General features: G+C 43.2%; 1 pseudogene; it reads right to left on the reverse strand.

Annotated features, from left to right (window-relative positions):
- Positions 1-9,279: 9,279 nt before the first annotated feature.
- On the reverse strand, positions 9,280-59,609 carry LOC102283358 (eukaryotic translation initiation factor 4E-like; annotated as a pseudogene).
- Positions 59,610-72,089: the final 12,480 nt, after the last annotated feature.

Raw genomic sequence — 72,089 nt, forward strand, 5'->3', positions numbered from 1 at the left:
GACAGTATGGTACTGGCACAAAGACAGAAATATAGATCAATGGAACAAAATAGAAAGCCCAGAGATAAACCCATGCACCCATGGACACCTTATCTTTTACAAAGGAGGCAAGAATATACAATGGAGAAAAGACAATCTCTTTAACAAGTGGTGCTGGGAAAACTGGTCAACCACTTGTAAAAGAATGAAACTAGAACACTTTCTAACACCATACACAAAAATAAACTCAAAATGGATTAAAGAGGCTCTTTAGATATTCTTCACTTTCTGCATAAGATTGGTGTCATCTGCATATCTGAAGTTATTGGTATTTCTCCCAGCAACCTTGATTCAAGCTTGTGCTTCATCCAGCCTGGCATTTTGCATGATATACTCTGCATATAAGTTAAATAAGCAGTATGACAATATACAACCTTGACGTACTCCTTTCCCAATTTGGAACCAGTCTGTTGTTCCATATCTGATTCTAACTGTTGCTTCTTGACCTGCATACAGATTTCTCAAGAGGCAGGTAAGGTGGCTTGGTATTCCCGTCTCTTTAAGAACTTTCTACAGTTTGTTGTGATCCACACAGTCAAAGGCTTTGGCATAGTCAATAGAGCAGAAGTTTTTCTGGAATTGTCTTACTTTTTTGATGAGCCAACAGATGTTGGCAATAGGATCTCTCATTCCTCTGCCTTTTCTAAATCCAGCTTGAACATCAGGAAGTTCACGGTTCATGTACAGTTGACGCCTGGCTTGGAGAATTTTGAGCATTACTTTACTAGCGTGTGAGATGAGTGCAATTGTGCGGTAGTTTGAGCATTCTTTGGCATTGCCTTTCTTGGGATTGGAATGAAAACTGACCTTTTTCAGTCCTGTGGCCACTGCTGAGTGTTCCAAATTTGCTGGCATATTGAGTGCAGCACTTTCACAGCATCATCTTTCAGGATTTGAAATAGCTCAATTGTAGAAAACATATAACCCCAAAGTCAAATTTGTAAAACACACTAAACTGAGAACAATCTATTGTTTATTTTGTATTCAAAAATATAAGCTCACATATACATACACACCTATATATTACATGTAATATGTGTATATTTTACCTCTACCCTGACCAGATAAATGAAGCATGCTACATGCAACAGATTTTTTCCATCTTTCTTTTCTCTTAAAAAATATATCCTGGAGTTTACTCCCCAGCATAATCTCTTTTAATAGTAAGACAGTACTCCAGTTTCTGTATGCACCACCAATTTATATGTCAGGATTTGGATGTACCACTCAGCTAGGACTCCTTATATCCTATTCAAAGCCTGAGGTTCCTTTGGCACATAGAGAGATCAAAGGCAAGCTGCAAGTCTAGGCACAGGTTTATTTATGTCCACTTCACTCTCACCCTGGAAGTGTTGGCCTTTAGAGCCCTGACTCTATGTCAATGTGGTCTATTTGCAGTCCTATTTTAGGAGGCTTGGAGTTTTGACTTGAATTCCTTCTGACCTAAAAATCAGTTTTCTTGCTGTTTGTGTATAGAGAAGATTCCCAGGGGAAAATACCTCTGAGTCTTTGGCTTACCTTTTCTGTTTTTTTGTCTTCTTTTAAAGTGTGGTCTGAATAGTTCTTTACTCTCTAGTTAGCTCTTGGATGGGGCTTCCCAGGTGGCACTAGTAGTGAAGAACCTTCCCGTCAATGTGGGAGTCATAAGAGATCTGGGTTCGATCCCTGGGTTGGAAGATACTCTGGAGGGGGGCATGGCCACCAACTCCAGCATTCTTCCCTGGAGAATCCCCTGGACAGAGGCTGGTGGGCTACAGTCCATAGGGTCACAAACAGTTGGACACAACTGAAGTGACAGCATGCCCACATATATGTAACTTTTGGATGCTTTTAAGATGATATATTTTAGCATAATCCAGATAGTTTAGCTTTTCCTAGAACAAGAGCTGGTCTGAATTGCTCAGTTTATCATTGCTAGAACAATTTATTACTTCCATAGTTGGGAAAAATTAAACAGAAGCATTTATAATAATTTGGGGTATAAATGTCAGTTCTGACTATGGATGCTGAATCAAAAAGTCATGTTAGCATTAGCATCTTCTCCTTTTGTGTATGGGCTTCCCAGGTGGTATGGTGATAAAGAATCAGCCTGCCAATGCAGGAGATGCAAGAGATGTGGGTTTGATCCTTAGGTCAGGAAGATCCCCTGGAGTATGAAATGGCCCTACTCCTGTATTCTTGCCTGGAAAATTCCATGGGCAGAGGAGCCTAGTGAGCTACAGTCCATGAGGCTGCAAAGAGTAGGACACACATTAGCAACTGAGCACTGTTTGTCTGTATAGTTCTTTTTGATCACATAAGTTTAAGCACCTTAGAAAATAAAGCTTCTGTGTGAGCCTTGGGATGTTCCAAAAGCAGTTACAGGTTAATGGACCATGATTTGTAGGGAGGTACTGCAGATATTTTTAAAGAAAGTCTTCCAATACATCCAAATCTCATTATCCAAAGCTGAGAGAGACTGCAGAAGCAAGGCAGAGTCTCAGAGCCCAGCAATCATTTCTCAGATAGAGATGTGAGGGAATGAACAGATACATAGAAGGAACAAATCAGAGATCACTTGTTTCTAGGCCTGAACTTCGCAAAAAGGAGCCCAGTGCTACATGTGACCTGAGTGGTCGCTGGGAGAACATCAAGGACAGTTTACATGGACTATGCATGCAATTATCATGTGCCCAATTGTGCACCTCATTTTCTACACTAAGGCCCTCTTCAGGAGATGCTGTAGCATTTGATATAAAAAGTCATGCAGATGACCTCTGCAGAAGGGCTTTTTGTCCAGTGCATCTGTGCCTAGGGCCAGAATGAGGTGAGAGACATGGGCCCACAGTGTAGCCAGTTGTCTCTCAGGAGAGCTTAAGGGAGTGTTATCAGCAGCTGCTGAGGAGGGAGGAAGCATGATGAGAATGGAACTGAGTCAAGCCCCATCTGTCCCCACCAGTATCCTGGGCACCATGGACCCCAGCATCAGACACTCAGCCTTGTTCCCTAGACCTGAATTTCCATGCTATGATGGTCCCCAGGACTGAAAGAGAGCACTGACAGCCAGGGGTCAAGAAGAGCAGGAAAAGTAAGGCAAAAATGTGTCTAATTTTGTTGAAAAGAGATGCAGGGCCCCATCTGGTCTTTGCTGCTGATTCTATATGGCCAAAAAAGTGGCATGTGAAGGGCTTATGGATGGTGCAGCATCTGTGTGAACAGAAGCTCCTCTGTGTGACTCCAGCTATTATCCACGTGGTAAGCAATGGAGTGAAAATTAAAACAGTGAAAGAAGGCCATGTTGGTGTTTGTGATCTAGTCTTGCCTCAGGAGGAAAGCCCTCTCATGCTGAAGTGACTTCTGTTTGTAGTCCTCCTTCTCAGGCACCCAGGTCCTGCTTGGTGATTGCTGCTGTCCATGGAGAATCAGAGTTCTGTTGGGCTGGTATACAGGTCAACAGCTCCCTAAGCACTCTGTCTGGAGAACATATTAACTTCAGATCCTCAGATCCTAAGCTGGGTGAGCAAAGTATCTCTTGTTGTTCAGTCCCCAAGTTATGTCTGACTCTTTGTGACCCCATGGATTACAGCACACCAGGCTTCTCTGTCCTTCACTATCTTCCAGAGTACATTGCTCTTCTTTAGGATTGGAATGAAAACTGACATTTTGCAGTCCTGTGGCTACTGATCAGTTTTCCGAATTTGCTGGCATATTGAGTACAGCACTTTAAGAGCATCATCTTTTGGGATTTGAAATAGCTCAGCTGGAATTCCATCACCTCCACTAGCTTTGTTTTTACTAATGCTTCCTAAGGACCACTTGACTTCACACTCTAGGATGTCTGGTTCTAGGTAAGTGATAACACCATCGTGGTTATCTGGGTCATTAAGATCTTTTTTGTATAGTTCTGTGTATTTTTGCTCTCTTTTCTTAATATCTTCTGCTTCTGTTAGATCCATGACATTTCTGTCCTTTATTGTGCCCATCTTCACATAAAATGTTCCCTTGGTATTTCTAATTTTCTTGAAGAGATCTCTAGTCTTTCCCATTCTATTGTTTTCCTTTATTTCTTTGCATTGTTCACTTAGGAAGGCTTTCTTATCTCTCCCTGCTATTCTCTGGAACTCTGCATTCAGATGGGTATGTCTTTCCTCTTCTCCTTTGCCTTTTGCTTCTCTTCTTTTCTCAGCTATTTGTAAGCCCTTTTTTAGTCAACCACTTTGCCTTTTTGCATTTCTTTTTCTTGGAGATGGATTTGGTCACCACCTCTGGTACACTGTTATGAACCTCCATCCATAGTTTTTCTGACACTCTATCAGATCTAGTCCCTTGAGTCTATTTGTCATTTCCTTTGTATAGTCATAAGGGATTTGATTTAGGTCATACCTGAATGATCTAGTGGTTTCCCCTACTGTCTTCAATTTAAGTTTGAATTTTGCATTAAGGAGTTCATGATCTCTGGATGACTCTATTTTCCAGAGTGAATAATTCATTTTCTCCTATTTGCAGAGGCAGTCTGCTGGCCTTCCCTGTCCTGTCCCTGGGTTTTAGGACCGCCCCTAGATCATGTGGAGGCCTGGCTGATCGTTCCCTACCTTCCTACTGCAGAGTTCGGTGACAGCTTTCAGAGTGTCTGCTGGCATTGGAACCCACTGATTCCAGAGAAGGAGATACTTACAGGACATATACATACATGCAAAGCTATCCATTTACTTATTAGATGCTGGCTCATCTCCATTTCTTTTATTTTCTTTGTTATTTTTTTCCTCCTTCAGATTTCAGTTTCTTCTCCTCCTTCAGAAATCCTTTTTTCAACAACATAAAAGAGTAAATTCCCTCAGACTAGTCTGAGTAAAAACCAAAAAAGAATTTTAAAAAAGAGAGACTGGCCCAGTTTCTGACATGTTGAGTTCTCTGTTGCCATCAATAAAAATAAAATAAAATAAAATGGCCAGTACAATGTAGAGAGTTGCTTTCTCAAAGTCGGTGTGATTTCCCCCTTAGTTAGCATATCTGAACCAGTATCTAAAGTTTACCTCTTTTCATCCTATTAATAACATCTCTGGAATTTGTACATTGCTGGATCTGGCAGCTTTGATGAACGTTTTTGTCATCTGTTCTATTGGTTCTTATAATTCACTGTCCATCTGCCTGGACTATCCCCTGCAGATTGGCCCACTTTGGAAGCATTTACATGGGTCCTAATGAAGATTATGCACCATTCACTGAGATGCTGGTCTCAGAAACTGGGATCAAGAAGCTGCTTCACAGATTCTATTTACCTGAGGAAAATGTGACCTTAACTGAAATGTGTAAATTGTCCTTGTGACTTCTTTAATATTATGTATAGAAATTTCATCATACTTTTACTTGCCATACTTAAAGGTTATGTTATCAATAAGTTTAAAAAAAACATAAAATTACCATAAGATCCATCAATTCCACTTCTAGGTATATACCACAAAGCTTTAAAAGCAGGAACTCAAACACATTTGCACGTTTATGTTCATAGTAACATTACTCACAATAGCCAAAAGAAAATAATTCAAAAGTTCATCAAAAGATAAATGGATAAACAAAATGTGGTCTATACATACAATGGAATAGTATTCAGTCTTAAAATAGAATGGCACATGCTACAGCATGGATTAGCTCTGAGAACTTTATGCTAAGTGAAAAGTAGCCAGTCACAAAAGGACAAATATTGTATGATTCCATTTATACAAAGTAGCTAGAGAAAACAAACCCACAGAGATAGAAAGAAGAATGGTTGCCATGGGCTGGGGAGTGAGAAGAAAATGGGGAGTTGTACATTAATGAATACAGAGTTTTAGTTTGGGAAGCTGAGAAGTTGGAAGACAGATGGATGTTGGTGATTGTAACATGACAATGTGAATGTCATTGCTAAAGAAAATTTAAGAAGCTAAAGTGCTAAACTGAAGCTTCAGGGTTATTTTGATTCAAAAACACCTTGGAATCCATATCTACACTGTTCCACCACCTAGAACAGTGGTGATGTTCATGGATTTTTCAGTGAAGTAACTTACCATAGTTCTGACACCCAGACACAGATGGAGGAGTATGGAAGATCTTCAACATGGCTACAACATGACCTCATTGTATTCTTGGGGCTATCAAATCCAATTTGGCACAGTTTTAAAAAGGGAAATATTTTAGTCAAGTTAAAGTATTCTTGATGAAAATGTCTACACTAAATCCAAGTGCAGCTTTGTTTTGACATCTAGTTTATAGGAGACTGTCAAATGATGCAAAAAATGACATCACCATCAAATCCAGAACTTGGACATTTCATGAGGCAATTGTCCTAGTCTCTTCCAAATATCATGATCAAAAAGGACTGAGAAGATGCAGTCACCAAATACAACATGTCAATCTTGGTTGCATCTACTTTTTTTTTTTTAATTGAGCTATAAAAAACATTTCAGAGAGGGGGTGGTCCCAAGATGGTGGAGGAATAGGGGAGACCACTTTCTCCCTTGTGAATTCATCAAAAGATCATTTGAATGCTGAGCAACTTACACAAAACAACTTCTGAACACTGGCGAGGACACCAGGCACCCAGAAAGGCAGACCAATCTCTTCAAAAGGAGGTAGGACAAAATATAAAAGACAAAAAGAGAGACAAAAGAGTTAAGGACAGAGACCTGTCCTGGGGAGGGAGTCCTGAAGGAGGAGAAGTTTCCAAACAGCAGGAAACCCTTTCACAGGCAGGTCTGTGGGGAGTTTTGGACTCTCAGAGAGCAACGTAACTGGGAGAAGGAAAAAACTACAGAATACACGCCTAACCACAAGGGCCAGTGGAGAAGTAGCCCAGACGCTCGTGTATGCCACCTGGGAGTGGGGGCTGGACAGAGAGGCATGGGCTGCATAATCAGTGCTTAGGATAAGGACCGGGCCTGAGTGCCCTGAGGACAATCTGAGGGAGCTAATGGGAGACGGCAACCCAAACTGTGGAATTGCCAGAGAGAAAAGAAAGAGAACTTTCCTGCGAAAGGCTCTAACGTGCACACCGGCCTGCTCACAGAACAAAGGATTGCTCCAATACCAAAGAAGAGCTAGCCAGCTGCATACAGGCCCCTCTCCCACTCCCCCTCCCACCCCTGCTGGAGGCTGAGAGGTAGGAGAGCGACACCCAGAGCTAGAAGGCAAGGGGCTGCTGCAATCTTGGCCACAGAGACTGGCATCCTCCACCAAACTGTGAGCAGGCTCCCAGTTGCTAACCACATCTTCCTGGATGGTTGACATCTGCCAGTAGGGTCACAGCCTGAGATCAGCTCCCCAGAGGAGACACACAGCACATCTGAGGCAGTGCTCTCGTGGAGCACCCTGGAAACAAAGTGGCTGGGACTGGGGAGGTGATTAAGATGCAGAGACCACATGGGACAGTGCGCTCACCAAGCACCTGGTCACCGGAGCTGCTTGGACCTGGGAAGGGCACAAAACGCAGGCCCAACTGAGTCTGTGCCCTTGTGGAGTACCCAAGAACCTGAACCTAAGTGGCTTAGACCTGGGAAGTGCACGAAACCCAGGGCCCACTTTGGACAGTTCCCCTGCAGAACAACCTGGAGCCTGAGCACTGTAGACTGGGAAAGCACATGCCCTGTGAGTGGGAGCAAACCCACTGTGGCCAAGACACTGCGAGCACTCCCCACACATGCCAGTGATATTTTTTTGCAGTGTTTCTCCCTTCCCACAGCACGGCTGAACAAGTGAGCCTAAATAAGTGACCACCTTTGCCCCCTTGTGTCAGGGCGGAAATTAGACACTGAAGAGACTTGCAAAAAGAGGATCCAAAATAAAGAAGAAACTGCTCTGGAAGTGACAGGTGCGACAGATTAAAACCCCGTCATTAACATTGACTAAGCATTGGAAGGAGCCTATGCTTGAAAACAAGCACAAGCTGGAACAAGGAACTGTCAAACTGAATTGATCCCATACTGCCCAAAAGAGCTCCAGAGAAATTCCTAGATATATTTTTACTATTACCACTTTTTAATTTTTTAAAAATTTAAGTTCTTTATTACTCCTTTAATTTTCATATTTATAACCTATTACCTTGCAAAAAAAGACTATTTTTTATGATGCTCCCTATTCAATTTATTAAAAATTAAAATAAACTAAATAAGCAAACTTATGCTCCAAACTTATGCTGCTCATGTGGAAGACACAATGGAGACTGTCTTGCAATAATAAGTACAAATTCTTGCTACAGAGATGGAGAAATAAAAGGACAATTCCATTTGCCAAAAGAAAATTCACTGTACACATTTTATTTACAGTTTTGTACACTGTCTTAATATGAATGGGACTGCCTTTCTACTTGACCCAATTTTTTAACCAAAACAAAATAACCTAAATAATACAAAGTGTTAAAATACAGCATAAAGATACAAAAACAGACATACTAATTCTAATTAAGAATGAATTATGATGTTACTTTCTTTTTATAATCCACAATTAAGTTTAGGAAATCACAAAAACATAGATCACTGATTTGAATGAAATGCATAAATTTTTAGTAAAGTGTAGTTAAGTTACAAAAGAAAATTACCAAAGAATGCACAAAATTGATGTTTATTCCACCTTTGTGTCATATTCCTGGATCCTTCACCAATATTACATGAGAAAGAAAAACTAAAGCAAAACAAATGAAAAACTGAAATCAGAATCACTAATCTTATCAAGTGGGAAAAAATAAATTAAAATCTAGCAACCATCAGCAAGAGTATAGCAAAGATAATGCTGTAAAAAGAAACAAAGAAAATTGCCAGAAAACTGTGTGCATCATACTCTTTCAAATCAGCAAAATATGCTCCTGCATACAATAGAACATAAACAAAATCATTGTCTTGTCAGGAATAGAAATGAAAGCTCTTTTTCTTTCTTTCTTTTTTTTTAATAGTGTAGATGGGTCAAATGTGTTTGTAATGGTTAATTCTATTAAGCTATTACAGAGTGGAACAGGAACACATTTATGGATTCTGGGGATGATGTGTACTTAATTCTTTGATTGGAATAATGGACACTCAAAAAAAAAAAAAAAAAAGAAGAAGAAGAAGAAGAAAATATGTACACAGAAGTATTAAGACAAAGGCAAATGAGACTTCTCTTATATCTTAGCCACATTTAGATGGAAATCAAATTTAAATGCAGTCCACGCTTCTTTTGAAGAGGATTTGGTTCGGTTCCAAAATTTCAATTGCTTGAGGCAGTCTCCTATGAGAATACTTAGAAGGTGTCTTCTTAAACGACAAACCTATTTTTAATGGTGGAGCCACTCTGAGTAGCTGTGCCTGCATAGGACTGATAACCAATCACTGTCTTTGGAGGAAGTCGTAACCTTTCCTTGTGCACCTTCTCTACGTGTATAGCAGCTTCTCTGTTTTCACATTCAGTAGTCTACATTGCTATTTTATCACCTTTAGCTCTAACATTAACAATAACTCTACATACATCATCACTGTAGCCATCAAAAGATTCTCCAATAAGGCACAGCAGTGTCTCTAGCCAAAAACAATCGAGGTCACTTCGTCTCTGCTGTTTGTTCAGAGTAATTAGCTGTCATCCTCCTCATTTGTTTTTCTCATCTTCCCACATAGACTCAATACCATCCTTTAAAAGTGAGTAGTCACAGCCAGGCATTAAATTACTAGACAACTGGATGTGGTTGTACAGAGCCCAAAAGTCATCAACAATATCAAACTTAGAGATTAATCAAAGGTTTGCTTGCCAAGTTTTGCTTTTATCATTTTTTAAAAACCAGAGTGCCCATCTGTTCTGTAAAGGGTGTTTAATATAGTGTTCTGGGTTAGCAACCTCCTGATTAGATTCTGTTTTCTCTTCTATGTAGGCGGGGGATTTGGAGTAGGGGTGTTTTCCTAAATTGGGAGGGAAGCCAGTAGAAGAGATAAAGAGAAAATCAAATGGAAAATTAACTTGAAAAGTTAAGTTTCTATTTTCAATAAACTGTGTCTGTGAGATCTTCCAGACGGTAAAGACTCAGAAGAACAGACAGATCTAGACCCATTTGCATTCTCTGAGGCATGCACGCAGAATAGAAAGGGTGAATGAATGGAAGACAGGCACGTGTGAAACCCAGCAGGTCCTGCTGGCAACCACACAGGCAGCAGCTCTCCATAGGCCTCGCTTCTCCCCTAAAATGACCCTATTTTTAATGTAAATTTCATGTATATATATATATATATTTTTTTTTTTTTTTAAATTTTTGTGGTTGGTTTTGTTTTGTATTTTTAATATTGTATTTTTGAGAGTCTAAACTCTACTCTAGATTTTTAATCTTTGCTTTTTGGTATTTGTTATCAATTTTGTACCTTTAAGAATTTAATCTTCAGTATCCATTTTCACTTAGGGGTATGATTACTTGTTTGATTGCTCTCTCCCCTATTGACTCTCCCTTTTCTTCCCCAAGTCACCTCTATCTCCTCTCTCCCCCTTCTCTTCTCTACTTAACTTCGTGAATCTCGCTGGGTGTTCCAGGCGGTGGGGAACACTTAGGAAACTTATCACTGGCTAGATTGGGCTCCCTCTTTTGACTCCCCCTCTTCTCCTGATCACCTCTATCTCCTTCCTCCCTCTTCTCTTCTCCGTGTAACTCTGTGAACCTCCCTGGGTGTCCCTCACTGTGGAGAATTGTTTCACCTTTAACCTAGAAGTTTTATCATCTGTGCTGTATGGATGGATAAGCCTTGAGGCTACTTTAAGAATAAGACTGAAAGCCAGAGGCAGAAGGCTTAATTCCAAAACTTGAGAACATCAGAGAACACCTGATTCCAGGGAACATTAATAGACAAAAGCTCACCCAAAAGCCTCCATACCTACACTGAAACCAAGCTCCACCCAGGAGCCAACAAGTTCCATAGCAAGACATACCAAGCTAATTCTCCAGCAGAGCAGGAACACAACCCTGAGCATTAAAAGAAAGGCTGCCCAAAGCCATGCCAAAGCTATAGACACCCCAAAACTCACTACTGGACATTTCATTGCAATTCAGAGAAGAGATCCAGCTCCACCCACCAGAACACAGATGCAAGCTCCCCTAACCAGGAAACTTTGTCCAACCCCAGCTACAGGGAGCAGGCTCCACAATAAAGAGGAACCATGAACTTCCAGCCAAAGAAAGGACACCCCAGATACAGAAATCTAAACAAAATGAAATGTCAGAGAAATATTTGGCAGGTAAAAGAACATGATAAATGCCCACCAAACCAAACCAAAGAGGAGGGGATAGGGAGTCTACCTGAAAAAGAATTCAGAATAATGATAGTACAGATGATCCAAAATCTTGTAAACAAAATGGAGTTACAGATAAATAGATTAGAGACAAGGATTGAGAAGATGCAAGAAATATTTAACAAGGACCTAGAAGAAATAAAGAAAAGTCAGTCAATAATGAATAATGCAATAACTGAGATCAAAAGCACTCTGGAGGGAAACAACAGTAGAATAACTGAGGCAGAAGATAGGTTAAGTGAGGTGGAAGATAGAATGATGGAAATAAATGAAGCAGAGAGGGGAAAAAGAATTAAAAGAAATGAGGGCAACCTCAGAGACCTCTGGGACAATGTTAAATGTCCCAACATTCGAATCATAGGAGTCCCAGAAGAAGACATAAAGAACGGGCATGAGAAAATACTTGAGGATATAATAGTTGGAAACTTCCCTAAAATGGGGAAGGAAACAGCCACCCAAGTCCAAGAAACCCAGAGGGTCTGAGACAGGATAAACCCAAGGCGAAACACCCCAAGACATGCATTAATCAAACTAATGAAGACCAAACACAAAGAGCAAATGTTAAAAGCAGGAAATAACATACAAGGGGATTCCCATATGGATAACAGCTAATTTTTCAATAGAAGCTCTTCTATTGAAAGAAGCCAGAAGGGAATGGCAGGACATACTTAAAGTGATGAAAGAGAAAAGCCTACAACCCAGATTACTATACCCAGCAAGGATCTCACTCAAATATGAAGAAGCCAAAAGCTTTAAAGACAAACAAAAGCTGAGAGAATTCAGCAACCATGAAACCAGCTCTTCAACAAATGCTAAAGGATCTTCTCCAGACAGGAAACACAAAAAAAGTTTTATAAACTCAAACCCAAAACAACAAAGTAAATGGCAATGGGATTATACTTATCAATAATTACCTTAAATGTAAATGGGTTGAAAGCCCAATCAAAAGATGAAGACTGGCTGAATGGATATAAAAACAAGACCTTTATATATGCTGTCTACAGGAGACCCACCTCAAACCAAGAGACATAGCAGACTGAAAGTGAAGAGTTGGAAAAACATATTTCATGCAAATGCAGACCAAGACAAAGCAGAGTAGCAATACTCATATCAGATAAAAGAGACTTTGAAGTAAAGACCATGAAAAGAGACAAAGGAGGACACTACATAATGATCAAAGGATCAATCCAAGAAGAAGATACAACAATTATAAATACATATGCATCCAACATAGGAGCACCTCAATACATAGGCAAACGCTAACAAGTATGAAAGGGGAAATTAACAGTAACACAATAATAGTGGGAGACTTTAATACCCCACTTGGACCTATGGATAGATGAAGCAAACAGAAAATTAGCAAGGAAACACAAACTTTAAATGATACAATAGACCAGTTAGACCTAATTGATATCTATAGGTCATCCCCCCCCCAAAAAAAAAAAAACAATGAATTTCACCCTTTTCTCAAGTGCACATGGAACATTCTCCAGGATAGATCACGTCCTGGGCCATAAATCTAGCCTTAGTAAATTCAAAAAAAAAAAAATGAAATAATTTCAAGAATCTTTTCTGATCACAATGCAGTAAGATTAGATGTCAGCAACAGGAGAAAAAAACTATTAAAAATACAATCATATGGAGGCTATACAACACACTTCTCAATAACCAACAAATCATGGAAGAAATCAGAAATGAAATAAAAATTTGCATAGAAACAAATGAAAATGAAAACATGACAACCCAAAACCTGTGCTGCTGCTGCTGCTGCTGCTAAGTCACTTCAGTCGTGTCCAACTCTGTGAGACCCCATAGATGGCACCAGGCTCCTCTGTCCCTAGGATTCTCCAGGCAAGAATACTGGAGTGGGTTGCCATTTCCTTCTCCATCCAAAGCCTATGGGACTCAGTAAAAGCAGTGCTAAGGGGAGGATTCATAGCAATACAAGTTTACCTCAAGAAACAAGAGAGAAAACAAATAAATACCCTAAACCAACTAGGAAAAGAGGAAATGAAGAACCTCAGGGTTAGTAGAAGGAAAGAAATCATAAAAATTAGAGCAGAAACAAATGAAAAAGAAACAAAGGAAACTATAGCAAAAATCAGCAAAACTAAAAGCTGGTTCTTTGAGAAGATAAAGAAAATAGACAAACCATTAGCCAGACTCATAAAGAAAAAAAGGGAGAAGAATCAAATCAACAAAATTAGAAAAGAAAAAGGAGAAACCACAACAGACAACACAGAAATACAAAGGATGGTAAGAAACTACTATCAGCAACTATATGCCAATAAAATGGACAACTTTTAAAGAAATGGATACCATGTTCATGGATCAGAAGAATCAATATAGTGAAAACTGATACTAGAAAGAAATCCATAGATTCAATGCAGACCCATATTAAGCTACAATGGTATTTTTCACAGAACTGTAATCAAAAATCTTTAGCAACAAACAAAATACATAAAACCAGATGGCTTCAGAGAAATATTGAGAAAGAAAAATTGAACTAGAGAAGAGCTAGACACACTACACCATACCTACACTAAACTCTTCCAGAAAATTGTAGAGGAAGGTAAACAGACAAATAGATTTTATGAGGCCACTATCAAGACCCAGAGATAAATAAAAGCCAAAACCTAGAGAAAGATTATCTTTGACAAAAAAAGAAAACTATGCAATGAAGAAAAGACAATCTGAAATGAATATAGATGCAAAAAAACTGGTCAACAAAATCTCTAGCAAACAGAATCCAACATCACAAAGAACTTTTCTTTAGATCATACACAAAAATAAAAGATGCTCAAAATGGATTAAAGAAATCAAATAAAATCACAATGAGGTACCATCTCACCAGAAACTATAAAAAGTCCTAAAGGAAAATGCATAGGGTGTGGAAAAAGGGACCTCTCACTGACAAACTAGTATCACAGCAAGATTCTTTGGAAATAGAACTGCCATGACCCACCTCCCAGAGTAATGGAAATAAAAGCAAAATAAACAAATGGGACCTAATTAAACTTAAAAGTTTTTACATGATGAAGGAAAGTATAAGATGGATGAAACAAACCTATTATACAGGTGAAAAGACAGCATTCAGAATGGGAGAAAATAATAGCAAATGAAGCAACTGACAAAGAATTAATCTCAAAATATACAAACATCTCATGGAGCTCAATATCAGAAAAATAAATGACCCAATCAAAAATGGGACAAAGAACTAAACAGACATTTCTTTAAAGAAGAGGGAGGGAGGTGGGATGAGTTTCGGGATGGGGGATAGATGGCTGAACAAACACATGAAAAGATGCTCAACATCACTCATTATCAGAGAAATGATAAATCAAAATCAAATCTGTAATGAGGTACCATCTTGGTTCCAAACTGGGAAAGTCAGAATAGTCACCCTGCTATTTAACTTGGAAAAAGTCTACAAACAATAAATGCTGGAGAGGGTGTGTGGAAAACTGGGAACCTCTTACACTGTTGCATGGGACTGCAAACTAATATAGTCACTATGGAGAACAGTGTGAGATTCCTTTAAAAACTGGAAATAGAACTGCCATATGACCCAGCAAAATCCCACTGGTGGGCATACACACTAAGGAAACCAGAATTGAAAGAGGCACGTGTACCCCAATGTTCATGGCAGCACTGTTTACAATAGCTTGGACATGGAAGCAACCTGGATGCCCATTGGCAGAGGAATGGATAAGAAAGCTCTGGTACATATACACAATGGAATATTACTCAGCTATTAAAAAGAACTCACTTGAATCAGTTCTAATGAGATGGATGAAACTAGAACCTATTATACAGAGTGAAGTAAGTCAGAAAGAAAAACACCAATACAGTATATTAATGCATATATAGGGAATTTCAAAAGATGGTAAGGATGACCCTATATGCGAGACAGCAAAAGAGACAGATGTAAAGAAAAGACTTTTAGACTCTGTGGGAGAAGGCAAGGGTGGGATGATTTGAGAGAATAACATTGAAACATGTATATTACCATATGTGAAATAGATAACCAGTCAAAGTTTGATGCATGAAACAGGGCACTGAAAGCCAGTGCTGTGAGAAAACCCAGAGGGGTGGAGTAGGGAGGGAGGTGGGATGAGTTTCGGGATGGGGGACACTTGTACAGCCATGGCTGATTCATGTCAATGTGTGGCAAAACCACCACAATATTGCAAAGTAATTAGCCTCCATTTAAAAGAAATACATTAATTAGAAAACATTTTAATAAAGAGAACACAAACTGGTAAAAAGCTAAACTGATGAAGAAGATATTAGATGATATTAGGAGGAATTGAAATTACCTGTAAAGAATGCTGTTGAAGGAATACCAGACCACCTGGAATACTTGCCTGGAGACAAGGATGATAAATCTGTATGTTTAGGTCAGAAGAAGGAACAGTTAAAACACTTAACAACAAATGGAACAACAGATTGGTTCCAATTAGCTGGGTAGAAATAAATGAATCAGAGAAGATAAAAGAAAAACTTAAAAGAAATGAGGACAATCTCAGAGACTGTATATTGTCACCCTGAAAGACTTATTTAAAATGGGGAAAGAAATAATTGGAGAAGGAGTCCCAAACAGGATGGAGAAACACTCCAGTACTATTAATCAAATTGCCTGGAAAAATCCCATGGAAAAACAACAAATGGAGGAGCCTGGTGGGCTGCAGTCCATGGGGGGAATCACTAAAAATGATCAAAGAAATGACCTGAGTGACTTTACTTTCACTTTTCAGACAAACACTTTCATGCATTCGAAATAAAAGGAATTCTCTAGGGCAATCCACTGTATAAACTCCAGTGTTCTTGCCTGGAGAATCCCAAAAGACAAGGGGAATGGATGGTGAAACAAGACTGCATATGTTGTCTATGGGAGACCCACCTCAAAACAGGGGGACACATACAGACTGAGTCTGGAAAAGATTTTCCATGCAAATAGGGACTGAAAGTGACACAATACTAGCATAAATTAGCAGTAGCAAAGAAGGTTATTTAAAGGATCAATCCAAGAAGAAGATAACACATCATGTGAAATGCCAGGCTGAATGAAAGCACAAATTAATAACTGGAATCAAGATTGCCAGGAGAAATATCTATAATCTCTCAAACTTTAAACGATACAATAGACAGATGACACTACTTTTATGCCAGAAAGTGAAGAGGGTGACTCTTTTGAATGAAAGTGAAATAGAGGAGAAAATCAAAAAGAAGTTTATTAACAAAAAAAATCAAAATTAAAAAAAATAAAAGACCATGGCATCTGGTCCCATCATTTCATATATTTCAAATAGATGGTGAAAACATTGAAAAGATTCAGTAGAGATCTTTTTGTTGTTGTTGGGGATTGTTCTAAATCACTGCAGATTGGTGAATTAGGTTTCAGCTTTATTGAAATTGAAAGACAAACATGTGCTCAGAACTTGGAAGAAATGGCTTGTTGAAAATCAACCTAGACAGAATTTATTAAATATTAAAAAAAAAAAAAGAAAGTAAGACAATAAAATTTTCAAGACAGAAATTTGTATCACCTTGTACAGCTTTATATTAATAAACAGCAACAAATAAAATGAAAAAAAAAAAGCAGTCTAATCAAAGGTCTGTCTAATCAAAGCTATGGTTTTTCCAGTAGTCATGTATGGATGTGAGAGTTGGACTATAAAGAAGGCTGAGTGCTGAAGAATTGATGCTTTTGAACTGTGGTGTTGGAGAAGACTTGAGAGTTCCTTGAACTGCAAGGAGGTCCAACCAATCCATCCTAAAAGAAATCAGTCCTGAATATTCACTGGAAGGACTGATGTTGAAGCTGAAGCTCCAATCCTTTGCCCACCTGATGTGAAGAACTGACTTCTTAGAAAAGATACTGATGCTGGGAAAGATTGAAGGCAGGAGGAGAAGGGGACAACAGAGGATGAGATGGTTGGATGACATCAGCAATTCCATGGACATGAGTTTGAGCAAGTTCTGGAAGTTGGTGATAGTCAAAGAAGCCTTGCATGCTGCATCTATGAGGTTGCAAAGAGTTGGACACGACTGAGTGACTGAACTGAACTGAACTGATGCTGTTGTAGTCATGGAGAATTCTTTTTTTCCCTAAGAGATGCATGCTGAAGAAGTAAAGTAGTGTAATGTACTTTCTAATAGGTCCATAAAAAGTGCAGCTAGGTTAGGTAAAGAAGTTCACATGACAAAGTGTGGAATATTGAATATTGTTGGTGGATATGTGAATGTTCACTGTAGTAGTCCTTCAATTCTTCTTTATGTTTAAATTTTTCATAATAAAAATTTGGGAGGAAAATTGATTATGTTTACCATCATATAGTCAACATAATATTGCTACGTAGTCAAGTCCAGGTTTGTTTTTGGCCTCCTGAGGAATCTGTTTGTTGATATAAAAAGGAACTTCATGAACAGAAATCCAATTTGAGCAAGAGAAATGAAGCTCACAAGCAAGTTCCCATGTTAAATTTTGAAGCTCAGAAAAACAACCACAAAAAGAGAATTTAGAGTATGTAAAGGTAGGGCTACTCTCACTCCAAGTCTGAATGGGAAGAGATGCTAACCCAGAGCCCTGTCATTAAAACCTATAGTGGACTGAGCCTTCACCATGGTCAGCACAGAGGGGCACCCTTCTTGGGCAGTGCCTGAGAGGGAGGGTGCAAAGCAGAGTGTAGGCTAGATCTCTGCAGTTTCACCAGGACTGATCTAACACAGTTCTGTTACACTGTTGGGGACTTTTTGCATACACTAAGTTGGCGTTTTCCTTTAATTTACCACAAATTTCTGACCTGAAAAAAAATGTAACTGGAGAAATGCCAATTAGGATGGATGAAAAAAATATTTTCAATGTGCAGTCTTGATTCTTGAAGAAACATAATGCATCTTTAAGCAACATGACACGCCTTCTTTCTGCCCTGCCCTCCCTCCACCCCTGCCTACCTGGCCTGACCACCCTGCTCGATGCACCGTGCCGCTCCAGCTTTCCCAAGTTTTCTAAACTGGTCTGAAGGCACATATCCTGTCCAACCCTCCAACTACCCTTTCTGCTCCATGTCCATCTGGCCTACCACTTCCAGGGCAATTTTTCTAATATGTAACACCAATCATGTGTTCTCTCCTTCTTAAAATACTCTAAGAGTTCCCATCACCCCTTCAGAATGAAGCCTAGTTCCTCACTATGTCACACCAGACTCTTGCCTCTCAGTTCAGTTCAGTTCAGTTCAGTCACTCAGTTGTGTCCAACTCTCTGTGACCCCATGTACTGCAGCACACCAGGTCTTCTCTTGCCTCTGCCTCCTCTGAATTTCTAATTTCACCTCTTTTCTTGGTTTTCCCACCTCAGCTCTACCAGACTAGCCTGTCTCCCAGCTGAAGAGTGTTTCCTTGTGTTTTTCCCTTCTCTTCTTCCTCATAATAAGTATTTACCTAGCACTGACTGTGTCCTCATCCCATAGGGACTAAGGAGGGAGTGGACAAGGTAAATGGGGACCTGACTATCTGCAGGTGATCAGATAAGAATGGAGAAAGTGTTCGAGTATTTCCTTTTCTGGAAGCTCCTTGTCTCCCTCGTCTACCTGAGGAAGGCTCATCTTCCTCTGTAGCATTTCCCTTGACCTTCCTCCCCTCCACATACCCTTCCACACACTCCAGAACCTTCAGCTGTCTCCAACCCTTCCTCCCATGTTTGGAACAGTTTGCATTTTTCCACCACAAATGTAGCCCCGTCAGGATCAGGATTTCTGTCTCATTCACCAAGGAAGGGGGTGTGTCTCGCAGGGACCTAGTGACCTGTGCCATTGGGACATGCTGGTAAATCCCTTAGAGAGGACTTAGTTTCCACAGCAGTGAGACTTGGATGCAGCCATGGGAGTGTGAATGTGGGAACAGGACCCAGTGGGCTCTGTGCTGGAGACTGACTGGACCAACACATTACTTCACTAAATTATGTGGCTGATTGATGGGAAAATTAAGGGAGAGTTTTGGATTTCCTCCCTGGTGCCCATCAAGTACAGTCATCTCTCAGTACCCACAGAACCGTCTCACCCACCTTCACTCCTAAAGATGCTAAAATCCATGCATGTTCAAACTCCTTTTATAAAATGATATGATATTTGCATGTAATCTGTGCACATCCTACCATATATTATAAACTGTCTCCAGATTACTTATCTAGGATGGGCACAATAAAGGACAGAAACAGTAAGGACCTAACAGAAGTGGAAGAGACTAAGAAGAGGGTAACAATACACAGAAGAACTATACAAAAAGTCTTAATAACCCATATAACCACAATGGTGTAGTTACTAACCTAAAGCCAGACATCCCAGAGTGTGAAGTCAAGTGGGCCTTAAGGAAGCATTACTATGAACAAAACTACTGGAGGTAATAGAGTTCTAGTTGAGCTATTTCAAATCCTAAATGATGATGCGGTACTCAATATGCCAGCAAATTTGGAAAACTCATCAGTGGCCACAGGACTGGAAAAGGTTAAAAAGGTCAGTTTTCATTCCTATCCTCAAAAAGGGCAATGCAAAAGAATGTTCAAACTACCATACAATGGCACTCATTTCACATGCTAGCAGGGCTATGCTCAAAATCTTTTGAGCTAGTCTTCAACAGTACGTGAACCGAGAAATCCCAGATGTACAAGTTGGGTTTATAAAAAGCAGAGGAACCAGAGATCAAATTGCCAACATTCATTGGATCATAAAGCAAGAGAATTCAAGAAAAAAATCTACTTCTGCTTCATTGACTATGCTAAAGCCTTTAACTGTGTGGATCACAACAAACTGTGGAAAATTCCTAAAGAGATGGGAATACCAGACCACCTAATCTGTTTCCTGAGAAACCTGCATGCAGGTCAGGAAGTAACAGAACTGTACATGGAACAATGGACTGGTTCAAAATTGGGAAAAGGGTATATCAGTGCTGTATATTGTCACCATGCTTATTTAACTTATATGCAGAGTACATCAAATGAAATGCTAGGCTGGATGAAGCTCAAGCTGGTATCAAGATTGCCAGGAGAAATATCAACAATCTCAGATATGCAGATGATACCACTTTAATGGCATAAAGTGAAGAGGAACTAAAGAACTTCTTGGTAAGGGTGAAAGAGGAGAATGATAGAGCTGGCTTAAAACTCTACATTCAAAAAACTAAGATCATGGCTTTCTGTCCCATCACTTCACAGCAAATAGAAGGAGAAAAGGTGGAAACAGCACCAGATTTTATTTTCTTGGGTTCCAAAGTCACTGCGACTCTGACTGCAGTCATGAAATTAAAATATGCTTGCTCCTTGGAAGGAAAGCTATGGCAAACCTAGACAGGATATTAAAAAGCAGAGACATCACTTTGCTGAGAAAGGTTAGTTTAGTCAAAGCTATGTGTTTTTTTCAGTAGTTAGGTATGGATGTGAGAGTTGGATCATAAAGAAAGCTGAATGGGGAATAACTGATGCTTTTAAATTGTGGTGCGGAGAAGACTCTTAATCCCTTGGACTTCAAGGAGATCAAACCAGTCAATCCTATAGGAAATCAGTCTTGAATAATCCTTTGACCACCTGATGCAAAGAGGCAACTCACTGGAAAAGACCCTCATGCTGGGAAAGATTAAATGCAAAAGGAGAAGGCGGTAGCAGAGGAAGACATGGTTAGATAGCATCATAGACTCAATGGACCTGAATCTGAGCAAACTCTGAGAGACAGTGAAGGACAGGGAAGCTTGGCTTGCTGCAGTCCATGGGATCTCAGAGTTGGAGATGAAGAATTGATGCTTTTGAACTGTGGTGTTGGAGAAGACTTTTGAGAGTCACTTGGACTGCAAGGAGATCCAATCAGTCCATCCTAAAGGAGTTCAGTCTTGGGTGTTCATTGGAAGGACTGATGCTGAAGCTGAAACTCCAGTACTCTGGCCACATCATGTGAAGGGTCGACTCATTGGAAAAGACCCTGATGCTGGGAAGGATGGGGGCAAGAGGAGAGGAGGATGACAGAGGATGAGATGGCTGGATGGCATCACCGATTTGATGGACAGGAGTTTGAGTGAACTCCGGGAGTTGGTGATGGACAGAGAGGCCTGGCGTGCTGTGATTCATGGGATCGCAAAGAGTCGGACTCGACTGATCCACTGAACTGAACTGAATTGAACTTATGACTGAACAGCAACAATATAACTACTTATAACATCTGATACAATGTAAATACTATGTAAATAGTTGTAAATATAATGCAAATAACTGCTACATGTGGCCAGTTTTGCTTTTTGGAACTTTCTGGCATTAGTTTTTTTTTTTTTTTTTCCAGAATACTTTTGATCCAAAGTTGATTGAATATGCAGAGAGGAACCCACAGACTCCAAGGGCAGACTGTACTTCCATCCCCTTGCCCTGCTCTATTATTTCTCAAGCACTGACCACCTTCAATACAGCACATCACTGATCATCTGTCTTTGCAAAAAATAGATCTTCACAGGTAGGAATTTTTATTTATTTTTTGTTGTTACTGTTAACTGGGGTATCCTGAGTGTCCACAGTTGTGCCTAGCACCTAGTAGGTGCTTAATAAATATTCCGAGAGGAAATGAATGTCTGTGTCTTAATCCCTTTGGGCTTTATAACAAAATGGCACAGAGTGGATGACTTATATAACAGAAGTTTATTTCTCATGGTTCTGGAGGCTGGGAGTCCAAGATTAAGGTGTGGGTGGGATCTTGGTCTGCTGAGAGGCTGCATCCTGGTTCATAATCTGCACCTTCTTGCTGTATCCTCACATGGAGGGGCTGAGACATCTCTCTGGAGCCTCTTTTATAAAAATCCAATCCCATCCCTGAAGGCTCCATCCTTATAGTTTAATCACCTCCCAAAGATCCCACCTCCTAATGCTATCATCCTTGAGCATTTGGATTAGCATATGAACTTTGAGGAGAGAGAAAATTTAGATCATAGCAGTGTGAAAATATAATCTGAGTTTGGAAATACCTTCAGACACTTTGGCCACACCGAGAAGGATCCCTATCCAGGTGTGCTTTGCTCATGGCTCAGGCTGTGATGGGCTTTGTGACTGCAGCTCAGAAGCAGAAGCCAGTGGGGATGACAGACAAGGACAGACAAGGACGTGGTCACTCTGGTTTCCTCTTAGTTCATATTCATGGTGTGGCTGCATCCCTTGAAAACACAGGATGGTGAAGTTTGTCAATAACTTAGATTCCTGGGCCTGGCCATCTACATCCCACTTCTGTCCAAGGATGGCACAAGAACACCCAGTGTTTCCTGCAGCTCCCCCCTGCTCTGTGATTCCTTGTCCTTCCTCTCCATTAGGACCTGTTTCCTGTTCTGTATACTGTTAAATGTCCCCAAGGAGTCAGCCTGTCCCTGCCATCCTTGGAAGACTGGGAGGATAGGAGCAAGGCCAGCGATCAGAGCTGGCCCTGTTGCCCTGAGGTGGGGCATATGAAGGGGGAGCACCTCCTGGACCAACAAGGAAATCAAGCACAAGGCACCCCCTCCCCAAAGAGCAGCAGGAACTCCAACCCCTGACTGCCTCAAATGCAGGGGTTTCCCTCTCTAGGGATGGTCCCTAGTGGGTGTCACACTGCCTGCCCCCGGCCCCTGCAAAACTGAGAAGAGCAAAAAGCTACCTTCAAACACAAAGACAGTCCTTGTGGAGTCCTCACCACATACTATCACTTTTCCCCAGAAGTGGGCTGAGTTTTCTTGGATGGTTCAGGAGACTGACTGTGCTCATCTCAGCCCAAACCCATCTTCAGGGACCTCCTGTTGTAGCTTGATATAGGCCACAGGGGAAGTATTTACACCACAGAAATTGGCAGATGCTATATATAATCAGAGCCAGTTTCCCAGAGAGTCCCAGTTAAAAAAGCATGTAAAGTTTCATGGTCATCTCTGTGCAGTCGCTACATTATAGTAGAGTGACAGTGAAAGGCATCCCCGCAGTAATTCTCCCAGGTCACAGGTACAGATCAGGATTCTGATGGACACATGGGAACATGTACCTGTCTAACTCTTTACCAGGTTTGTAATTATTATTCCAAAGCAAAATAATCTTTTAGCTGCACAGCACCGCTTCATCTGGAAACTTGGAAGATTTTTCCTTATTGAACTGTGTATAATTTTCCCAAGTAAATGTATTTGAATAAATGTTTATTAGAATAAACTCCTAAGAGAGTAATTCCTGGGCAGAGGGTATAAACATTATTAAAGTTCTAAATACATGTGATCAAATTGCTTACCCAGAAGCTATCAACATATACACTCTCCTTGCAGTCAGCCCAATTCACCAATGCCTCTCCAGCCCTTGTAATCAACACAGAGAGAACATTCTCCAGCCACCTCCGTTCATCCCTATGTAGGCTCTGCTTTCCAATTAAGCTGGATAGATTCTGGGAAACAAGCAGATTCTGTCCCTCTGACCTCCGTCTGCTCCTCTGCTTCTGTGTTCCTCCCATACAGAGGCTGTCCCTTTCTCTCTTCTGCCCAACTCTGTCTCTCTTCTGTGAGTGCTGCAGGCACCTCACAAGCAGCTGTCAGCTTGTTGCAACCTCACATGTCACATAGAAACATACAGATGTAAACTACAATATATAAAATAAACAAGCAGCTGTCAGCTTGTTGCAACCTCACATGTCACATAGAAACATACAGATGTAAACTATAATATATAAAATAAACAAAAGTGAGGCCCTCAGGATGGCAGAGAAGACATGAAGATCCCCTTCCTTCCTACAAATGCATCAAAAATACTTCTGCATGTGGAACAGCTCCTACAGAACACCTCCTGAATGCTGGCAGAAGACCTCAGACTGCCAAAATGGTAAGATGATCTCCACATAACAGGGTAGGGTAAAGAAATTTAAAAAAATAAAATAAAAGAGAGAGAGAGAGAGAGAGAAAGGAATCCAGACAGAACCTGTGCCTCTAGGAGGGAGCTGTGAAGGAGGAAAATTTTTTGCACACAAGTGAATCCCCTCACTGGTGGGGACAGGGGGAAGTTTCAGAGCCTCAGAGGAGTGAAGCAACAGGCATGTGGAGAGCAAAGCAGAGAAAATTCTGCTTAGATGTTGGTGCTAACCAACACCCCTCAGCATGAGACATTTGTTTGCATGCCCGCCGGGGTGGTGGGGGCTGGGTGCTGAGGCATAGACCTTGGAGGTCAGACCCCAGGGAGATGACAGGGATTGACTGCTGTGAAGACAGCCTGGGGGTGCTAATATAACACACCTGAGGGAGTCCAAGGAAAAGCTGGGCTTGCTGGAGAGGCAAGAGATCATTGTCGTGGGGTGCATGGAAAGGGTGGGCCAGCCCAGGAACCTCTAACTCCGTGCACTCACAGACGGGAGGGCACCATCTACATAGGCTCCAGAGGCAGTACAAACTTTGGCTGCTATCTCCAAGTTCAGAGGTGGGCAGGAGACCTGCCTCGGCTTCTACAAACGTGTGAGCAAGCACAGGTCACCACCCTTAGCTTCCCAGAAGCCTGCAGCCTGGCACTGCCATGCATCCTATGGTCCAGGTACGACTCCCCCAGGAGAACACGTGGCCCACCTCAAGCTGTAGCAACTCCCTGACATCCTCTGCCACCACAGGCACTCCCCTCATGTTCCGACTGGGACTGCCATATCACTCACTCTGCCTGGCCTGAATGAGCCACTGAGCCCCAGGCAACCACAGCTTTCACCTTCTCATCTGGGTAGAGAACAATCCATCAGAGGACAGCACACAAACAGAGGCAGATCCAAAACTGAAACTGAGTTCCGGAAGTGTGACCAGTGAAGAGGAAGAGTCTCGTGTGCAGCTGCAGGAGCAACAGGTTAAATTTCCGCAATTGGCTTAGTAAACTCTACATCTGTGAGCTGTGTGCTTGGTCGCTCAGTCTGTCATGTCCAGCTCTTTGTGACCCCATGGAATGCAGCCAGTCAGGCTCCTCTGTCCGTGGGATTCTCCAGGCAAGAATACTGGAGTGGGTTGCCATGCCTCCTCCTCCAGGGGATCTTCCCAACCCTAGAAAATGTGTGTTCTCACATTTGAGGCCATGAACTTTGGGGGCAATTGCAGATTTTGGAGTCAAGCACATGCTGGCATAAGGCCAGATCAGAGCCTGAGCTGGCCCCACGTTGTGCACAGCAGGTCCAGAGACCTTCCTAGAAATACTGAAGGACTTCCTGGGTAGGCACACTGGGTAAGGCTCACTGTGGAGGTAAGGGCACTGACAGCTGAGGCTACAGGAAAATATTCTTCTTCCTACTACTCTCTCTCTATATATGCTTCCATTCTACTGATGTTCTTTTTATTATTCTTTTAATATTTATTTTATTTCCATTTTATTTCTTATGCTGTAATTTTAAAATATATTTTAATTTTACTTTTACTATTTCTACTGTACTTTTTGGTTATATTCCCTTTTTCCCATGTTTTTCTTTTTCTTTTGTTTGAATCTTATTTTAACTATATTTTATATTTTCCTATTTTTACTGTACTTCTTTGATGTTTGGTAACTTTTCCTTTTGTTTCCATCTCTCTTTTGTTTTTAGATTTTTTCCTTTTCATTGTATTTTTGCTTGCTTTATGTTTTCTTTGCCCCTTTTTAGTTTGTTTTCTGTGTTTGATTTCCTCTTTATTTTTTGTTTTTGCTAGTTGTTTTTAGTTTTGTTTCCCTTTCTGGGCTGTCTTATTGATTTGATCGCTCTCTTCTTTTTTGTTTCCTCTTTTTTCTTTCTTTCTTTCTTTTTTTTTTTTTCTCTTCTTACTTTTTCTGAGTGTATTTCTTTGTGTGTTTTTGGCTGTTTAGTTTTTCTTTTACCATTTGCCTGGGGTTTTCTCTCTCCACTTTTTTTGTTTGTTTATTTACTTGTTTTTTTTTTCCCCTTCCTCCTTTTCTTTTGTGCTGTGTGGCTTGCAAGGTCTTGGTGCTCTAGCCAGGGGTTAGGCATGAGCCTCCAAGGTGGAAGACCTGAGTCCAGAATGTTGAAGCACCAGAGAACTCCCAACTGCACAGAATGTTAATTGGTAAGAGCTCTCCCAGAAGCCTGTATCTCAATACTAAGACCTAGCTCCAACCAACAGCCAGCAAGCTCTAGTGCTGGATGCCTCATACCAAACAACTAGCAAAATAGGAATGCAACCCTGCCCATTAGCAAAAAGTCTGCCTAAAGCTATACTAAGCTCATAGACAGCCCAACCCAAAGCACACCACTGGATGCAGCACTGCCCAACAAAGAGACAAGATCCAGGTCTACCCACGGGAACACAGGCATGACTTCTCCCCACCAGGAAGCTTGCACAAGGCTCACTGGAGGCAAACACCACAAGCAAGAGGAGCTATTACCCTGAAGCCTGCAGAAAGGAGACCCCAAACAGTAAGTCAAACAAAATGAGAAGATAAAGAAATATGCAGCAGGTGAAGGAAAAGGTAAAAAATCCATAAGACCAAACAAATGAAGAGGAAATGGGCAGTCTACCTGAAAAAGAATTTACAGTAATGATAGTAAAAATGAACCAAAATCTCAGAAATAGAATGGAGGCACAAATAAATAAAATGGAGGCACAGATTAAGAAGATACAAAAAATGTTTAACAAGGACTTACAAGGACTCAGTCAGTCAGTTCAGTCACTCTGTTGAGTCTGACTCTTTGTGATCCCATGGACTGCAGCACGCCAGGCCTCCCTGTCCATCACCAACTCCTGGAGTTTACTCAAACTCATGTCCATTGAGTTGGTGATGTCATCCAACCATCTCATCTTCTGCGATGTATGAAACTAAAGAACAAATAATTATTGATGAACAGCACAACAACTGAAATAAAAAATACAGTAGCTGGAATCAATAGCAGAATAACTGAAGCAGAAGAATGGGTAAGTGAGATGGAAGACAGAATAGTGAAAATAACTGAAGCAGAGTAGAATAAATAGAAAAGAATGAAAAAAAGTGAAGACAGTCTCAGAGACCATTGGGACAACATTAAGCACACCAACATTCAAGTTATAAGGGTTCCAGAAGAAGAAGACAAAATGAAAGGGTGTAAGAAAATATTTGAGGAGATTATACTTGAAAACCTCCCTAAGATGGGAAAGTAAATAGCCACACAAGTCCAGAAAGTCCCACACAAGATAAACCCAAGGAGAAATATGCCAAGACACTTAATAATCAAACTAACAAAACTTATACACATATAAAAATATTAAAAGCAGCGAGGGAAGAGCAACAAATAACATGCAAGGGAATCCCCATAAGGTTAGCAGCTGATCTATTAGAAGAAATGCTGCAGGATAGAAGTGAGTGGCAGGATATGCTTAAAGTGATGAAAGGAAAAATCCTACAAGCAAGATTATTTACCAAGCAAGGATCTCATTCAGATTCAATGGAGAAATCAAAAGCCTTACAGACAAGTGAAAGAGAATTCAGCATCACCAAACCAGCCTTATAACAAATGTTAAGGAACATAAGAGAAGGAAAAGAAAAGGAAACAGAAGAAAAGGAAAAGACTTAAAAATGATAATAGGATCATATATATCAAGAATTACCTTAAATGTAAATGGACCAAATGCCCCAACCAAATGACAAAACTGACTAAATGAATACAAAAACAAGACCCATACATACACTGTGCACAGAGACCCACTTCAGACCTAGGGGCACATACAGACTGAAAGTGAGGCATTGGAAACAGGTATTCCATGCAAATGGAATTCAGAAAAAATTGGAGTAGCAATACTTATATCAGACTTTAAAGTAAATACTGTTACAAGAGACAATGAAGAACATTACATAATGATCAAAGGATCAATCCAAGAAGAAGATATAGCAATTAAAAATATACATACACCCAACATAGAAGCATATATAAGTTAAATAAGCAGGGTGACAATATACAGCCCTGACATACTCCTTTTCCTATTTGGAACCAGTCTGTTGTCCCATGTCCAGTTCTAACTGTTGCTTCCTGACCTGCATACAGATTTCTCAAGAGGCAGGTCAGGTGGTCTGGTATTCCCATCTCTTTCAGAATTTTCCAGTTTATTGTGATCCACACAAAGGCTTTGGCATAGTCAATAAAGCAGAAATAGATGTTTTTCTGGAACTCTCTTGCTTTTTCCATGATCCAGCGGATGTTGGCAATTTGATCTCTGGTTCCTCTGCCTTTTCTAAAACCAACTTGAACATCAGGAAGTTCACGGTTCATGTATTGCTGAAGCCTGGCTTGGAGAATTTTGAGCATTACTTTACTAGCATGTAAGATGAGTGCAACTGTGCGGTAGTTTGAGCATTCTTTGGCATTACCTTTCTTTGGGGTTGGAATGAAAACTGACCTTTTCCAGTCCTGTGGCCACTGCTGAGTTTTCCAAATTTGCTGGCATATTGAGTGCAGCGCTTTCACAGCATCATCTTTCAGGATTTGGAATAGCTCAGCTGGAATTCTATCACCTCCACTAGCTTTGTTCATAGTGATGCTAAGGCCCACTTGACTTCACATTCCAGGATGTCTGGCTCTAGGTCAGTGATCACATCATCATGATTATCTGGGTCGTGAAGCTCTTTTTTGTACAGTTCTTCTGTGTATTCTTGCCACCTCTTCTTAATATCTTCTGCTTCTGTTAGATCCATACGATTTCTGTCCTTTATCGAGCCCATTTTTGCATGAAATGTTCCTTTGGTATCTCTGATTTTCTTGAAGAGATCTCTAGTCTTTCCCATTCTGTTGTTTTCCTCTATTTCTTTGCATAAAAAGAAATACAAAAAACAAAATGGCTGTCTGGGGAGGCCTTACAAATAGCTGTGAAAAGAGAAGCGAAAAGCAAAGGAGAAAAGGAAAGATAGAAACATCTGAATGCAGAGTTCCAAAGAATAGCAAGAAGAGATAAGAAAGCCTTCTTCAGCAATCAATGCAAAGAAATAGAGGAAAACAACAGATGCTCTACATAGCAAACCCTAAAGATGCCACCAGAAAATTACTAGAGCAAATCAGTGAATTTAGAAAGGTTGCAGGATACAAAATTAATACACAGAAATTCCTTGCACTCCTATAGACTAACAACAACAACAAAAAAAATCAGATAATAAAATTACAGAAACCATCCCATTCACCATTACAGCAAAAAGAATAAAATACATATGAATCAGATCAGATCAGATCAGTCACTCAGTCGTGTCCGACTCTTTGCAACCCCATGAATCGCAGCATGCCAGGCCTCCCTGCCAATAACCAATTCCCGGAGTTCACTGAGACTCACGTCCATCGAATCAGTGATGCCATTCAGCCATCTCATCCTCTGTCGTCCCCTTCTCCTCTTGCCCCAATCCCTCCCAGCATCAGAGTCTTTTCCAATGAGTCAACTCTTTGCATGAGGTGCCCAAAGTACTGGAGTTTCAGCTTTAGCATCATTCCTTCCAAAGAAATCCCAGGGCTGGTCTCCTTCAACCTACCTAAAGAGACAAAATGTCTGTATGCATAAAAGTATAAGACACTGATGAAAGAAATCAAAGATGACACAAACAGGTGGAAAGATATACCATGTTCTTGAACTTGAAAAATTAATCTTGTGAAAGTGGCTATACTACCCAAAGCATTCTACAAATTCAATGCAATCCCTATCAAACTACCAATGATATTTTTCACAGAACTACAACAAAATATTTTGTAATTTGTTTGGCAACAAAAGACCCTGAATCACCAAAGCAATTTTGAGAAAGAAATGTGGAGCTGGAGGAATCGATTTTCTTGACTTCAGATTATATTTCAAAGTCACTGTCATCAAGACAATATATTACTGGCACAAGAACAGAAATATAGATCAATGGGACAAGATAGAAAGTCTAGAAATAAACCCAAGTACCTGTGGGCACCTTACCTTTGACAAAGGAGGCAAGATACACAATGGAGAAAAGACAACCTCTTCAAAAAGTGATGCTTGGAAAACTAGATGGTTACGTGTAAAAGAATGAATTAGAGAACTTCCCAACACCATACACACACACACACACACACACACACACACACACACACACACACACACACACAAAGCTCAAAATGGATTAAAGACCTAAGTATAAGAACAGAAACTATAAAATTCTTAGAGGAAAACATAGGCAGAACACTCTTTCAATGTAAATCACAGCAATATCCTCTATGACCCACGTCCTAGAGTAATGGAAATAAAAGCAAAAATAAACAAATAGTTTTATTTAAACTGAAATAGCAAACATATTTTAATTAAATTTAAAATCTTTTGCACAGCAAAGGAAGCTATAAGCAAAATGAATAGATAGCCCTCAGAATGTGAGAAAATAATTACAAATGAAGCAACTTACAAAGGATTAATCTCCAAAATATACAAGCAGCTCATGCAGCTCAATATAAGAAAAACAAACAACCCAATCAAAAAATGGGTGGAAGACCTCAACAGACATTTCTCCAGAAAAGACATACAGCTGACCAACAAACATATGAAAAGATGCTCAGCATTGTTCATTATTATAGAAATGCAAATCAAAACTACAATGAGGTATCATCTCACACCAGTCAGAATGGCCATCATTAAAAAATCTACAATAATTGCTGCAGAGGATATAGAGAAAAGGGAACCCTCTTGCACTGTTGGTGGGAATGAACAATGATACAACCACCATGGAAAACTATATGGAGGTTTCTTTAAAAACTAGGAACAAAGCTACTATATGACCCAGCAATCCCACTACTGGGCATATACCCTGAGAAAACCACTATTCAAAAAGACACAGTACCCCAGTGTTCACTGCAGCACTATTTACAATAGCCAGAACTTGGAACCATCCTACGTGTCCATCAGCAAATGAGTGCATAAAGAAATTGTGGTATATATATACAATGGAATATTACTCAGCCATAAAACAGAATGAATTTGAGTCAATTGAAATGAGGTAGATGAACCTAGAACCTGTTATACAGAGTGAAATAAGTAAAAAAGAGAAAAACAAATATCATATGTTAATGTATATATATGGAATCTAGAAAAATGGTACTGATGAAACTATATGCATGGCAGAAATAGAGACACAGATGTAGAGGAGGATGGTCTTATGGACACAACAGGAGAAGGAAAGGGTGGGACAAATCGAGAAAGTAGCATTGACATATACACCACCATATGTGAAACAGATAGCTAATGGTAAGCTGCTATATAACACATGGAGCCCAGCCTGACACTCTGTGATGACCTAGAGGGGTGAGACGGGAGTGGGAGGGAGGCAGACTCAAGAGGGAGGGGATATATACATATGTACTTATGGTTGATTTGTGTTGTACAGCAGAAACTGGTACAATATTGTAAAGCACCTATCTTCCAATTTAAAAAAGTAAGTCATAAGGATTTATTGTATTCTGAAAGAGATGGGAATACCAGATCACCTGATCTGCCTCTTGAGAAATCTGTATGCAGGTCAGGAAGCAACAGTTAGAACTGGATATGGAACAACAGACTGGTTCCACATAGGAAAAGGAATACATCAAGGCTGTATATTGTCACCCTGCTTATTTAACTTATATGCAGAGTACATCATGAGAAATGCTGGGCTGGAAGAAGCACAAGCTGGAATCAAGATTGCCAGGAGAAATATCAATAACCTCAGATATGCAGATGACACCACCCTTATGGCAGAAAGTGAAGAGGAACTCAAAAGCCTCTTGATGAAAGTGAAAGAGGAGAGCAAAAAAGTTGGCTTAAAGCTCAACATTCAGAAAACGGAGATCATGGCATCCGGTCCCATCACTTCATGGGAAATAGATGGGGAAACAGTGGAAACAATGTCAGACTTTATTTTTTGGGGCTCCAAAATCACTGCAGATGGTGACTGCAGCCATGAAATTAAAAGACGCTTACTCCTTGCAAGGAAAGTTATGACCAACCTAGATAGCATATTCAAAAGCAGAGACATTACTTTGCCAACAAAGATCCGTCTAGTCAAGGCTATGGTTTTTCCTGTGGTCATGTATGGATGTGAGGGTTGGACTGTGAAGAAGGCTGAGAGCTGAAGAATTGATGCTTTTGAACTGTGGTGTTGGAGAAGAGTCTTGAGAGTCCCTTGGACTGCAAGAAGATCCAACCAGTCCATTCTGCAGGAGATCAGCCCTGGGATTTCTTTGGAAGGAATGATGCTAAAGCTGAAACTCCAGGATTTTGGCCACCTCATACGAAGAGTTGACTCATTGGAAAAGACTCTGATGCTGGGAGGGATTGGGGGCAGGAGGAGAAGGGGACGTAAGAGGATGAGATGGCTGGATGGCATCACTGACTCGATGGATGTGAGTCTCGGTGAACTCCGGGAGTTGATGATGGACAGGGAGGCCTGGTGTGCTGCGATTCATGGGGTTGCAAAAGACTCAGGACACAATTGAGCGACTGAACTGAACTGAACTGAACAGGGAATAAAGCCAATATTTTATAAGCACTATAAATAGAGTATAACCTCTAAAAAACCTTTCTGTTTTGTTGACAGAAAACAACAAAATTCTGAAAAACAAGTATCCTTCAGTTAAAAATAAATAATTTAAAAAAGAAAAAAATCATAAATAGCTATGCTATACACCTGAAACTTATATAATACTGTATATCAACTATACCTCAATATTAAATACAGATAATTTTTAAAAGTAAAATAAACAAGCTATAAGGAGGTGATGTATAGTACAGCAAATATAGCCAGTATTTTATAATAACTGTAAGTGAAGTATAATCTTTAAAAAATTTTGAATCACTATATTTTATACCCGAAACTAATACTATATTGGAAATATACCATACCTCGATTTTTAAAACTATGGGAAAGGGTAAATTGATGAGGGAAACATGTGATCTTCATTTTGATGGGGCTGACACATAAAAAATATCCCTGTGACAAATCTCCTGACTCTCATCTACATTGCAGGAAATGGTTAGTCCAGCATACTCAGCAAACAAACCCTGAAGTACAATGCTCTTCTGTTTAAAGCTCAGAGATGTCTTTGGAGACTGCCCATCACCCTGCACCTGCTCTAGCACCTACCTTTGCACATTAAGTGAAGGTGGCAGACATCTGCACCTCTGCCCAAGGCTTTCTCTCATCATCCCTCTGGCACGGCATGGATGTACCACAGGAGGGCTAGCCAAGACCAGCCTTCCAGGGGTTCTCACATTCAGAAGGACCCTGCTCCGGGTTCAATGCTTTTCTGTCCTTGTCATGAGATTAGAGTAGCTCTATCCTTGGGCTTTTGTAAGCAAAAGTGATGAGGCCTGAGCAGAGGAAATTCCCATGGGGTATGTGATCCCCACTGTCGTTCCTTGCTTCCCCAGTTTCCACAAAGCTTTCCCAATGGCCCACGAGCCCAGAATTTAGGGATCCAGGATGCTGGGAGAGAGTAAGTACAAGGTTAAGTGTGTCACATCCCTGACTGAGTAAAGAGGTGCCAACAGTCCAGGAGGTCACATTTTCTGATCACATCACAACTTGCTTCTTCTGCAGAGAGCAGATTCAGGAGCCAACCCTATCTCATCCTTTCTTACTCTTGCTACTTCCCATATTAGCCAATTGGTTATGCTGACAGTGAAGAGACAGAAGGAAATGGAAAGATATGCCAACCCATCTCTCCTTTAGGGCCGTCTTTATTCATCAGTGAGCCAAAGGTAGCCAGTGGAGGGTGGAAGGAATGGATGAAATAAACCCAGATGAGTTAGTTTTATGTGGCCACCATTCTGATAAGAGATATAAATGTGTTGTGAACTACCAAATACAAATTGCATAATTTTGATGATTCTGTATGAGTTAAATGCTGATATTTGCATTTAAAGCCTTGCACAGGATAAAGATGAACATTAAAATTTATGGTAATAATTTACAATGCTTCCTCACCCCTTGGTTGGAATAACTTTGAGGTGTCTTTACCACTGTGGGTAGAGATCCCTACTGAGATAAGCTCCAGCTGTCCCTGTGATTATTTGCTTGATTATACCCCACTCCCCACTCTCCCACCCTCTACCCTGGAGACTGTATTTCCTCCCTTTTGACTTCCCCACCCTCTAGCAGTCTTTTCTGCATCAACTCCCCAAAACACTACCTGCACTTAAATCCTTGAATCAGGGTCTCTTCCACAGAATCCATGAAGAAATTTTTCTCTACACAAGACTTCTGTAGGGATGTCATCTCTGTAATTTTGCTTTGGTCAGTAAGTCCTTGACAAGCCAATAGATAGATAGCTTTTGTATATATCTTCTCAACTCACTTTGGAGCTTACTGTAGATCAGACAGGCCAGGACTGCAGTGTTTTTTGAAAGTTTGTTGACATTTTAAAGGAAATGTTATGTTGCTAGTTTTAGAAGTACTGAAGTCTACATTCAAAATGTTTTTTTTTTTTTTTTTTGCGAATGTCAGGAAATCCCAAAATAAATACCCTTTCATCATTTCATCACTTTTTGGAACTTGTAAAACACCTGAAAGACTTTGTTAGCCTCGTGAGGCCTTGAACTTCAATGGACATAGCCAAAGTAAAGCAGTTCAGTTCAGTCACTCAGTCGTGTCCAACTCTTTGTGATTCCACAAACTGTAGCAAGCCAGGCTTCCCTGTCTATCACCAACTCCTGGAATTTATTCAAACTCATGTCCATCGAATTGGTGATGCCATCCAGCCATCCCTGTCATCCTCTTCTTCTCCCACCTTCATTCTTTCCCAGCAGCAGGGTCTTTTCCAAGGAGTCAGCTTTTTGCATTAGATGGCCAAAGTATTGGAGTTTCAGCTTCAACATCAATCCTTCCAATGAATATCCAGGACTGATCTCCTTTAGGATGGACTGATTGGATCTTCTTGCAGTCCAAGGGACTCTCAAGAGTCTTCTCCAAAACAACAGTTCAAAAGCATCAGTTCTTCAGCACTCAGCTTTTTTATAGTCCAATTCTCACATCCATACATGACTACTGGAAAAACCATAGCTTTGACTAGATGGACCTTTGTTGGCAAAGCAATGTCTCAGTTCTTAATATGCTGTCTAGGTTAGTCATAGCTTTTCTTCCAAGAAGCAAGCATCTTTTAAATTCATGTCTGCAGTCACCATCTGCAGTGATTTTGGAGCCCAAGAAAATAAAGTCTGTTACTATTTCCCCATCTATTTGCCATGAAGTGATGAGACTGGTTGCTATGATCTTTGTTTTTTGAATGTTTTGTTTTAAGCCAACATTTTTACTCTCCTCTTTAACTTTCATCAAGAGGCTGTTTAGTTCCTCTTTACTTTCTGCCATAAGGGTGGTGTGATCTGCATATCTAAGGTTATTGATATTTCTCCCGGCAATCTTGATTCCAGCTTGTGCTTCAACCAGCCTGGCATTTTGCATGATGTACTCTGCATGTAAGTTAAATAAGCAGGGTGACAATATGCAACCTTGACATAGTCCTTTTCCAATTTGGAAGCTTCTCAGCTGAGAAGAGCTGAAAAAAGGGAAGCAGAGCCTGTATTAAATGTGGGTGGACCTGTTGTGCCATGATGGACATAGGTCAGAGAGATCTCTTTATCTTTTGTAGATCTCCTGGAGAAGGGAAAGGCTACCCATGCCAGTATTCTGGAGAATTCAGTCCATGGGGATCACAAAGAGTTGGACACAGCTGAGTGACTTTCACTTTCACTTTCATCATGAACTCTTCAGTTCAGTTGTGCAGTCACGTTCGACTCTTTGTGACCCATGGACTGCAGCACACCAGACTTCTTTGTCCATCACCAAATCTAAGAGTTTACTCAGGCTCATGTCCATTGAGCCAGTGATGCCATCCAAGCATCTCATCTTCTGTCATCCCCTTCTCCCGCCTTCAATCTTTCCCAGCATCAGGGTCTTTTCAAATCAGTCAGTTCTTCGCATCAGGTGGCCAACAGACTGTGTGGATCACAACAGACTGTGGAAAAGTCTTCAAGAGATGGGGATACCAGACCACCTTACCTGCCTCCTGAGAAATCGGTATACAGGTCAAGAAGCAACAGTTAGATCTGGACATGGAAAAAGGGACTGGGTCAAAATTGAGAAAGGAGTATGTCAAGGCTCTATATTGTCACCCTGCTTTTTTAACTTATATGCAGAGTACATCATGCAAAATGCTGGGCTGGATGAAACACAAGCTGGAATCAAGATTGCAGGAAGAAATATCAATAACCTCAGATATGCAGATGCCAACACCACTCTTATGGCAGAAAGTGAAGAATAACTAAAGAGCCTCTTGATGAAAGTGAAAGGAGAGTGAAAAAGCTGGCTTAAAACTCAACATTCAAAAACAAAGATCATAGCATCCAGTCGTATCACTTCATGGCAAATAGATGGGGAAAATGTGGATACAGTGTCAGATTTAATTTTTTTGATCTCCAAAATCAATGTGGATGATAACTGCAGCCATAATTTAAAAGACACTTGCTTCTTGGAAGAAAAGCTATGACCAAACTAGACAGCATATTAAAAAGCAGAGACATAACTCAGCTGACAAAGGTCCATATAGTCAAAGCTAGTTTTTCCAGTAGTCATGTAAGGATGTGAGAGTCAGACCCTAAAGAAGGCTGAGTGCTGCAGAATTGATGCTTTTGAACTGTGGTGTTGGAGAAGACTCTTGAGAGTCCCTCGGACTGCAAGGAGATCAAACCAGTTAATTCTAAGGGAAATCAACCCTGAATATTCATTTGAAGAACTGGAGCTGAAGCTGAAGCTCCAATACTTTGGCCACCTGTTGTTTTGAGCTGACTCATTGGAAAAGACCCTGATGCTGAGAAAGATTGAGGGCAAGAAAAGAAGGGGGTGACAGAGGATGAAACAGTTTGATGGCATCACAGATTCAATGGACATGAGTTTGAGCAAACTCAGGGAGATGGTGAAGGACAAGGAAGCCTGGCATGCTGCACTTCATGCAGTCACAAAGAGTTGCACACTACTGAGCAACTGAACAACAACAGCAACAAATATATACATATATATTATTCCCAAATTACTAATTTAACCCTCCCACCCACCTGTCTCCTTTGGTAACTATAAGTTTGTTTTCTATGACTGTGAATCTGTTTCTATTTTGTATATAAGTTCATTTGTATTTTTTTAGATTCCACATATAAGTGATATCATATGATATATGTCTTTCACTGACTTATTTCCCTTAGTATAATCATTCCAGGCCCATCCATGTTTCTGCAAATGGCATCATCTCATTCTTTTTTATGGTGGTGGTTTAGTAGCTAAGTCGTGTCTGACTCTTGCAACCCCATGGACTGTAGCCCGCCAGGCTCCTCTGTCCATGGGTTTTTCAGGCAAGAATACTGGGGTGGGTTGTCATTTCCTTCTCCAGGGGGTCTTCCCAACCCAGGAATTGAACCTGGGTCTCTTGCATTGCAGACAGATTCTTTACGGACTGCGCTATGAAAGAAGCCCAACTTTATCCATTTATCTGTCAATGAACATTTAGGTGCAATACTCTTCTGAGATTTGAGACCTTGGCCTTGCCACATGGTTTAACAACCACACTCCTCCAAATTTGCTTTTTCCTTTGTGTCAAGTGGAGAACCCACAGTCCAGCCCTAGACTTTCTGACCACCTTCTCTGCACTCGAGTGTCACGATCAGTGACAGCACCAGACTCTTCCTTGCAGGAACGTGAGGACTTGGACATGTTGACTGTAAGGTCCATCTCCAGTGGAAGTGAGTTGCGACTTGAGCTGACTATTCCAGGCATTTTCCTGAACCTCTTTAGGTTGAAATTAACAGCTGATGATTTGAAAGTCATCCCCAAAGTGCAGCCTAATGCCCATCAGCCATGTGGGATGAGCAGACATGGCCCTCCCCGTCACTGTTCAGATGGGCTCCCTGCATGCTCTGAAGCTTATTCTCTCACACCAAGTTCATTTCCTTAACAGGCACTCCTGCCTTTCTCTAATCTGTCTGTGGTTATTTGGAAACATTCCAGCTTAGAAGGAGAGTTATTTATGCTTCCCTGTGGGCTTAGGGCAGAGATGGGACCAGGCAGCAGGCATGAGAAATGCCTCATCTAGTAGTCCACAGCAAATCTCACGAGGCAATGTAGCAAGAGAAGACAAAGTGTTTTTCTGTTCTGTGCAGAAAGCCTGTTATGGACAAGAAGCATGTGGAGAACTTGGTGGAAGCTGGATGTGTCTGGGGAAAGTATGTCTGTGTTCAAGAGCTTAGGAAATGCACCATTCTATGTCCCCTGCTGTGTGCCAGGCTCTTTACTAGGACTTGGGAATGTAGCGATCACAGTGACAAGCCTTGTAGGCTTCTCAGTCTGAGACAGTCAGACTTACAGGTGCATATGAGCAAGCATGTATCTTAGGCATATGAAATACAGTACTGAGAAAGGGACTGTTACGTCTACCCAGCACCCTGCCCATTTAGGTTCTTTGGCCCTAAGCATAAGCACTCCCCTACTTCTTTTATTTAGGGATCAAAAATTTATATGCATTTGATTGTACTCATGTGAGGTCACTAGAATAGTCACATTCACAGAAGCAGAAACCTGCTAGTGGTTACCAAGGGCTGGGAGAGCAAAGAATGGAATTTGTGTTCAATGGGGATGAATTTCAATCAGAGAAGATGAAAACTTTTGAGAGATGGCTGGAGGGGATGGCTGTACAACAGTGTGAATGTCCTTAAACTCATTACAGCATACACTTTAAAATGATTCTGGGAAGATCCCTGGAAGGGCAATGTATTCTTGCCTGGTAACAGAGGAGCCTGGCAGGCTGCAGTCCATATTGCACAAAAAAATAAAAATAAAAAAATAAAATAAAATAAAATGATTCTGGTGGTAAACTTTATTATATATGTATTTTGCCACAATTTAAAAATAAAAAATATATTCTAAAAAAGCCATGGGAAAAATAAAACATTTTTTAAAATTTAAAGAGGAAAGAGTGATTTTCTGAGGTGGTAAATCTGCCAAGACCATGATCAGATTGCCCTGACCAGGGCCCAGGCTGGCAGCAAGGCTAAGCTGTTCTGTGCCTGGGTGTGGGTTCAGTGGCATAGACATTGGGCTTGTCAGTCTGTCTTCTCTTCTTTCCAGAGAGTCTCGGCCACAGCCAGCTCCCCCTCAGAGGCACCACCAGCCCCCATGAGTGTTGAAGAAGATACTTGATGTCTGGGACCTGAATGCTTGTCTGCCTTTCACTAACTTGGGCCTGGGGCCACCCTGAGAATGCTGCCCAGCTCCTAGGGGTCCTGCCCACTCTGAAGCCAAGTTCTCTCCATCCTGGCCTGTGTGTTGGCGGCAGACACTCACCAGCTATTGGTGCCCACAAGCTTCCTGTTCACCTGTCAGCAACAGACTGAGACTGCTGAGTCTGAGGAAGGAGACTTGGGACTCTGAGTAAATGGGAAATTGCAGAAAGGGTTAAGTGAAGAAGTATTGAAAGTGGTTTGGCAATGGGGGTTGAGACAATGAGTGTTTTCGTGTTTTCTTGAGCAAAGACTCAACATGGCGGCTGAAGTCACTTTCAAGGACCAACCTATTGCAGTTGCAAGCCAAGCACGAGTTTGGTTAGGACTCTTAGCACAGCATTAGAGCAAATACTTTGTGCTGTTGGGAGTTCACAGTTCACAGCTGAGAGCAGCTGTGGTGGATGATGTCTCATTGGAAGGTGCTGCTAAGTGGAAATGTTTCCCTTCATGCCTGGATTCTTCTTGAAGCTGCTTGCAGGGAAATAGTCTTACAGGATTCTGACTACAAGTTCTATGTGAACCGCCTTGGGCAAGTAGTCACAGGGATACCTACTAGGAAACAAAGGGCTGGTAACTCACAACAAGCAAAGTGTAAAAAGGGACAATGTCCAGACCTGGGAAGGGGACAAGATGGTCTATAGGACTGAAGGTGCTGGACAGGGGCTCGCTGAGGGTCTAGCTGTGAAGGGCACAGCAGAAATCATTTGGAGTCTGTGTTTACATATTTTTTTAAATGTCTTTTTAAAATTTAACTATAGATGATTAAAAGACCTTTGTTCCTTGGAAGTTCCTCGGACAGTCCCTGGTGAGCTCCCACAATTGTTGCTGCCTCATCAACACATGCGTGCTCAATCGTGTCCAACTCTTTGTGACCCTGTGGACTGTAGCCTCCCAGACTCTGTCCATAGAACTCTCCAGGCAAGAATTCTGGAGTGGGTTGCCATGACCTAGACAGCATATTAAAAAGCAGAGACATCACTTTGTCGACAAAGGTCTGTATAGTCAGTAGTCATGTATACTTGGTGAGAGTTGGGCCATAAAGAAAACTGAGTGCCAAAGAACTGATGCTTTCAAACTGTGGTGCTGGAGAAGACTCTTGAGAGTCCCTTGAACAGCAAGGAGATCAAACCAGTCAATCCTAAAGGAAATCAACCCTGAATATTTATTGGAATAACTGATGCTGAAGCTGGAGCTCCAAGACTTTGTCCATCTGATTTGAAGAGCTGACTGATTGGAAAGGACCCTGATTCTGGGAAAGATTGAAGGAAAAGGAGAACGGGACAACAGAGGATGAGATACTTAGATAGTATCACTGACTTAGTGGACATAAATTTGAACAAACTCTGGGAGATAGTGGAGGACAGAGGAGACTGGAGTGCTACAGTCCATGGGATCACAAAGAGTAGAACACAACTTAAGTGACTGAACAACAGCAACAAATAGGTGATTTATTATATTATGTTAGTTTCAGGTATACAGCAAAGTGATTCAGTTATGTGTGTGTGTGTGTGTGTGTGTGCGTGTGCATATATATATATATATGTGTATATTCTCTTTCATTATTATTACAAAATATTGTTCCCTGTGTTACACAGTAAGATCTTGTTGTTTATCTATTATAAATATAATAGTGTATCTCTCGGAGAAGGCAATGGCAACCCACTCCAATACTCTTGCCTGGAAAATCCCATGGGCGGTGGAGCCTGGTAGGCTGCAGTCCATGGGGTTGGGAAAAATCGGACACAACTGAGCGACTTCACTTTCACTGTTCACTTTCATGCATTGGAGAAGGCAATGGCAACCCACTCCAGTGTTCTTGCCTGGAGAATCCCAGGGACAGGGGAGCCTGGTGGGCTGCTGTCTATGGGGTCACACAGAGTCATACACGACTGAAGTGACTTAGCAGCAGCAGCAGCAGCAGTATTTCTCAACTGATCGACTTTCACTTCACTTCACATGTATATATTGGGCTTCCCTTGTGGCTCAGCTGGTAAAGAATCTGCCTGCAATGCTGGAGACCTGGATTCAATCCCTGGGTTGGGAAGATCCCCTGGAGAGGGGAAAGGCTACCCACTCCAGCATTCTGGCCTGGAGAATTCCATGGACTGTACAGTCCGTGGGGTTGCAAGGAATAGGACATGACTGAGCGACTTTCACTTCACTTCACTTCAGTGTATCTATTAATGTGTCTGTTATTTTTAAACTCATAATTTGTCCTTCCCCCTCACTTTCCCCCTTGGTAACCATGTTTGTTTTCTATGTCTGTGAGTTTGTTTCTGTTTTGTAAATAAACTTATTTGCATTATTTTTTAGATCCCACTAAGTGATATATCAGAGAAGGCAATGGCACCCCACTCCAGTACTCTTGTCTGGAAAATCCCATGGACGGAGGAGCCTGGTAGGCTGCAGTCCATGGGGTCGCTAAGAGTGTGATATGACTGAGCGACTTCACTTTCACTTTTCACTTTCATGCACTGGAGAAGGAAATGGCAACCCACTCCAGTGTTCTTGCCTGGAGAATCCCAGGGACGGGAAAGCCTGGTGGGCTGCCATCTACGGGGTCGCACAGAGTCGGACACGACTGAAGTGACTTAGCAGCAAGTGATATATTTGTCTTTCTCTGACTGACTCACTTCACTTGTATGATAATCTCTGGGTCCGTCCATGTTGCTACAAATGGCAGCATTGCATTTTTTTTATGGCCAAGTAGTATTCCATTGTACATATGTACCACATCTTATTTACTCATTTACCTATCCATGGACACTTGGGTTGCTTCCATGGGTTTACATTTGAGCTCATGGGGAAAATGGATGATTCAGCACTTCCCTGTACTCACCATTGGTCATCTGCTTCACTGTGATTATATTGCAAAAAGGCTTCTCCCACTTTTACTTTGCTTAGAATTGAATCCAACAAACACTTTTGTGAGTCAACTGTCAGGAACTTAATCAAGGAAGCATAAAACTGGGGCTTCAGGGCACATGGATACCTCTGAACAGGCCTGGGGAGCATCATTTGCTGTGTCCCAGGACATACCCTGCATCCTTCCTTCTTTCATCCTAACTTCTCCTACCCATCATCTGTTCCTTCCAACCTGGCTGCCCTCTTTCCTGACACTCTTCATCACTGGCTCCTCCGACGTCTGAGAAGGGGACAGACAAGAAGAAGGAAGGCATCTCTCTATAGAGAACAGGGATGGGAGACTGGAGAGGAAAGCCCAGAGCAGGAGCTCCAGCAGAAGGAAGCGGAGCTTGGGTCTGTGGGAAAGGAAACCCACAGTTGAGGGACAGTGTGGGGTGGGTACAAGTGGGTGTACATGTCTTTGGTTTCAGGTCCAGTGTGGCTCAGAGACTGAGGGTGGAGTGGAGAACAGCTGAGTTCAACTCTGGGGTAAAATGACCATAAAGCCTGGGACATGCATGCGAAACTTGGCTTCAACAGAAGCAGTATTTGCTTTGCCCATCTGGTGTTACTCGGTGTTGTCTGTGGCCTTGTGCCAGCTCTGCACGACCTGTCTGGCACTCTGGATCACTGGGTCACCTCTGTGGCCTCAGACTCATGGCTGATGACATGAACTGCTGCCCCCAAGGAAGTGATGACTCTGGAAAGTGCCAGCACTGCAGGAAGGTGTCTTTGAGCCTCAGCCTCGTCCAGCAGTGACTGAGAGGCAGACTGCAGGCTCACAACATCAGCCATCTTCCCTGCCTGTTTAATTGACTAAGCAGTAGGGTGAGGCCTCCAGTGTAAGGCAAGGGACAAGGGGGGAGATGTGAGATTCTAACGGTTAAGATAGTTTGAGATAAGCATAGTCTGGACACAGTTTAGTTCTCTTAATTTCCTTCTTTCCCTCCCCAAGGTGGTATGACTTTAAGAAAACCCTTCAAACTTACACTGCTGAAGTTTCAGAGAAAACTATTTCTAAGAAGACTTCATAAATATGAATGAGGATACCGGGTGAATGGTCTTATGGTCTCCACAGACTCAAAACCTGCATCTATGAACAGTTGTGGAGCAAACGGGAGTGCCCACTCTTCCCCCAACCCCCACCTCCGGCCAACCACTGCCCTCTGCAGCTTGGTGCAGAGCTTCTCTTCCACTTCAGAATCAGTGTCACTCCAGGTGTCCTGAATGGCACAAATCTGAAACATGGAGTGTGAGCAGCTAGACCGTGGCCTATGAGGGGATGCCGCTGTATGATGATTCCCTCTTGGAACAACCAGAAGTTAACAGAGGATCATCATCATAAAGGAACAAAATGTTAATGAATGAAATAAAAATGTGTCAGCCTAGGTGGTTATACTGTCTGACTCCTAGGGATGACATGACAACTGTGAGAATACCTTAAACTTCAGGATGAAATGATGAGGGCATGTAAGTGATAATGAACCATTAACTTTTGCTTTATGATTTTTTCTTTTGTTTACTATGTCACTTTTTACAAGAAATATGCTTTGTTAAATTTAAAAAAAAAAAAAAATTGGAAGAGAGAAAAATGACCTCAAATTTTTAAAAGAAAAACAGAAGGAAAGGTGAGGTGACATGATTATGAATTGCCTAGGGAGGAAGATTCTCCAGGCAAGAACTTGGAGGACAGAGGAGCCTGGTGTGCTACAGTCCATGGGGCACAGAGTTAGACACAACTTAGCTGCTTCTGAAAAGCAACAACAAGGAGGAAGGTGGGGACAACCAGAGACCTGAGGGCAACCTCACCAGGAGTGAGTCTGCAGCTTCCAATCCAAGCTACAGAATGCATTTTGCAAAGTTGCATAGGTTCAGCACAGAGGTGGTCTTCAAGACAAGCTTGTCCAAATGTCGAGGTATGAAACCTCATGTTCCTCATTATCTCAGGATTCACAGGGAGTTCCAAACACAGCTTGGCAGCCCCATCTGAACACCCAGCACTTCTAGGCAGCCTCCGAGAGTATGGCTGAGGTCACACAATGACCAGAGAGCTCTTCTGGGGCCAGACCATTCCAATGGCAGTAGCAAGTGGACCTCCTCTGTGCTGGGTAAGTGGTACCATTCTTTGACTAAATTTTATTTGTTTCTTCTTAAAGGAGAAGTAATTGGGTGCTAAAACTTATACATGAGCTGGGGGAAAAGTATGGGTTCACCTGATGATTTGGGGCCTGAAAACATTAGCCCTGTCTCCTACAGCATGTTAGCCACTGTTCCAGAGCTAAGGCAAGTAATCCGGCCTCTCTGAGACCTCCTGGTAAAAGTGCCTTCATGATACTTTCTCCTTCCTGAGGTGGGGGAGTCAGGCCACAAAACTGACTCTTCTGTTGACTTCACCCATGGCAGAAAACAGTATGATTTTTAACCTTAATTATTTTTATTTTATTTTATTTTATTTTTTTATACTTAGAGTTAGACTTTATTGAACTCTTGCCATTTCCTAGGCATTCTGCAAAGTACTTTATCTAGGTAAACCTTAATTATTTTTAAAAATTATTTTTCTTTCTGAATACCAATGTAATATCTCTTGAAAAAATTCATGGGAAAGAATTTATGTGAAAAAAATTCACCCGTAATCTCCCCACCCAGTAATAACCACTGTTCACTTTGCTTTTCTGCACACACATATTTATGTATTTGAGCATATTTGAAGACAAACAGTAGCTGACAGTATAGCAACTGCTTTTCTAAACTTGGCTCTCACCGGGCAGCATGCACTTTAGTATGAATGATCTCACTGTTCACTGTATAGAGCTGGGAAACAGAAAGAAAGGCTCAGAGAGGGAAAGAAACTTGTCTCATGCAACCAGAATTTCCACCCAGGCCCGTTACCAGGCTTTCAACACTTGTAACCTGTCGTCATGGCTGTAGAGTTTTTGTCTCCCACCAACAGCGGAGCAGCCACCCCTCCCTAAGACTGTGGACTCATGGAATCCTTGAGTAGGATGAAGAGCTAGGAGGCTAGAATTTCCCTCCTCCCAGCTCCATGTAAGAATCTGTGTGTCATTAGCAGGGCAGAGCCACTTCGCATTGCCTGAGTGTATGTGTTTATGTGTGTGTCACTGTGTGTGCGGGTACTGTGAGGTTTCAGTCCAAATATTCTTCAGCCCCTTTGTAAAAAGGAAGTTCTCCCCTATAGTGTGCTCACCACTGGTGACTGGATCTGTCCTCTGTGACATTTTGAGATGAAGAAAAAGAGAAATGGCATGAAAATAAGGAAAGGACCAGTTTTCCATCCAAGTGCTCTGGTAAGCGGGCTTCCTTGGTGGCTCAGCGGTAAAGAATTCACCGGCAATGCAGGAAATGTGGGTTCCCTCCCTGGTCGGGAAGATCCCCTGGAGGAGGGCATGGCAACCCACTCCAGTGTTCCTGCCTGGAGAATCCCCGTGGACAGAGGAGCCTGGCAGGATCAGTTCATAGGGTCGCAAAGAGTGAGACATGACTGAAGTGACTCAGAATGCAGGCACATTCTGGTAAGTACTTTGGAATCCCCTCCATGTGATGGAGGAAACTCATTCTAGAACAAAGCCAACCACTCCTTCGGAGGATCCTGGGCTGCACTGCCTGGAATCCCTGCATCGAGGCTCACTGCCCGAGCTCAGGGGAGCTGAGGGCAGTCGGCTTCTAGCCTTCAGCCCCTTGGCAGCAGGGCCTCCCAGCTCGGTGACTCCCCAAAGGCCTCATCCTGCTGCACAGCCCACGTCCTGCTGCAGGTCTGGGCCCTGCCACCCCCTCCCCATTGGGATGACAATGACCTCTACAAGCCCAGAGCACCCAGGACCGCTGCGCTGCTCAGCTTCTTCTCATCCCGGCTCCTCCTCTCCTGATCCAGATTCCTGTCTCTCCTGCACAGGCGATGCTCCCAAAGGTTTTCCCTATCCGACTCCACCTCAGAGCTGGCTTCCTGGGAACCCAGCAGCTATAGCCATCTGTCCTAGAAATGAGGAGGAAATACTTTTTCTTTTTTAATTTATTTGTTTTAGTTGGAGGCTAATTACAATATTGTAGTGGTTTTTGCCATACGTTGATATGAATCAGTCATGGGTTTACAAACACAAAAATACAAAATATTGAAAAAGAATAGGTGCATTTATATGTATAACTGAAATCACTTTGCTGTACACTTGGAACCAACAAAACATTGTTAATCAACAATACTCCAAAGCAAAATAAAAATTAAAAGCAAAACAAGTGTTCACTTTATATACTACTTATCCATATGCAAAAAAGTATTCTGTACACAAAATATATTTACACAGAAGTATAATGTTTAATGCATACACATAAATATTTAAAATCTATATTTATATATTGTGTATTTATTTATATAAATTATGTATTTAATAGGAACTCTCTTATCTAACACATATAAGACAAGTAACTTGTAAGTAAAGAGCCAAAATCATTTAATCATATATTAAAGTAGAAAATCATTATACGTGTGTGTGTGTGTGTGTACACTCATGCCCACACAAACATACATATATACTGCTGCTGCTGCATCTCTCAGTCGTGTCTGACTCTGTGCGACCCCATAGACGGCAGCCCACCAGGCTCCCCCATCCCTGGGATTCTCCAGGCAAGAACACTGGAGTGGGTTGCCATTTCCTTCTCCAATGCAGGAAAGTGAAAAGTGAAAGTGAAGTCACTCAGTTGAATCCAACTCTTAGCAACCCCATAGAGTGCAGCCTACCAGGCTCCTCCGTCCATGGGATTTTCCAGGCAAGAGTACTGGAGTGGGTTGCCATTGCCTTCTCTGATATATATACACATGTATATAAATGTATATACATGTAAGTGTATGTATGTGTGTATATATATATAAAACACCTGTACACTCATGCCAACACAAATATACATATACATATATGCATATAAATGTGTATATATGGAAGTGTATGTACATATGTATGTGTGTATATATATATATACACACATAACACATACATGTGCATATATACATATATGCATGCATATGTGCTAAATTGCTTTGGTCGTGTCCAACTCTGTGCGACCCTACCCTGTAGACCACCAGGCTCCTCTGTCCATGGGATTCTCCAGGCAAGAATACTGGAGTGGGGTGCCATTTCCTCCTCCAGGGGATCTTCCCAACCCAGGGATCAAACTCACATCTCTTGAGTCTCCTGCATTGGTGTGCGTGCTTAGTCACTTCAGTTGTGTCTGACTCTCTGGGACCCTATGGACCAAGGCCTGCCAGGCTCCTCTGTCCATGGGATTCTCCAGGCAAGAATACTAGAGTGGGTTGCCATTTCCTTCTCCACCTGCATTGGCAGGCAGGTTCTTTACCACTAGCACCACCTGGGAAGCCATATATATATATATATATATATATACACACACATATATATATTACATATATGTATGTGTGTGTACACACACACACACACACACACACACACACATATATATATATATTAATATATAGTCAAGGACGGGAAGCCTGGTGTCCTGCAGTTCATGGGTTGGCAAAGAGTCAGACACAACTTAGCAACTGAAGAAGCAACAATAATATATATATATATATACATATAACATTTTATTTTAGCTTGAAATTTAAATATGTAGATATACATGCTGATCATCTGATTTGATAATTTTCAATCCACATTTCCTGTCTAAAGCACACACAGCCATAACGCATTATCTGTATAGAGACTATACAGACCAATTTCAGCTTATTTAAAGTGATGTGAGAAACTAAGACATTTGCACACGACTCTAAACGCAGATTCCTATGGATTTTTACTCCCTCTCCCATCTTTAAAGTTCTACCATGCACATATAATGAAACATTATTTTTTTTTGATTTACAATTACTGAGTCTTTCCAAAGCTTTGGAATTGTTTTTCATAGAAACTACCACTCTCTTTTTCCACTCTTATGTCATGGCATGAGGTAATGTTTAATTAAAAGTACACAGTAATATCAAAGCCCACTGGGGCTGTATAGCAAAGCTGCCAACTCTAGGGAGGCATGAATCTTAAAGAATCAGTCAAGGGCCTGGGGATCTCAACAGCAACCCATGAATTTCCTGAGGGGAGGTGGAGCCAGGAGTGCCCAGTCAGGGGGTCTAGTCTTGTGATAGGGAGGGTTGTGGTAGTGAGCTAAACTCACTCAGGGTTGGATGGCTACCCACTACAATGTCCTGTATGTTTTAAACACGAGCACATGCTTCCTTCTTTTATTAGGCACACACTGGTTGGTTCCTGCTTTGTGCTGGGTACCAGGAACACAGTCCTCCAAAATGCAAATTCGACACCCAGCAGAGACACACAGATGCATGGAGGCCAACCTCTATAACCTGCTCATTTCAAGCAATGTGACAGGTAACTGTAAGAACACACAGGCAACTGTAAGAACACACAGGTTGGGAGTTAACAGCTGGTTCACAGGGATGAGGAACCTATTCACTGTGGATCCTTCAGAGTGAGAGAAGTTGTTGGAGGTGGGTAATACAGGGAAGCACTTCTTGGCAGAGACATACGGCAAAGCTGCTGACGTGTGCAAGGGCTCATCCCCAGGGATGGCCAGCAGCCCTGCGTGACTGGAGCCCAGGACATGACTTTGGGCCCAGAGGGGAGACGGAAGGAGCCTGGGAGCAGGTGGGCAAGTGTGTGGGTTGGAGCATTTTCTCTTCACACATTTGTGTATTTTTGCTATGGAACAAACAGTAGTACTTTTTACCCGAAATTTTTAATTTTTTAAAACAATTTATTTAAGTATAGTTGATTTACAAAGCTGTGTTATTTCAGCTCTATTGCAAAGTGACTTAGTTTTATATATATATATATATATATATTTTTTTATATTGTCTTCCATTATGGTTTGTTACAGAATACTGAATATAGTTCCCTGTGTTATATGGTAGGACCTTGCTGCAGATGTAATCCACCTAGAATTTATTTTGTGTGTCAGAAGGAAAGGCATCACGCTTTTTAGCACCATCTTCACTGTTCCCTCACTCGTTAGCAAAGGTAGGTCCAACATTTACCTGTGATCCTGGTTCCACATAGGGTCTCCATCATAAGGCTCTGGGGAATGGCTCACACCAAAGTTCCTGCACTGTGCAGTGAGACACCATTGCACACGTACGAGAACAGAGTGGACCCTACAAGCACTGGCAAGTGTGTGCGCAACCAGAACACTCATGCACGCTGGTGGACACATAACAAGTTATAGCATTTTGTAAAGTCATCTGGTGATCTCCCAAAAAGTTAAACATATGCCATATGAGCCAGCCATTCCACCCCTAGGTACTTAACTAAGAGAGAAGAAACCTTTGTCCTTGCAAAGACTTAACGCACAAATGTTCACAGCAGTACATTTGGATAGCCTAAAACTAGAAATGTTGCAAATGCCTGTCAAGAAATGAATGAATAAAGTCATATCCCACAGTAGACTACTACTCAACAATAAACAGGAATGAATTACTGATACATGTAAGCTCATGGGAGAAAAAAAAATCTCAAAATAATTAAGCTGAGAGAAGTAAAGAGAATATAAAAATGTCATGCCATAATTCCATTTATATAAAATTCTAGAAAATATAGAAAGCAGATCACTGGTTTCTTTGGACTGGGGGAGAGGAAGGAAGGGAACAAGAATAGGATTGCAGAGGTGACAGAAGAAACTTCTGGAAGAGATGGTTCTGTTCACTGTCCTGGTTGTGCTGAACTTTCATGGTTTACAAATTTTACAGTTTGTATACTTTATATGTGTGAAGCTTATTGTACACCAATTATACCTGAATAAACTCTCGAAAGAGACACTGTGTCTAATCCATTTTTGCATAGCATATACCAGGATAAAGTTTCTCAGTCAGGGGTGTTTTGGAAAGAATTTTATTTTAATTTTAGATTATATGATAGAAATGTATCCTTGAGTCATGTTATTGTTGTTGTTGTTCAGTTGCTCAGTCATGTCCAACTCTTTGTGACTCCATGGACTGCAGCGTACCAGGCTTCCTTGTCCTTCACTATCTCCCAGAGTTTACTCAAACTCATGTCCATTGAGTCAATGATGCCTTTCAACCATCTCATGCTCTCTTGCCCCCCTCTCCTCCTGCCCTCAATCTTCCCCAGCATCAGGGTCAGTTCCAATGAGTTGTCTCTTCACATCAGGTGGCCAAAGTATTGGAGCTTCAGCTTTAGCATCAGTCCTTCCAATGAATATTCAGGGTTGGTTTCCTTTATCATTGACTGGTTTGATTTCCTTGCTGTCCAAGCGACTCTCAGGAGTCTTCTCCAGCACCACAGTTCGAAAGCGTCAATTCTTCAGCACTCAGCCTCCTTTACGGTCCTACTCTCACATCTCTACACAACTACCGGAAAAACAATAGCTTTGACTGTACAGACCTGTGTTGGCCAAGTGATGTCTCTGCTTTTTAATACACTATCTAGATTTGTCATAGCTTTCCTTCCAAGAAGCAAGCGTCTTTTAATTTCATGGCTGCAGTCACCATCTGCAGTGATTTTGGAGCCCAAGAAAATAAAGTCTTTCACTGGTTCTATTGTTTTCCCATCTATTTGCCATGAAGTGATGGGACTGGATGTCATGATCTTCATTTTTTGAATGTGGAGTTTTAAGCCAGCTTTTTCACCCTCCTCTTTCACCTTCATCAAGAGGCTCTTTAGTTCCTCTTTGCCTTTCGTCATTAGGGTGGGGTCATCTGCATTTCTGAGGATGTGGGAAAGGCAATTTTTTTATTGTACTTGTTTTCTGTTTTAAATTAAAAAAATTCTTTTATTCATGTGTATCATAAAGAATTTACAAGAAGCATATACTTGTGGCCTAGGAGCTGCCACAGACGGGCAGGCTTAAACAGCAGAAGGACACTGCCACACAGTTCTGGAGGCCAGGAGTCTGAGATCAAGGTATGACCAGGGTTGGTTCTTTCTGAGACCTTGGTCTGCCCACAGCCTCTTCTCCCTGTGTCTCTCTCCATCTCCTTCCCTTTGTGTGCATTTCCTCTTTCCTTTGTGTGGTGTTCTTTATTGTAAACAGTCATATTGGTTGAGGGGCCCACCCCACTCAAGTGTGACCTCATCTTTGCTAATCACCCTGGGTCACTGTAGACAAGATTCTCAGGTACTGGCAGTAAGATTTCTATACATAAATAGAGACAGGGAAAAAGTCAACTCATAACAAAGCTCCACCTCATATTTTCATTGTTACAAAGCAAGAAAGGAAGAATTTAAAAAGCTAGCCTGTTTTTTTTTTTTTTTTTTTAAACTGTAAGCCTGCTGCAGTCATTTGGGAACCCAGCAGGCAGCACAAGAATCTTCTGTTGGGATTTTTGTGCATCTCCTCAGCTGGTCCACCTGCTGCTCCTCTGGGCTGCACTCTATTAACTATGGGGCACAGATTTTCACCAGGTTGGTCCTTACAGCTCTGCTACTTTGGGCTACTTTGTAACTCTTTGCACCTGCTCCTGTAGGCAGGGGTCTGTGGGTGTGTACAGGTAGAGCTGCTTTTATTATTTCTGCTTACTTTAGTCCTTTCTCTGGCCCAACCAGCATCAAGTTGTCCACATGAATGAAATCCACTGGAACAACTGTTGGAGATCTGCATTCAAACTTTGAATCACTCTGAAGCCTACAACTCTCAGAATGAATTTTGGATTTCACAGCCTAATAATGGTGAAAATGGCGTACCCTTCAGGAGAGAGAGGTTTTCCCTTGATGTGGCCCTCACGTGGTGACATGGGGTGAGTGTCTTGCCACCGCTGCAGGAGGCAGTCCCAGGGGCCTGTGGAGAGAGGATCCTGGGAGGAGAGGAATAACTGGCAGAACTGCCCCAGGGCTTCTCTGCTGCATTGTCCTCATGGGGCTCTTCTTGGAGGGACTTCAAGAATCACAGGGTAGGGACCTTCTCAGGCCCTAACGGTTGTGTTAACCTCACATGGACACCTTTGCAGAGACGCCTCCCACCTGATGGTTTGTAATGGATTTCATTCATTCATCAGTGATTCTGTCTTCAACATCCTGACTGCGTAGCTCAGACAGCTTGGTTTGGACAAACATCCTTTACTCCTGCAATTAGCACTCTCCCAGAACACTTGTTGACCTAAAAAATATTAGTCACAACCTAAAAGTTGAGAGTTATATTTTATTTGGTGGGAATTTTTAGGGCTTCAAGTCTAGGAGACAGCATCTCACGTGACCTTGAGAAAACTGCTACAAGGAGGTGGAGGGGAGGAGTCAGATTATAAATACAGAAGTTTGCAACAAAGGGCAGGTTGTCTGAACATCAAAAGTATTTTTGTGAATTAAAGAAAACTAGATTTCTGAAGTGAAGGAATTTAGCCCTTTTCTATGTATGGGAAGATGCAAGAGTCTGGACTCACAGAAATCATTCCTTTTATATGCTCTTTGGCTGTCTGTAGCCAGCCTCCTGTGCTTCTTCACTTCCTGAGATCCTCAGTGCTCACTGTAGGGAGTGGCTGCAGGCAAGAGCGGCTGGATCACAGGAGGGCTAGCATCGCTGATAACTGTGACATCCTTGCTTACTGATACAGCAAGAAATACTCCATTTCTCATACCTACCAGCCTTTTCTTTATATCAACCTACTTTTATTGAATATTCTCCCCCCAACTTTAATACTACTGTCATAAATGGGATTATAGTTCTTGCTTCTTCTGTCTGCCCTTTGATGGATGAGAGGCTTGCGGAAGCTTCCTGATGGGAGGGACTGGCTGTGGGGAAAACTGGGTCTTGCTCTAGCGGGCTGGATCAGGCTCAGTAAATTTTTAATCCAATTGTCTACTTATGAGTGGTGCTGTGCTCCTTCCCTGTTAGTTGTTTGGCCTGAGGTGACCCAGTCCTAGAGTCTGCAGTCTCTATAGTAGGGCCACTGGTGACCTCCAAAAAGGACACACGCCTCTTGTCCCCACAGCGGGCCGCTTCCACCCACGCCTCTGCAGGAGACCTTCAAATACTCACAGGCAAGTCTGCTTCAGTCTCATGTGGGGTCACTGCTCCTTTCTCCTGGGTCCTGGTGCGCACAGATTTTGTTTGTGTCTTCCAAGAGTCTATGTTTCCCCCAGTCTTGCATAAGTGCTGTAATCAAATCCCACTGTCCTTCAAAGTCAGATTCCCTGGGGATTTCCAGTCCCTTTGCCGGATCCCCAGGGCCTAGAATCTTCACAACAGTGCAAAGACTTCTTGGTATTATTGTTCTCCAGTTTATGGGTTGCTCACCCAGTGGATATGGGGTTTGATTTTATCATGATTGCACCCCTCCTACCACAAATGTAATAAATAGACATAAATGGTCATAATGGAGTCATAAATGCAGGCTGGCACATTCAAATAAAAATGTTGGTATAGCCCTGAAAGGTCATCCCCAATGGCTCAAGTGGTAAAGAATCTACCTGCAATGCAGGAGACACGGGAGATGCCGGTTCAATTCCTAGGTCTGAAAGATCCTCTGGAGCAGGAAATGGCAACCTACTCCAGTATTCTTGCCTGGGAAATTTCATGGAGAGAGGAGCCTGATGGGTTATGGTCCATAGGGTCGCAAAGAGTCAGGCGTGACTGAGCGACTGGGCATGCAAACATGCCCTGAAAATTATCTTGTGTACAAGTGGCAGAATGTACACCCTACTTTGGCCCTTCTCAGGGATTCGTAACCTTTTATAAGGAGGTTTTTTTAAATGAAAAGAAACAAAAAATGTGTGCACTTTCCCTAGACAGTGATTGTTCTTTCATTACCTGCCAGTTGAGAAAATACAGAACAACCAAGATATTCCGAATTCAGAATGAGTGGGCATTACATTCACGACAAAAGCAGTGCAGGCTGAGGAAAGCCTTGCATATTAGCTGCTTTGAAGTCCCCTGAAACTCTGGAGCTCCTGGCTCCTCCTCATTGTGTGGTCTTAGCATGTTTGCCTTTTTTTCTGGTTTCAGGTCCCAGTCTGTGAAATGGGGGTAAGAATCCCTGCTTGCATGTTACCTCACAGATGATGTTTTTGTGACGATAAAATTAATTAGTGCTAACGAAAGGAGGAAAACAAAACTTATTAAATGCAAAATATAAAATTATAAGCCTTTCTGTAAAATGTCAGAGGAAAACTAGGCCCCTGGGAAGAGGATGGGAGAGAAAATGTGGGTAGGGGAATGGAGGCCAGAGGTGATGGAGACCCTGACCCATGGGCCCTGCATGACCTGCAGGCTCAGATGGCTGAGATTCAGACAGGACTCAGCTCAAGTGAGGTTACCAGGCAGGTCGCAGGAAGAAAGAGGAGACCACGTGGCCCAGTGCGACCTCTAGGATCCTGGGGTCAGCTTTGGCTTGGAGGTGGCGTGGAGGTTGTAGGGGCACCTGGCTTCTCTGCAGACCTGTCTGTTTGGGGATGGGGAAGGGGGAGGGGAAACAGGTCAAGGCTGCACATGGGGCTCCTTTTCCTTCTTTGTGAAAATCCACTGGGACTGGCCTTGCTGCCCTGTGGCTGTCAGGAGGGATGCCAGGGTGAGAGGAAGGCCAGGGAACAGCAGTGGGGATGGAGCCTGCCCCCAGGCCCCACCCCTGAGGCTCTAGCAAAGGAAAGGGCTGTGACGGCACGCCCCTTTGTGTCTCAGGCTCCTTTTAAATCTGTGCTCCTTTGGAAGGCTAAAGCTGTCAGCATGCTTCATAAAAGCCACCGCTTGGACAGTATCAAGAACTAAATAAAAGTTCCTGGGCAGGATGGTATTATACAGCTCTTGGTATTATACAAACTGAGACCAAAGGTGACTTTGAAATAATAGGAAGTGACAATCAGGCAGGCAGGAAGGGCCGTATAAATAGATTAGAAGGCTTCCAGTGCGCTTATCTTAGCTTTTCTGGTCCATAATAGTGACAACGTAATAGTGCTTGGCGCTCCAAAGCAAAAGACAATGTCTTTCCTTGACCTTTTCCCCCTCTTTTTAGCTCAAAAGCTCAAGAATAGGTAAAATCTAAATTTCTGAGTTTCCATAATGAGTACAAAACTCCTTTTAGAAAAATTCTGCATGCATGAGTGCTAAGTCACTTCAGTTGTGTCCAACTCTGTGCGACCCTATGGACCAGGCTCCTCTGTCCATGGGGTTCTCCAGGCAAGAATATTGGATGGGTTGCATCCCCTCCTCCAAAGGATCTTCCCAACTGAGGGAAGGAATGTATTTCTCTTAGTCTCCTGCATTAGCAGGTGGGTTCTCTACCACTAGCGCCACCTAGAAAATCTACCATACATAACAAGGGCTCCAGTGTGACCCCATTGGTCACCAAGGAAGTGACAATCAGGCAGGCATGGGGGCCTTATAGATTAGAAGGCTTGCAGTGAGCTTATTTTAGCTTTTCTGGTCATTAATAGTGACGATGTAATAGCATTTGATGCTCCGATGCAAAAGACAATATCCTTCCTTGAATTCTGGATCTCACTATTGGCCCAGTGTAGAGATCCTGGTTCTGAGAAGGCAATGGCACCAAACTCCAGTACTCTTGCCTGGAAAATCCCATGGATGGAAGAGCCTGGTGGGCTGCAGTCCATGGGGTCGTTAAGAGTCAGACACGACCGAGCGACTTCACTTTCTCTTTTCACTTTCATGCATTGGAGAAGGAAATGGCAACCCACTCCAGTGTTCTTGCCTGGAGAATCCCAGGGATGGGGGAGCCTGGTGGGCTGCCGTCTATGAAGTCGCACAGAGTCCGACACGACTGAATCGACTTAGCAGCAGCAGCAGAGATCCTGGTTAAAGGACAGCTCTGTTGGAAAAATGTAGAGCAACACATCCGCTATCCTGATGCTCATCTATGAATCCCTGCTTCACACAAGTGCACACAATGGGCGGGTCCTGGAGGGGAAGCTGAGCTTTGCAGTCCAGGAGCAGGACAAGCTACACATCCACCACCTTGCAAGGAACCAATGGGGCAGCAGACTGCGGGGTCACACAAGCCCTTGCTATGCCTGATAGGGTGTCCATATGAGATCAACCAAGAAGGCAGCAGAAGATTTTTTTAAGTCACCACCAATTTCCCTAAGTATACATTTTGGGTGCCAAGCTGAGAAGGATGGTTTGGGAGGCAGGGCTGCCCAAGGGAGGGACTTCCGCCTGTGAAGGGGCAGGTGTCTGATTGCTGACAGTTCTGGCCGCTCCCACACTTTCATCTTTGTGACTGTAGCTGGGCTTCATGGTCCAGGAGGGAGACCGGCTCTAGCACAAAGATTGTATGGATCTTGTTTGGGTTGTTTTTGCAGTAGGAATCCAACATTCTAATTACAAAATCTTTTACATTTTTGCTGAGTACACCCTGTGACCCTAGAAGAGTCGTGGGAGTTGAGTGGCTACTGTTTTCAGAATTTGTCCACCACGGAACCTAACCCAGGAGCCACCTTTTTCAAAGCTGAGTACTGGAACTCCTGGGAAGCAGACTCAGGCCAGCCCTCACCAGGCACTCAGAACCCTCCCTGGCAGGGCCTCAGGGCACTTCTGGGAGGAAGGGTCTTGCTCTGCATTCTCCCCCACCCATCTCTGTCAGCTTGAATCAGTTAAGGAGCCTGAGCCCTGTAGGGCCAGAACCACCCCCTTAGGCAGACCCTCAGCTTCCATGCACACAGGGCCCAGTTCTGTGGTCTCTTATGGGGTTAGCACAGAGCCTCTGGAGACCCCAGGCATCACCTTTGTGTTCTTCCAAGAATGCCATTCACTGACTGCCACAGGGGGCCTCAAGAAGCACGTGTGCACCGGATGCCATGTGGTTTCTCAATGTAGCCATCTGGGTGACTCGTGGTGAGTGTGTCAATGTGGGTGAGCATATGTGTTCATGTGGTTGTGCATATGTGTGAGACAGGGCGTGGCCGAGACAGTGCATATGCCAAAACACTCTTTCATTTTTTTTTTGGCCATCCAGAAAGGCTGCCTTCTCCTCACACAGGTGGGTGGGGTTGAGTCTCTCACTGATGGCCTGACGTTCTAGAAGGTGGCCACAGGGAGGGTGGGCACAGATCCCAGGGTGCACAGTCTTTCTTGTGGCACATCCTCCTGAGGCTCTGCAGCCCCTGCTGGAGGTGGGCAGGCCTCCTAGTCTCCTGTGCTGCCTGGGGAGGCTGGCATCTGTAGCTGAGTCCTGAGTCCCTGAATGGCCTCAATCCCATCACTCAGACCACAGGACCTAGGGAAAGGCATGTGTTGCCTCTTTCCTGTGACCCTGGTCTGGCATTCCCAGGAGGCCACCAAATCCAGAAGGCAGGTGTGGTTGCGGGGTCTCTGGGTATGTCCCTCCCTCTTGAAAGTCCTGTTTGTCCTCCTTCAGGATAACTTGTCCTCTGAGAGGGGCCAAAGTTCAGGCTCCCAGAGCCACAAGTCCCGTCCCCCACCTGAGAACAGTCCCGGCAGGACCGTGGCCTCTGCAGATTGGACACTGTTGCCAGCATCGATGGTTCCCCTTCCAGTGGTCTCAAGAAGGAAGACTCACAGCATCAGGGCAGGGAGGAGGCTAGGGCAGAGTCAGCTCAGGGACATCTCTTCGAGCTAAGGCCCAGCCTAGTGAGTGCCAGCCAGCCCCAGGGTCACACACCTGCAGCCAGCGTGGGAGCCTCTTCCCTACCAGTGTTGCCACAAGCCAACAGCCATTCCTGACCCCACCTTTCCCCTCATTGCCACCTGAGCCCTCTGAGAACACCCCCACTTGAAGCACTGCTGTAGTGGTCATTTAATCATTACATCTGGATACCAACTGGAGAGGTCAGCAGCATATTTAGGAATCTCTATTTAGTGTGTATGATTGTTGACAAATTAATGAAAACGTACCCTTCACCCAAAGCAGGGGAAGGGCTGAGGGAGGGGATGAGCTGTCAGGGGCACCCTGAGCTGGTGCCGGTCCAGACACTGCCTGAGCACCCACAGGTGTCCCATGCCCACCCTTGGGCCCTGGCTCTCCTCCCAGCAGGTCCACGGCCCCAGGGCGCAGGCAGAGGATGGAGGAGACTTACTGTGTTGCTTTGCTCCCTGGCTTCCTGAAACTTACGTGTGTGCCTGCTTTGAGCTCCCCCTCATCACCACCTGTTTCTGAAGAAGCAGCAGATTTGCTCCTCTTTAGAGCTGCATTTCTCAAACTCCACATGCAAACTCACCACAGGCAGAAAGGCAGATGATGATCCAGGAGGTCTGGGTGGTCACAGAGTTCCACCCGAGTGGCTGACAAGCTCTCAGGACAGTGATGCTGCACTTCCATGGGGTGCACTTCTCACTGGGGCTGCACCTATAATCCCGGTGACCAGGCTGCACCCCTTCCCTCCAATTACATCCAAACCTCTGCGGAGGCCAAAGGTCAAGAGCCTTTAGAACACCAATTTCAATGGACTTTCCCTATGCATGTGTATGGGTGTCAAGGAGAGTACCAGGCCTGCTGACTCAAGAGAGCCCCTGAGCAAACACAAGACAGGCTGGTCTGTCAAAGTGAAGAGCATTTTTTGGTATTCCCCTGGCACTTGCTGTTTGCAGAGAAGCTGTGCTGGCTGGGACACAAGCTCCCACTTCCTTGAGTCTCCATGAAGCCTCCCTTCAGCTTGCTGCCACCACATGTGTCCTCCCCAAGATGTGCTCACTTGGGACAACTGGTGTCTAGACTTGGAGAAGAAGAAATGGACCTCTGCAAGAAAGGGAAACCATTGCTGGGAAATTTCCAGTGATGGGGAGTCGCCAGGTATGGAGGAATCAGTAGCTTCTCGCTGAAGCCACAATCTGTCAAGTGATACAGGACAAATGAGCCTCCCCTCAATGCCAACAAGCACAGAAGTGGGCACCTTTGTCTTGGGCTTGGAGAGGCAGCTCTCTTTCCTTTGCTGAGATACTAGGGCTGATTGAGAAAAGAATGCAGCTCTTACTTCCTTCCTCCAAGGTCTCAATCATGTCAGCCTTAAGTTCTTAGGGCTCTTTTCACTCTCATGCAGAGGGAGGCTGAATGGTGAAGAGGGAAAGCATCTCTGACTCTGGAGCAGGAGCCCTCACCCTGGTCCTGGATCTTCATGTGACTCCTGTGTGCACCTGGGTGGTGGGTTCACTTTGTGCTTCAGCAAACTTACCTGTAAGATGAAGATGAAAATCACAGTACCACCACCTGCAAATGTGTGGTGACGACTTCCAGGGGACCCCATGCTGGTGGAGCTGCCTCCACTCTCTTGGGAGGCGCCTCACAGCCCACCTTCTGTGGGTGGGAAGGCAGCCCCTTGGTGTTGCTGAGCACCCCCTCCAAGGCAAGGCAGTGGCCAGTGTTCCTTTCCACCCCCCCCCCACCCCACAACAGCACCTTTCCAGCTCTTCTGGTCTCTCCTGGGCTCCACAGCTTAGGTGGCAGCTTTCCACACATTCCCCCCTCCTCCCCCATTCAGAGGCAGCTCTTTGAGTGTAATACATTAGTATGAGGCACACGCATGTTTATGTGTCAACTTGGTTGGGCCATGATACCCAGACATTTGATCAAAACACCAGTCTAGATGTTGCCGTGAAGGTGTTTTTTAATAAGGTTAGCATTTAAATCATGTCCAGCTTTTTGTGATCCTATGGACTGCAGACTTCCAGGCTCCTCTGTCCATGAGATTCTCCAGGCAAGAATGCTGGAGTGGGTTGCCATTTCCTTCTCCATTTAAATTAGTAGACTTTGAATAAAGTAGATGTCCCTCTTTGGAGTGAGTGGGCCTTGTCCAATCAGTTGAGGCCTCAAGAAAGATCAGGCTGACCATCCTTAAGCCGGAAATAGTTCAACCTTCAGAAGGTCTTTGGACATGAACTGCAGCATCAACCCTTTCCTGCACCTCTAGGCCTGCCCTGTGGATTTCTTTTTCTCTCTCTCCCCACCCCTCCTTTCATCCTGTTGGATCTATTTCTTTAGAGGACCCTGACCAGTATCCCATCTAGAAGCAAGTGTCAGCATCATTGCAAATGTGTTCCATCGACTGAGCATATGGGGTTCTAATATCATGAAGAGTTTTTATATCTCATGTAAAATAATAAAACATAATGCAAGCAAAATCAACCAATATATTTAGCTATATTCTAATTTCTCTTCTTGGGTTCTAAAATAAATGCAAATGGTGACTGCAGCCTTGAAATTAGAACATAATTGCTTCTTGGAAGGAAAGCTGTGACAAACCTAGACTGCATATTAAAAAGCCAAGACATCGTTTTGCTGACAAAGGGCCATAGTCAAGGCTATGATCTTTCCAGTAGTCATGTACAGATGTGAGAATTGGACCATAAAGAAGGCTGAGTGCTGAAGAATTGATGCTTTTGAACTGTGGTGTTGGAGAAGACTCTTGAGAGTCCCTTGGATGGCTAGGAGATCAAATCAGTCAATCCTAAAGGAAATCAACACTGAATATTCATTGGAAGGACTGATGCTGAAGCTGAAGCTCCAAAAGTTTGGCCACCTGACGTGAAGAGCCGACTTATTGGAAAAGACCCTGATGCTGGGAAAGATTGAAGGCAGAAGGAGAAGAGGGTGATGGACAATGAGATGGTTGGATGGCATCACTGACTCAGTGGACCTGAACTTGGGGAAACTCTGGGAGATAGTGAGGAACAGGGAGGCCTGGTGTGCTGCAGTTGAGGGGTTGCAAAGAGTCAGACATGACTTGGCGACTGAACAACAACATATTCTAATTCACATAAGCAGTTTAAAGACTTGAGAGTTTTAAGAAAACTTCTAGGAAGATTTTTAAATTTGAGAAAATTCTTTCTACTCACTTTATTTTTTCTCCTTAATTTGAAAATGAAAATGAATGCAACCTCATTTTCATGTTGGACATGTTTGTCTTGTTGGCAGAAACCAGTTGCCAAAATTTCTACCAAACTGTAGAAAAAACAAGTCCTTTGAGTCCTTGCTTTGATTCCTGCAAGTGGTGTGATTTTGTGTGAGTTACTTAACACAGATGTCATGATGTATTGGTGCTTCTGCAAATCCCCAGAGCCACTAAAACACCCTAGGTCTGAAAACCACTGAGGCAACTTTTTCCTTGATACCTGCCAAACTTTGTGCTTGGGTAAGCACAAAGACGGAAGGGCTGAATAGGACAGGGTTTCTAGAATTTAGTAGGCCCTGTCTGGAGTTTGCAGGGCACCTGGGCAGATGGATATTTTTAGCCCCCAGATGATTGTAACAGGCAATCAGGACTGAGGAAGAATCACTTCCTGGGCAGCATCTGACCTTACCTGATGCAGAAGTCCTGTGATGGAGCTCTTGACTGGACACAAGATCAAACAGGACAGTTCAGCAGATGAAACAGGGCAAGGGATGGACTCTGGAAGGTAAGAGTTTTACCTCCCATGGGAAGAGGAGTAAGAGAGAAGCAGCTGGTTCTAAGGAACAGTACACAGCTCTGCTGTGTGCATGGAAGAGAAGAGTATTCCAAGTAGGTAGGGGAGAGATGTGGACAGAGAAAGAGCAAGGTGAGGACAGCCTTAGGCTTCAGGCCCCTGCAGCAACATCACTGTTACACGGAGGGAGACAGTTAACTATTAACGAACTTTGCCACTGAACAAGTGCTCTCTTTCAGAGGATTATTTTTTAGCATAAATTATGAAAGTATTGCAGAAAAGTTGTGATATATGGTGATTGTTAATGTGCCTGTGGGTTTGTCATCTTTTAAAAATTGCCATGAAGGCCTTTTTAGCAGTGGTTCTCCCCAGTTCAACATCAGGCATAGAATTGTTGCCCCACCTACTCCTTCCACAGCTGGGAGTGAACTCTTCAGCCAAGCCTAGAAGAAACACAGTCTCCTGGATTTGTAGATCAGCAGACACACTGAAAAGTGGTGCTTCTGCAAATCCCCAGAGCCACTAAAACACCCTAGGTCTGAAAACCACTGAGGCAACTTTTCCCTTGATACCTGCCAAACAGTTTATTAATCATATTGCTTCCACTTTTTGTAAGTCCTCTGACCATGGGTGGCAGTTTTATGCCATTCAGTTCAGTTCAGTTCAGTCGCTCAGTCGTGTCCAACTCTTTGCAACCCCGTGGATTGCAGCACGCCAGGCCTCCTTGTCTGTCACCAACTCCCAGAGTTTACTCAAACTTGTGTCCATTGATTCAGTGATGCCATTAGATAGCTGATATGTCATCCCAGAGCCTGGAGTCTGCTGTCTCCCTGATATTGAGAGCTAAGTGGTGAGTAGAGAGGCGGAGAGTCTGATGGACAGATGGATGGATGGATATACACATACACATAAGAAAGAAGGGGGACAGATAGATTGCTAGGTGAATGGATTTGGTAGTGATTTCTGTGTGGGTCCCACGAAACAGTCCATCTCCAAATTATTTCATTTCATCCTTATAGTAATTCTCCTGAACAGGTAAAGATATAATTACTTCTGATTTATGGATGGGAATACATCATGACATCTGTGTTAAGTAACTCACACAAAATCACACCACTTGCAGGAATCAAAGCAAGGACTCAAAGGACTTGTTTTTTCTACAGTGCCTCTCAGGAAATGGCTTCTGTCCTAAACCATCTCTCCTCTCAGAGAGAGAAGGCCCACCCAGGAAAGGTCAGGGAGAAGGGAATGATGGCCTTTCTTGATACACATGTGTTCATCTGCAACAGCCCAAGAAGGAATATGAAGATGTTTATCCACCCTAGCTTTTTCCTTCCAATCAAATGCAAGTCTTGGAGAAAAGAGATCTGCAAACCAACAGCAAGGTTCAGTGATCGTACGGAAAGTTACGGATGATGATGAGACAAAGAAGATGCCACAAGCTGTCCACAGCTCACCATGAAGACACTGCAGTCCTTAGCTCCTCTTCCGTTTGGCCTGTGGACCTTCTCCTGAAACACTGAGATGGACCCATGGCAGTGTTCTTTTGGAGAACTCTCCTGAGCTCCATCCTCTCCAGGTCCCAGTGGTCAAAGCCAAGAGGCCTTCTGAACCCGCAGTCAGGGACAGGTCTCAACACAGTAGTCTTGTGGGTATATTCCTGTGAAGTTCTCTCTGTGTTTCCCACACTAAAAACAAAATCAAAAACTGAATTTCACTGTCCTCAATCTCAATAATCTTGAATGGGGACTTGTTTATTCAACACTTTAGTTCAAGGAACATGGCATTCAGGAGAAATCAAGTCCATCATTTGTGGCAGACCACTGATGTCAAATGAACTCCCCCTTACCTCTGGGATTCGGTCCAGTTTCTAGAGTTCCTTGTGATTTCTGCAAGTGTCTCTCAGATCTTGTCATCTCTGTGTACTAGAGATACAATAGCCAAGAATATGCTCTGTCTGCCACAGTGCCTTCTCTCCCCACCAAACCCCTCCTCCCAGGGGAATCCTCCCCACTTAACTCCAGACTGTCCGAGTTTACCAGTCCAGTGGGAGTGATCTCAGAGGGAGAGCAGTGAGCAGTCCTGAAGAGAGATCTTGGTTCCCTGCCTAGAAGTTAAACCTTGGTAACCTGGATGGAAACCAAGAGTCCAAGCCACTGGATCACAGGGGCTAGAGGCTAGAAGCAAAGTGGCCCTTGCTCTTGCCCCTGTTTGAAAGCACAAATGTTTCAAAGAGGCAAAAACTGTAACTGTGAAGTAAAAGTCGCTCAGATCAGATCGGACCAGATCAGTGGCTCTGTCCGACTCTTTGCAACCCCATGAATTGCAGCACGCCAGGCCTCCCTGTCCATCACCAACTACCGGAGTTCACTCAGACTCACGTCCACCGAGTCAGTGATGCCATCCAGCCATCTCATCCTCTGTCGTCCCCTTCTCCTCTTGCCCCCAATCCCTCCCAGCATCAGAGTCTTTTCCAATGAGTCAACTCTTCACATGAGATGGCCAAAGTCCTGGAGTTTCAGCTTTAGCATCATTCCTTCCAAAGAAATCCCAGGGCTGATCTCCTTTAGGATGGACTGGTTGGATCTCCTTGCAGTCCAAGGGACTCTCAAGAGTCTTCTCCAACACCACAGTTCAAAAGCATCAATTCTTCAGCGCTCAGCCTTCTTCACAGTCCAACTCTCACATCCATACATGACCACAGGAAAAACCATAGCCTTGACTAGACGGATCTTTGTTGGCAAAGTAATGTCTCTGCTTTTGAATATGCTATCTAGGTTGGTCATAACTTTTCTTGCAAGGAGTAAGTGTCTTTTAATTTCATGGCTGCAGTCACCATCTGTAGTGATTTTGGAGCCCAGAAAAATAAAGTCTGCCACTGTTTCCACTGTTTCCCCATCTATTTCCCATGAAGTGATGGAACCAGATGGCATGATCTTAGTTTTCTGAATGTTGAGCTTTAAGCCAACTTTTTTGCTCTCCACTTTCACTTTCATCAAGAGGCTTTTTAGTTCCTCTTCACTTTCTGCCATAAGGGTGGTGTCATCTGCATATCTGAGGTTATTGATATTTCTCCCGGCAATCTTGGTTCCAGCTTGTGTTTCTTCCGGTCCAGCGTTTCTCATGATGTACTCTGCATATAAGTTAAATAAACAAGGTGACAATATACAGCCTTGACGAACTCCTTTTCCTATTTGGAACCAGTCTGTTGTTCCATGTCCAGTTCTAACTGTTGCTTCCTGACCTGCATACAGATTTCTCAAGAGGCAGATCAGGTGGTCTGGTGTTCCCATCTCTTTCAGAATTTTCCACAGTTTATTGTGATCCACACAGTCAAAGGCTTTGGCATAGTCAAGAAAGCAGAAATAGATGTTTTTCTGGAACTCTCTTGCTTTTTTGATGATCCAGCAGATGTTGGCAATTTGATCTCTGGTTCTTCTGCCTTTTCTAAAACCAGCTTGAACATCCGGAAGTTCACAGTTCACATATTGCTGAAGCCTGGCTTGGAGAATTTTGAGCATTACTTTACTAGTGTGTGAGATGACTGCAATTGTGCGGTAGTTTGAGCATTCTTTGGCATTGCCTTTCTTTGGGACTGGAATGAAAACTGACCTTTTCCAGTCCTATGGCCACTGCTGAGTTTTCCAAATTTGCTGGCATATTGAGTGCAGCACTTTTACAGCATCATCTTTCAGGATTTGGAATAGCTCAACTGTAGTGCCATCACCTCCACTAGCTTTGTTCATAGTGATGCTTTCTAAGGCCCACTTGACTTCACATTCCAGGATGTCTGGCTCTAGATCAGTGATCACACCATCGTGATTATCTGGGTCATGAAGATCTTTTTTGTACAGTTCTTCTGTGTATTCTTGCCACCCCTTCTTAATATCTTCTGCTTCTGTTAGGTCCATACCATTTCTGTCCTTTATTGAGCTCATCTTTGCATAAAATATTCCTTTGGTATCTCTGATTTTCTTGAAGAGATCCCTAGTCTTTCCCATTCTGTTGTTTTCCTCTATTTCTTTGCATTGATCTCTGAAGAAGGCTTTCTTATCTCTTCTTGCTATTCTTTGGAACTCTGCATTCAGATGTTTATATCCTTCCTTTTCTCCTTTGCTTTTCACTTCTCTTCTTTTCACAGCTATTTGTAAGGCCTCCTCAGAGAGCCATTTTGCTTTTTTGCATTTCTTTTCTATGGTGTCTAACTATTTGTGACCCCATGGACTATACAGTTCATGGAAGTCTCCACGCTAGAATACTGGAGTGGATAACCTTTCCGTTCTCCAGGGGATCTTCCCAACCCAGGGATCGAACCCAGGTCTCCCACATTGCAGGCAGATTCTTTACCAGCTGAGCCACAAAGAAGACAAGACCCAGATGGAGATGAAATATTTATAATACATATTTGACAAAGAACTTTTATCCAGAATATATAAAGAACTATGACAACTCAATGATAAAGAACTTAATTTCTCTTTTGAAAATTAAGCAAAAGACTTGAATAAATACTTTATACAAGGTAGTAAACAAATAACCACTGAACACACAAATAGGAGGTCAATATCATACATATCAGTAAAATGTCAATGACACCATGAGATACCACTTCACACCACTAGAATGTCTAAAGTTGAAAAGACTGATAACTCCAAAATCTGGCTAGGATTGAGATCAGCCTGGAAACTAACACACTACTGGTGAGAGTGTGAAATGGTACAACCCCTCTGGAAAGCAGTTTGATGGTTTCTTACCCTATCACCCCATCTCTCAGCAGTGTCACCACGTTGGTACTGACCTAAGAGAAATAAAAATACACACTCCTAATAAGAGCTGCACAGGAATATTTCTAGCCAGGTTGTTTATCATAGCTTCAAACCAGAAAAGTCCTAAATGTTCATCATCGAGAGAACTGATGACAGAATCCTGGGATGGAACACAAACCAGCAACAAGAATAGCATTATTGATACACATTAGCAACATGGATAAACCTCAAAATGTTACATTGATAAGAAGTCAGACACCAAACTGAGATTCAAGAATAGACAATATTAACCTTCAGTGACAGAAATTTGTTCAGTGATAAGGGTAGGCAAGTGGGGACCTCCAGAGTATGGTTATGTCTTTACAAAAAATTAAAGAACTGTTCATTAAAATCTGTTCATTTTATTGTATGAAAAGTATACCTCAGTAAAAGCAAAATTTGGGAGTGACCACTTGCTTCTCCTCAATTCCACGGATTACCACAAGTCTTGGCCCCTGGGTTTAGAACAAGTTCTGCCAGCCATCCCAGGACCAGCTGGAGCAGGCTGGCCTGCAGCGGGGGTGGGGATGGGGCAGGGGGATGAGGGAGGTTGGCTACAGGCACGGAAGTTCAAAGGAGTCATGGCACCAGCCTTTCTCCTTCCTCAGAGATGGGTGGGTGAGCCAACTTCCACCATGATGAGGCTTCACAGCAGCCTCTCCACTGCAGACTGGAACCCCCAGATGGAAGCCAGAACCTGGTAACCATAGCCCCATTTCTGGAGCAGGGGAGGAGTCAGAGCCACAGAGTGTGCTCCCTGGGTCAGGCTGCCCAGGCTCCCACTCAGGGCCTCAATCTTGGGCCAGCTGTCTGGCTGCCCCTGCCTGTCCCCGTCATCACTGCGGTGGGAGCACTGGCTCCCAGGTCCCTACAGGGCTGTAGATAATGAGGGCCCTGCACATCAGAGCCCAGGCCGTGAGATGTGTCGGCCTGGGCAGTGATGCTTAACACTTTCCCCTCAGCTTTCTGTTGTGCATTATTGTCAGCATCGTCTTCTGTCTCTCTTCCCTCCCTCTTCCCCTTTCCCTTCCCCCCCTCCCCCACCTTCCCTCTTTTTCCTTCTTTTATTGTAGCTCCCAAAGGCACTCAATACACCATTTTCAAGACAAATAGAGAGTGCCCTCCCTGTATTTGGTTCCAGAAGTTGAAGAATAAAAAAGACTTTGCTCAGGACAGAGCTGTTAGGAGTGAAAAGGAAGCAAGACTTTTATTATCATAGGCACTTTTTTCGTACTCACTAAATTCAGTTCAGAGAATGTCAGCTGAGCACCTGCTCTACCTTGGGCCCTGTGCTAGCTGCCTGGAAGCAAGAAGGAGTAAATGCATTCCATCCCCTCACAGAGCTGTCAGGCCGTGTGTCGCAAGAGCCTTGAAAGCTTCAAAAAGAACTTCCGGTGAAGAAAACAACTGTATGTACATCATGTTTCCTCCCTTCAACAATCCATTATGTAAGCCCAGGTTTTTTTTTTTTTAATACTTTCAATTTGTTTGAAAGTAAAAACAATTTACTTGGTGGCAAGTTTTAGACTGACTACAAATTTCCAGAAGTTAATTGAGGAAGGCTTCAGAAGTTGATCAGCAAAATTGGATGGAATAGAAACTTTTGAGCAGAGGCTTTGAGATGGTGTTTATGAAGAGGACTTCTTATACTTGGAAGCCCTTCGAGGGCTGATAGGGAGAAGGGTTCTTGGCGAGGGTTGCGGGGACAGGGTTACACAGTCAGGAAGCAGCTCACTGGAATTCAGAATGATAAGTGCCCTGTGAAGTGTGCACAAGGGGTGATGTTACTGCAAGGAGGCTCAACTGTCATGGGACTTTCAAGGGGAGAAATGACACGCAGAGGGAGAAGGACTTTACCAGAGGAGAACAGAGCAAGGCTGACCAGTGTTACTGGTGGGGAACAAGGTGTACTGACAGCCTCTGCTTGGCCAAACTCCCGTCGGCAACTCTGAGCTCTTCTTCAACTAGGCCCTCCCTTTGGCATGATTCTAAGGGCCAGATTTCAGTAAGGTGACTGATCGGTCAGTTAACACCTGGTCACACTTGAAATATCACCAGATTTCTCACCTCCCCACCCCACACACGCACCTCCCAAGGACTTCTCCTTCATCTGGCCTGCCCTCAGCAAGGATCTATAAGGCTGGTTTCGCTAGCATTTCCCCACCCTTGTTTCCTGTTAGTAACTGCATCCTCTGACCCCAACAGGCCCTTGGCTGTGCTATATTCAGAAGTGCACCTGGTTCTGTACTGATGTCTCCTTTCCCTTCTTGCCATAGCTCCTGAGTAAAACCTAATTTTACCATTTAACTGCTGTCCAGCTCTGTTTTTTCTTTGATGTGTCTATTGGGACAGGCTGGGCTATACCGAGTAACATCTTGAGGATTGCAGGGGCTTAAAACAGCAAGGTTTTTGTATCCCTCTTGGTAACATCTACCTCACTGGCATGGGCTCTGCGGGCAGGGTCTCCTTCAGTGGTGGAACCTCGGCCTGAAGCACTGATAACAGGATGCAGTCAGGAGGCAGAGTGGTCACACCTGAGGGGGATGCATGCGTCATGGGTTTTCCCTGGGGGCTGGTCTGCTGAGCTGACCTGCTCCCTTCCCCTCACATTCTGTCTCCCAAACCATGAGGTTACCTGGCCCTTCATACATGTCTGAAACCATGTGGATGGCTCAAAGGGCCTGCTCAACCACATTCCATAGATTGAACTCTGCTGTGGGATGTCCTTTAAGACAGGGAAGAGACACCAGAATTGTGTTTCAGAAAGATAATTCTGCTGGTGTCCTGGTGACAGCAGATAGGGAGGAAATCTCCACATCTCCTGTGATGCCAAGTGGAGAAATAATGATGGCTTTGAGAGACATTCCTGAGGTAAAGTGAATGGGATTCGGTGAAAACCTCGCCCTGTGAGTTGACAGAGTGAAAGGCTCCAGGACAGGTTGTTGGTGGAGCAGAGCGTCATGGGAGAAGCCAGGCTGGGGTGCCCAGGCCCTCACGCCCCTCCTGGAGGGTGAGGCACCTCGCCGTCAGTCCAGTCATCTTGGTGGGAGCTGAAGGGCTGGCCGTTGGTGGGGCCAAGGAGGAGGGCACTGCACTTGAGGAGACTCAGAAGCAAGCTGGCAAGAAGAGAGCAGGGAAGAGCACCCAGGACGCTGAGGGGGCAAGGCCTCTCAGAAGCAGGGCCCAGCCTACCCTCCAGCCTGCTGGGGAGTCTGCAGAAATAGACCTGAAAAAACTTCCACTTGGCCAATGATTAATTCTCAGTATATTTGCAAGAGTGATTTCAGTGCAGGGTTGGAGGCAGACATAGCAAAAATCCTGAGGTTCTTCAGAGGATTCTGAGCAGGCTCTTCTCACTCCTCGGAGAGTCCCTGCTTCCTTACTCTCCCAAATCACCTCGCAGAGCATCTCTCTCTAGAACTTTCCTTCACATGGTCCTCTCCAGGCCACTTGCACCCGTTTCCCTCAGCTGGTCTTGCTTCTGGAGGCCCGTGTGACCACCTGGATGGGCATTCCCACCCCATCTGGAGCATTATCTAGCTCTGGAGGCCTGTGTCACCACCTGTACAGGCGTTTCCACCATGTCTGGAATCATCACCTGGCTCTGGAGGCCCATGTGACCATCTGTACGGGCATTACCACCCCATCTGGAATCATCACCTGATTCTGGAGGCCCGTATGACCGTCTGTATGGGCGTTCCCACCCCATCTAGCATCATTACCTGGCTCTGGACCCGTGTGACCATCTGTATGGGTGTTCCCACCCCATCTGGCATCATCACCTCACTCTGGAGGCCTGTGTGACCGTCTGTACAGGCAATCTCACCCCATCTGGAATCATCACCTCACTCTGGATGCCCATGTGACTGTCTGTATGGGCTTTCCCACCATGTCTGGAACATCACCTGGCTCTGGATGCCATGTGTGATTGTCTGTACGGGCTTTCCCACCCTGTCTAGAATCATTGCCTGGTGCTAGGGGCCCATGTGATCATCTGTATGGGCATGTCCACCCCGTCTGGAATCATCGTCTGGCTCTGGAGGCCTGTGTGACCACCTCTATGGGTTTTCCCACCGCATCTGGAATCACTGCCTGGTTCTGGGGGCCCATGTGACCATCTGAATGGGTGTTCCCATCCCATCTGGAATCATCGTCTGGCTCTGGAGGCCCGTGTGACCACTAGTATGGGCATTTCCACCCCGTCTGGCATCATCACCTGGTTCTGGAGTCCCGTGTGACTGTCTGTATGGGTGTTCCCACCCCATCTGGAATCATCACCTGGCTCTGGAGGCCCGTGTGACCACCTCTATGGGTGTTCCCACCCCATCTGGGATCATCACCTGGCTCTGGACCCGTGTGACCATCTGCATGGGCATTCCCACCCCGTCTGGAATCATTGCCTGGCTCTGGAGGCCCGTGTGACCACCTCTATGGGCGTTCCCACCCCGTCTGGAATCATTGCCTGGCTCTGGACCCGTGTGACCAACTGTATGGGCGTTCCCACCCCGTCTGGAATCATTGCCTGGCTCTAGAGGCCCGTGTGACCATCTGAATGGGTGTTCCCATCCTGTCTGGCATCATCGCCTGGCTCTGGAGGCCTGTGTGACCATCTGTATGGGCGTCCCCACCCCGTCTGGCATCATCGTCTGGCTCTGGCTTCTGTGCTGCACTGTAAATGGGGACTGTGTTGTGCTGTCTTTGCAAACTTAGTGTCTGTCTCCAAGGAAGATTTTCGAAATATAACGTAAGAGGAGAAAGAGGCAAGAAGAGCTTGAGGGAATGAGGGGGATAAGCACATTTTCAGAGGAAAGGGAGTCAATAAAGAGAAAGACTGAACATAAAAAAGAGAAAGAAGAAAACAGGCTAGACGTTTCTTTTCTGTGGAAGTGAAATAGCCTTGGCATGAAGACATACAGTGTCTCTGAGTCAGAGGCTCCTCTGAAACAGTAAGGTGTCGGCTCAATCAGCTTAAGGAGAACCTTGTTAGCTCCCACCAGATCTTCAGTGATTTATGTGCAGGTCTTCTTTTATTGCACTTTGCTTTTTGTGTTTCATAGATAAGTGCATTTTTTACAAATTGAAGGTTTGTGACAACCCTGTATCAAGTAAGTCTTAGATGTCATTTTTTCCAATAGCATTTCCTCACTTCTTGCCTCTGTCACTTTTGGTAATTCTAGCAATATTTCAAATCTTTTAAAATTATATATATTATGGTGATCTGTGGTCAGTGATCTTGATGTTACAGTTATAATTCTTTTTTGTAGGAGGGACCTTGAAATATAGTCACATAAGACAGCAAATTTAATTAATAAATGTTATGTGTGTTCTGACTGCTCTGTTGACCAGCTGTTTCCATTTCTCTCCTTCTCCTCAGGCATCCTTATTTCCTAAGACACAACAGTATTGAAATTAGGCCAGTTAACAACTTTACAATGGCCTCTAAGTGTTCAAGTGAAAGAAGAGTTGCATGTTTCACTTCAAATCAAAAGCTAGAAATGATTAAGCTTACTGAGGAAGGCA

Source organism: Bos mutus, chromosome 21, assembly GCF_027580195.1.
Source record: "Bos mutus isolate GX-2022 chromosome 21, NWIPB_WYAK_1.1, whole genome shotgun sequence".
NCBI lineage: Eukaryota > Metazoa > Chordata > Mammalia > Artiodactyla > Bovidae > Bos > Bos mutus.